This window comes from Aythya fuligula, chromosome 10, assembly GCF_009819795.1.
Source record: "Aythya fuligula isolate bAytFul2 chromosome 10, bAytFul2.pri, whole genome shotgun sequence".
Lineage (NCBI taxonomy): Eukaryota > Metazoa > Chordata > Aves > Anseriformes > Anatidae > Aythya > Aythya fuligula.
The window spans coordinates 18,050,672-18,120,621 of NC_045568.1; the positions used below are offsets into that span (position 1 = coordinate 18,050,672).

General features: G+C 49.0%; 1 protein-coding gene across 1 annotated transcript; it reads right to left on the bottom strand.

The window, feature by feature from the left end:
- Positions 1-16,906: 16,906 nt before the first annotated feature.
- Positions 16,907-59,008, bottom strand: RYBP (RING1 and YY1 binding protein). Its single transcript, XM_032194143.1, has 5 exons — positions 58,769-59,008; positions 57,595-57,720; positions 24,074-24,250; positions 23,855-23,953; positions 16,907-20,145 (listed from the first exon to the last, which is right to left on the bottom strand). Exons 1-5 carry the CDS (start codon positions 58,798-58,800, stop codon positions 19,893-19,895), a joined length of 687 nt encoding a protein of 228 aa, XP_032050034.1. The 5' UTR covers positions 58,801-59,008; the 3' UTR covers positions 16,907-19,892.
- Between the last annotated feature and the right edge of the window lie 10,942 nt (positions 59,009-69,950).

Below are 69,950 nucleotides of genomic sequence, written 5' to 3' on the forward strand. Positions count from 1 at the left end.
TTTGTGCAGTATAGGTGGATTACCACCCCACCCCAGTCCAGAATTACAAACTGTAGATGGACCCACCTCCCTCATGGGCTGCTCAGCTTCGCTATACATTTGTTCATTTGTTTCTTTCATTTTTATAGCCAGCATTGCACAGATAAAAATGTTTGGCCAAAGTCAAAATACTGGGGGCTGAAAAGAGACAAACCACGAACATTTATTTGGATTCCTGGTGTAATACTACAAATACCCAAGTTCGTTATAAAAATCATATAAAAGCCTCTGTAGCGTAAGACCAGCTTTGCAAATCCTTTTAATTACATCTCTATTTTCAACCGCTGGCATGTCAGAAGGAGATGAGAGGGTGTTAAATACGTTCAGTTTGTCGTGGCTTCATTCAGTTTTTCAACTCACAGAAAGGTTTTAGAAACACTTGAGTCTCCTTATCTTGTCACGGGTCATTTTTTTTATGCATGAGACAATTTAATAGCAACAGAAGGTACAAATCTGTATTTCAGTCTTAGGAAAATTGCTCAAATTCTTGTCTAAAGCTCTGGAAGGGATTGACAGAGCCAGCGGGTTGTCATGTGGGGACTTGCATGCACAGATGCTATCGGTTGTGGCTCTTTGGGTATGACGACTCCGTTGCTGCATGTTCTGCTCATGCAGGGAACAGCAAAGTGGATCCACTCTAATCCCACTAGAAAAGACTACAAACTTGGAAAAACAACTTCTTGAGAAGTGTTGTTTCCATTTTGTAAACCTCTGGTCCATTTCTGTGGGGCTTTTCCATGCTCTCCTAATGAAAACTGTTTCCCAGGAGCCCCATATTGCTGCTGAAAGCTAGGGGTTTGGTACGCACTGAAAGAAATGGCATTGCATAAAAAAAGATAGTGATGGAAAATTTTAACAACGCTGATTGTTTAGGTTTTCTTCCCCTTCTCAAAATGAAACACTTTTTAAATCAAGCCTTTTTTTCACCGAGAGCTTTGTGAGCACGTTTTTTCACCTGGTTCCAATCTGGACACTATTGCAACACAAACGAAGAGTGAGAGCATCCACCGAGGGAGTGAGCGAGAGCATGAGAGCTTCTGGCACAGCAAGCCTCACTGCTTCCAAACTGTCCACCAGATCCTGCAGTGGATCACACAGGAGCACAAAACAAATACAACTCTGTACATGACAAAAACCCTCAAAGGCCTGGAGCAGCTCAGAGGGGTGGTGGAAAAGGGCCCTCCCTCCCCTCTGGTGCTTTGATGGCTGCAAGGCGCCAACACTTCTTACTCCCTGTCGATGGTTTAATGGGTTCACACACACAAAAAAGATGCCAATTTGGATCTAGCGCTTGCTTAAGAATCAATTTCTTCAAAAGAAATCTCAAAAAATGCCACTGAATGGTAGGACTGGAGGGTTCAGGGCAGCTGTTGACTCAACCCTGCAGCTACTGCAGCCAGGCAATAGTAACCCAGGCTGGGGGTCCATGCCTCACACACCAAAAACATCTCCAGCACACTCAGACCAGTAGAGAAAGGCCACAGAACTTAAAGGCTGCAGGAAAAGAGCAGATGAGGGGAAAAGTACCACCAATAACTCCAAACCTTACAGCCCCAGGGGGGTGTTGAAAAGTTTAGAAGGACTGGAGTTGTCCTGTGGCACTCACAGAGCTCCAGTGCTCACTATACCCCATCCGGGTGAAAACCAGCCCCCAAATTCAGATGTATATCAGTGGTACAAGCCCCAGATCCCTCATCATCTAGCTCAGGACAAGGAGAAGCCCGGGCCCATAAGAGGAAAAAGGAAAGTTCAGGCAAACAGGGGTCCCTTTCCCACCAGGCGGCCTGGAGCTGGTGACATGGAGCCCGTGTCCCACGCCGCTTTGCAGGCCTCTCCACTGGATTATCAAGCTCCGTCTTGAAGCAATTTGGGCCTTGAACAGATTCGTTAAACAATGTAATATGGTGAACAAGGAATAAAAATGAGGAAAGGCAAAATTAGATTAATGCTGCAGATAACTTTTGAGTATAACTAATGCCAAATAGCCGGAGGGCGACATGTCAACAATTTAATAGGGCACAACGTAAAATAATGTTTTCAAAACAAGCAGTTCATTGGATGCTTCCCTTCTGAATCAGATAAAGCGTATCACTGCAGAGAGATTTGCTTTGATCTGCTCTGTAGCAGAAGGTCAAGGGTGTTTAAACCAGCTATTCAAAGCTTGTGAGTAATAGAATTAAACGGCTCAGATGACTGGGTACATCCCCGAGTTCTCAGCATCCTCCAGATGCCGGGCCAGGCCCTGGGGTGGGAGCATTCGCTTTGCCCAGCATTGCTGCAGGCAGCTCCCAGCCATGCTGAGCCCACAACCAAGGTCTCCGTGGCTGCCTCCAGCACCCCGCTGAGCTGCCAGCCCCAGGACAGGGCACCCACGAGGAGAGGGCTGAGGTGAAATGAGTCCCACACATCAGTCCTGGGCCCTGCCAGAGGTTTGTGAAACCTGGGCACCGCATGGATTTCACCCCAAGGCAGGTTTCCAGCTGGATGGATGCAGGAGATAACCCCAAACCCCGGCATGCCTTCTGCTGCTTCTCACCGACCTCCTCTCCATGGGTCACTTGTGCTCCCCCCCAGGAAGAAAAGACGGGTCAAATAGGAGGTGGAAGGATTAAAACGGTACAACAGGTGTGCATCTCATTGCCGTAGTGTTTTGCTGCTTATCTCTGCTTTTCCAACCATAAAATCAAAGCAGAGGCTGGGCCAGCCCATCTGGTACAGTCCTGGCAAAAGGGATGCGGTGCAGGAGACCTCGAGGCCCAGCTGCAGAAGATGCCATCTCCCAACCCCAGAGACCCCGACTTCAGGCTTCTTCTTGGCAGGGACGCTGTGGTGTGCTCTCAGCACCCTCCCAAGGCACAGAAACATATTTTAAGAGCAGGACCCAGTGAAGAGCTCTTGCAGACACCACCTGCACAGACACACGTGTGCACAGACACATCCACAGGACCAAGTGCTGCGAGACACGCCGTGCACCTCAGCCACCGCCTCACGGGGCTGAAGCAGCTGCCAGCACAGCACGGGGTCCTTGGGGACAGCAGGAGGACAAGTGCCACGATGGGGCTCATTTGTCTCCAGTGGCACCGTGACAGCACGCCGCGGGGTGGGAGCAGCACACACAGGGACTGCTGCATGCATGGTACTCAGGGGGACAGAGACAGTCACACAGCAGTCCCTCAGCACACCTTCCTGGGGATCAGGTGCCTCAAGAGGATATATGGCCTCACCTGGATCGAACACGGCTCCCCAGAGCCTCCCAGAGCCGCAGGACTCCAGCCGTTACCCAGCTCCATCGAGGCATGGCTGGGTTTGTTTTGCCGGCTGTCACGTCTCAATTAGCCGTCACCTCGGCAGGGCAGCGCGTGGCCAGGGGCCACGGGGTCTCCACAGCTTCGTAACTTCAGGGTGAAAAGGTAAATCCATCCATGGGGCCCTGATAATAGGGCTGCCCTTTCCCTGTGAGGGGCTGGCCCCAACCAGGGATGGGGGCCCCAGGTCCCCCGCGTGAAGGCAGCTCTCCCCGCCCGATGGCCTGATCAGAAGGGCAACAAGACAGAGACAGGGCTCAGCAGGGACTGCCTGGAGCACCTTTATCAGCAGCACCACTAACGAGATGCTGGAGGCAGGTGGGTGCTGCCATGCTCAGCCCCAGCCCACAAAGCTGCCTGCCAGAAGCACTCTGCCCTGGGGACTGCTGTTTAAAAGCAAAGCAGACACCAAGAGGCCACATAAATTCCTCCACCTGCTGCTGCAGCAGCCCCAGCCTCTCCCCTGGATCCCTGCAGCCCCCATCTGGCTGCCAAAATGCCCCCGTGTCCCCTGGCACCGGGGTACCCCGGGGCAGGGCACGGATGTGATTTTTGGGACGAAGCCCCACAGCGGCAGCTGTCCACAGCCACAGGCTGCGTGTTGCGGGATGAGCTTGTGAAAGGAGAGCAAATTTAGCCCTGACTCATCTGGGATAAATTTGCCATATTCGCAGCAGGGCTGAGCCAGCTGTGTGTAGCTGTGTGGCAGCGGGGAGGGTGTCAGTGCTGCCTGTCCCATTTGGTGGCGGTGAGAGGCATGGGGAAGGTTTCCGCACCCAGAAGGCTGTCCCGACATCGGGTTACCGATTGCTGGAATTGATAAGGCAGCTCAGAAAGCGTTAACAAAGCTGAATTTGGCAAAAGCAGAAGTGAAAGTCTGTGAAAACGGGAAGGGTTTTTCCACTTGCTCTCATAGCTGGGCACAACTGCTTGCGCCAGGCGGATCTGGGGACTGTTGGCCCGGAGCGTGGCCCCCGCAGGCCTGGCTCAGCAAGGCGATTAGGGAAGCATCCTGCCAGCTGCATGGCGTGGAACAGGGGAGAAAGCACTTCTGCAGGATGCAAATATCTGGGCTTCGTCAGCCGAGCCCGTGGGTACCCGAAGGGGCAGGAGGGAGAGCAGGAGCGCTGTGGCCAGCAGGGCTCCAGCTCTTCTCCTCCCACAAACCCATCAGAGAGCGGCTATGGGGGAAACCCCGCCTTGCTGTTCCTGTTAGACTAACACTTTACCTGCGAAATGGGGGTAGGAGGCTCGTGTGTGTCTCGTAGGTGGACCTGGAGGAGGTGAGAGCAAACAAGGCAAGAGTCAGCTGCAGCCTTGCTTCGTGTTTGCTGTCCCCGGGCACGTTTGTTTAGGGACCGGGGGCTGCAGTCACAAATTTAGCACTAAGGCAAATGCCCGCTTCATCAGTTTCGAGGGTGGGTTTTCTTTAAAGCTTTCATCCTGGCAGAGATATTTGAGGAGCTAAAAATAGGCAGCAAAGTCACGTGAAAACCTCCGGATGTGAGAAATCACATAAAAGATACGAGCGTGAGTCCTTGTTTCCTTGGAAATAATAGTAGTAGTAATTCTTGAAGGCGAGGCTGTGATGGTGAGATCTCAAACCGGCCCCATGCCCCCGGGGTGCTCTGTGAGGGTCCGGGGCAGGGCAGGAGCCCAGTGCAACGAGACCGAACCGCGGCAGCTGCGTTGATGGGGTTGGAGGTCTCAGTTTGGGATGAGCCCAAAGGAAAAGCCTCCACCACTGCCCCCCCAAGACTTCCCGTCTGGGTCTGGGTTTAAATTCACAGGTACAGCTGGGCTGGGGGGGAGGCTGGCTCCAAACCTGCAGCTCTGGGGAAGTCTCAGACCTGGAGAAGTCTGCGGCACGAGCCCATCCCTGCTGGAAATCATTGAGCCAAACGGGGGCATTTCTGTGGCAGCACAAGGTCCTCACCTATGAAATTACCTATATTTACATTTTAACACCCCCAGCACCATAAGACACTTAGGCTCAGCTCCAGCCGATCCCCAGGGAGCTGGGCAGGGCTCAGCAGTGTAGGAGACGCTCAGCACCCTGCAGCACCAGGCACCCATTTCCCACCCCTGCGGGGATGGGAAAGGAACAGGGGCCAGAACTGCTGTCCTGGCCCCTGTTCCTGCACCCAGCCTCGGTTTTCCACCTCTGCATTGCCAGCCTGAGCCATGGGCTACCTCCCGGAAACCCTTTCTAAATCAGCATTAGCATTTAATTTATCTTAAAGAGGCTCGCTGCTTCTTACGTGTGGCTTCTACAGAGTTCAGACCCCGCAGCCAAACGCTCCCTGGTTAGTAAATGCCAAAAGGAAGGTTTTGTAACCCGTCCTGAGCCAAGGCTGCCCCACAACGCAGCGATACTCAGACTTTCCGCTGGCAGCTCCCAGCACCAAGCCTGCTGCTGGCCCTCGCTGTACGGCTCCCCCAGACGCAGCAGCAGATACGGGTAAATCCCTTCGCAGCCAGCATCGCTCGCTGTGGTTTGGGCAGGGACGCACAACAAAAGATGCCCACCCCTGCCTAAATCCCATTTTATTCCTTGGGATAAATGGATAAACAGTGGCACAGGGGTGGGGATAGAGACTAACCAGGGTCTCAGCCTGCTCAGGAGGACCTTAGAGCTGCCTGCCCATCGTGGTGCCCGCTGCTCTGGCTGCTCCCCGTGCCCGTCTGCCCCCTGCTTTGCCAGATGCCTGCGTGGGGCTCTGGTATGGATGACCAGAAACCGAATTAGGCTGCCTCCAAAGAGACAGCGCGACGTTGCTAGGCAATTACGGCTGGCTGAAAGGAGCTGACAGCCATACAGAGTTACTGATCTGTGCAGGATGCGGTGATAAGGTTATCTAATTCTGCATGTGGGACTGGGATGAATTTGCGCTAAATATGACTTCGGCCACGGAGGTCGGGAGGGCTTCGGCTCAGCTCTGAAGCTGGGGAGTGGTGTGGTGCCCCGGGATGGGGCTGCCCGGCAGCACCTGTATGGGGAAACTGGTTATGGGATGGTGGGGGGAGCGCTCGGCTCCAGCAAGGCTCCAGGAGCAAACCAGGTTCCTAAATCCAAAAAAAAAAAAAAAAAAAAGAAAGAAAGAAAATAGCTCTTTTTCTTATACCCCCTTAAATTTTGCAGCTCCAGGTTAATTAGTGCTTCCTCATTAGGGCTGGTGCCAGGGGTTTCTGTGGGGAGCACCAGGGCAGGGCTGGGAGGAACCCAGCTGGGACCCAGGCAGCACTCCTCTAATTTTATCTTCTGTTAATAAACCGAGGCTGTGCAAAAACATCGGTCAGGGGCTCCAACAACTGTGCTGGCGTTGGCTCAGGGTGGCTGGGGACTGGACAAGCTTCCAGCCCTGATTTCAGCCGGTGCCAGACACAAAAAACAAGGTGAGGAGGGCTGTTAAGCCAGAGCAGTGGGTAAGGAGCACTGGAGTGAGCTCCTTGGCAAGCCCAGAGGCAGAGCTCGGGGATGCACCAGCAGCCAGCATCAAACAACCCTGAGCCACGTTGCCTCCCTGCAGGGGCACAGCCAGCTGAGAGACACAGGGCAGAGGGCAGGAACACACACACACACATCTTAAATGACATTCCTCTTTCCCCCTCTGCTCTTTGGGACAGGAGGATACAAAGCTCTGCCTTGACACCATCCAAAAAGCTGAAAATTGTTCTGCCACAACAGAACCCCAGCAAGCCCCCGAGCACCCTGCCAGCAGGCACTGAAATGAGAGGGAGAGCTGCTCAGCACCCCCCTTTTTATTGCAGCACCCCCTTTTTTACTGCAGCCCCCCTCTTTCTGCTGCCCAGGGCCCCTTTTTGCGCCGCGAGCCCCATGCGCAGCGGCCGGGGCCTCCCGCTGCTGAGGAAGCAGGAGCGCACCCCTCGCTGCCTCGCAGGATCTTGGCTTATAATAGCAATTGGCGCAGAGTCATCCTTATCAGCTAGCACATTAATCTTAATTAACAGATCGACAGCAACAGTTCCTCCCTGCAGCTCCCCTGAGCATTCGCAGCCTTCGCTGGCTTTCGCAGCGCTGAGCCGCGCCGGCAGCCTGGCTGCTCCCACCGGAGCCAGGGCCAAATCCTGCACAAATCCGGGGCAGCTCCGTGCTGCAGCCCCCAGGCTGCTCCCCCAGGGCCCTTCTGCACCTGGCTGAGCAGAAATACATCTCCTCGTAGCAAACTGTGGGGTTGGGACCAGGAGGGTCCCCCCCATCCCAGTACCCCGGGTCCTGGCTTTGCTGCAGGGCTGGTGTGGCACCCCAATATCCCTGAGACACCCCACGGGTTTGTTGAGGGTGCAGGGAGCTCCCCAGGGGGATTTGAGCTGGAGCAGTAACCACACGGGGCTGGTGACGATGGGGCTGGCTAAGCCCGTGGGATTTGGCTGCAGCTGGCATTGTGCTGCAGCAAAAAACCCTCCCGACACCGTGCAGAAAACCCCAAAGCCCCAGGGCTCCCCCCTGGCTGCCCACGGGGAGCAACACAACCCAAGGGGAGGCTTTCCCTCCCACCTGCTGCCAGAAAGGTTTTTAAAACAAACAAACCGAGGATAAGCAGATGATCCATGGGCGATGGAACTGCTGCAAAGGAAACCCGAGCTGCATCCCCTGTCCCCTGCTGCTCTGGAGGCTGGGGGGCCATGCTGACTGCCCTGGCGTGGCTTCAGTGCCCAAAGCACAAACAACTCCCCTGGCCAGGTCAGCAAATCCCACGGGCTCTGCCCTGCCCAGAGCCAACCCAGCCAGTGAAGCAGCACCTCCCTGAGCAGCCAGATTAATTCTCCCCACTTTGCAAATCCCGACCCCAGCAGGGCTGGCAGCATCAGGGGCCAGCGTGCCCCCAGGAGATCTGCCCGTCTGCACCCCATTCCGCAGCAGAAAGGTTTGCTGTTCACCTGCACTGACCTTCTTACTAAATAAACACACACTGAGCACTCCTACAACAACTGCAACTGCACAAGGATTTCCTTTTGCAAAGACTTAAAGCCATAATATCACAGGACAGATCAAGCCCCGAATGTTTTTAAGATGGGAACCCGGAGCTCAACGTCTCTGTCTGCACAGATGCTCCCAGACGCACAGCCTGGTTTCAGAAGTTGCTTTCCGAGGGTGCTCGGTGTTTGCAGAAGTTCTGGCCGAGAAGTTAGCTTTAGACACGGACTTCTGAAAGCACTGACCTAAGTGTTTTTCCAGCACAGAGGGGGAAAAACCCATCTCAGCTGAAATACCGGGGCCTTAAAAATTAGTTGCCGTTCATGTGCAGTAGCTCTTGTTATTAAAAACATCATAAAAGTTTTACTGTGCTGACTTAGGGTGCACGTAAAGAATCTAGTTTGTCTTGACAGACCGTAAAGGAACTTTTATGACCTCTCGGGTCAATGATTTGCGAGGCAGGATTTACACGGCGGCGCAGGGCAGCAGGAGGAGAGCAGCGGGGCTGCAGGCCTGAGGGGTGGCCCTGCTGCACCCTGCCTGGGTGCACAGCCGGGCAGCCAGGCCCACAGTTTGTACCCACAGCCCCAGTGGTTATAGGGGCTCTGCTAAGGTGGGAGGACACAGGGTTAGGTGCTGACTGGATGCAGCTGATGGGCCTTTATTTGTTTGGGGTCACAGCGGAGCTTTGGGAGGAAACCTCCCCGTGCTCAGTGCTGCCCAGGGATAAAGCTTTGGGAACGCAGGCTGAATTCCCAGCTTTGCGGTTGCTTTATCTTCTGTCACAAAGTGCTGGGAAAATATTGGCTTTGTCGGTCCAAGGTTCGGCCTCATCAGCTCCTGGGGGATCAGGAGGCTGAGTCAGCAGCACGCTGACAGCCTGGCAGGACACTGCCAGCCCCACCTCGGACAGCTCGGATGGAGTGAAGGGAAGTCCTGCAGGGCCACACTGGTGGCTTTGCACCAGGTACACGAGGGCAGGGCAGCTCGGAGCGCTGCTGAAATCCAAACACCTCCAGCTTTAGAGGCTGGGCAGGGAGCCCCGTCCCATCTGCGAGCAATGACAGCTGCCCTGGAAAAGAGAACAAGCTCCCAGATTCATGGCTGTCCCCAGAGCTGGACATCAGGAGAGCATCCCGGGCACCCACCGACTGCTTCCTGCCCTGTGAGCTCGCCTGTAAGCACCTCAGGGTGCTCGGCCGGTGCTGATGATACCCCAGAGCCCACAGCAGCTCCTCAGCCCTGGGGCAGCCCTCCGGAGCCAGCAGCCTCCCAGAAAGATGAAAGCTTTCAACATTTCTCTCCTGAGCGGATGCATGGGCTGAAAGGAGAAGAAATAAGATGTTTTAAGCTGCGGCTTCGGGGCTTTTTGGGAGCAATTCACATGTAGCTGTTCCCCTGAGCAGCACCCTGAGGGTGAGCAGCATCCTTGCACCCCCCCTGAGTGGCCCCACAGCTTTGGGGATGCTCGTGGGGACGTGCACCTGGATGAGGCCCTCCAGAGCCTGCCCCAGCCCCTCCAACCCTTCCTCCTCCTCCAGCCTGGTGCTCAGCGCCGGGCTGTGCTCTGCAGGCTTCCTTCCCCAACGCCCTTTGCTTCGGCCCTCGGCATCCAGACGGATGGAGCCGGGTTTGCTGCACACGTGGCAACCAAATGAAATGGTTTCTTTGGCAACAATAGCGAACGCTCGGAGAAAATTTTGCTTTCTCTCTCCTGTGACTCCAGCAGCCCAGGTAACGCGAAGAAGCCGTCTGACTTAAATTACTGCCTCTGATAGGAATCAGACACGCACTTCAGCATGTCTGCTGCACACTTCTTTATTTATTTGGGGGCTGATTGATTTAAAGACTCCCCATTGCCCAAGCAGCGGCATGGCACAGTAACTCACTTGATCTCTGATTTATATTTCGTGTTTGAGCAAAGCCGGCTGCTGCTGCCCGGCACAGGACCGCGCTGTGTGTGCCAGCACCGAGCTCAGCTCTGGGGAAGGTGAGCACACACAAGAGCACAACCCAGGGCTGCAGGAAAGAGCACGAGGCAAAAACTGCCTTGCAGCACCCAGCTCTGCACGGCCACATTCCCAAACCAAAGCGATGGTGTTTTGGGGCGTTAAGCTTGAGGACTTGAAGCTCTTCGCACCTCAGCGTTGGCCATCCCCATCCCACCACCACGTTCTGCCCCGTGGGGTCGGACACTTCCCACCCAACCCACGGCAGCCCCCCGGGGACCCCCATGCCCCCCTGCTGCACTGCGGCACCAAAAATAGCTGGGAGCTATCTCGATCCTTGCCCCCTTCTTCTTGCAGACATTGTTATGTGGAGCAGAGCTAAGGTCTCTGTTCTCTCTGCTGCCTCCCGCTTGGAAATACCCAACGGGACTGGAGGAGGATAAAAATAGGAGCATTCAATGGAAACACAAGAGAGCTCTTCAGAAGGTGCCATAATCACACGGAGCCCAGTGCTGAGCCCTCCGCCGCAGTGAATAGCACTGCCAGTTGATTTCCTTCAAAGCAGCGCTGAATGAGGTCTTCGCCTGATAATTTAAGGGGATGAAGCCCTTCCTAAGGTTCAGAGGATCTGGGTTTTTCATTTTACATCACCTTCTCTTGGATGCCACAATTAGAGCTGGGGGCCCCCTCCCTGCTCCATCATCAGGGGCCCTTTTTCCCCAAGAGGAATGTTATTTGTGCTGCACAGAAGATTTACCAACTGCCTTTATAGCCCTCCCTGCACTAAATCACACTCCTAATGGATCGCCTGAGGTAAGAGCACCACTGTTTATTGTATTTATTTTTTTTTTTTTAAATCCATTTAATGGCAGGGTCGCACACACCAGAGCTGCTGGGCTGAGCTCTGCCTCCTGCTTGGGCAGAGCAGCTTGGGACGTGCTGCAAGGCCACCCCCAGGGCCCGTCACTTGCCAAAAATCATGAGGAAAGAGGCCCCTCGTCCGCAGCCCTTCAGGCAAGGAACTTCTCCATGCTGGCTGGAGGGCTTGGCAAGCCCCACGTACCCTGCTCAGGGCACCAGGATCTGGACGAGAGGGCTCTCTGGATGCCAGCAGTGCCCACAAATGATGCCCCAGCAGCTTCAAACCCGCGCTGTGCAGCACACATCTCCTGCCTGCCCCGGCCTCCTCCCAGCTCCGCGGGCAGGGGAACTCCGGGCGCCTCCCCGTTGTTCCAACTCACCGCCTTTCGCTGACGCTTTTGATTTATGAGGCCTCTTGGCATGTAAATCTGCAGGATTTATAGCTTGGCATGGGAAGGAAGCGCCGCCTGGCATCATTACAGGACAATGGCGAGTGGGTGGATGGGCCCTAAGGGGGGCTGAGGCCGGTGCTGCGCTGGGGGGCAAACGAGGCAAGAAAACAGAGCAAGGTCTGGCACGGTGACCACCAAGGGTGGCCAGCGGGGCTGTCCCCATGCCACAGTGCTGATCCTGTGCTGTGAACCCCGAGGAGAAGGGCTGAATGTGGTGGGAGCAGCATGGAAATGGAGGCAGCCACCACAGGGCACTGCGAGGGCTGCCCCCGAGCCCTGGCACCCCGCCGGCTCCCTCCCGCTGCCATCACGGAGCCTGCAGTGGCTGAATGTGGTCCTAGCCCTCAGCAAAAGCCAAAACCTTTCACTGTGTGCTGAGATGTGGAGATTTCAGAGGGTTCCCACAGATGTGTGGCATGCAGGATGGGTGAATAAATCAACCCTCCCCAAGAGCAGCAGCATCGAGCCCTGACCAGGCTGTGTCCAGTCACCACGTGCCACCCCTCAGCAGCACGCGGGGTTCCTCGTGACACTAATTTTGTCCTTTTTGGATCAGAAAAAAAACGAATTTAACCGAGAACTGTATCTTTCTTACTCAATTTTATAAGCCACCCTGGGAATCAAGGCACGTGGCGAGCGGGGTGCAGCCTGCCTGCTGCTGAACCTACCCGAAGGACAGACGGGGTGGGTGGGATGTGGGAAACCCCCATCAGGGACAGCCTGGTGAGGGTCGTGCTTGTAAACCCACCACCCCATTAACCTGCCACGCAGAGCATCCCTACAGCCCATTTGAAAACTAATGTATATGATTACACATAACAGATTATATACATTAGCTATTAGCGTGCAGAGGAAGGTAGAATTAAAACCTCCGTGGCTCCATGCACCGCTCCAAGCTTTAATCTCTCCCAAAATACACACACAAACACCGAAAATTCCTCCTGCAGAGTCCACATCAAGCCCCAGGACCGCATTTTGGAGATGACCAGACACAAGTTTGTTCATTCCTGTTCCTCTCACCTGGGCAGCAGTGCACTGTTCCTGCAGCACACCAGCCTGCTCCTTGCCTTGCGGGTATTTTCTGCCCAAATTCAGCTCCCAGGCTCATTTTCCCCAGAGGTCTTGAGGAGCTTATAGCAGCCATGAGACACCTCGGACCTCCTCCCTCTGCTCCGGCCAGCTCCAGTGGCCATGGCCAATTAATGCTTCCTAAAAGCTTTTGATGTGCTGTTATCAAGCACGTGTTACACCGAGAATTTCACGGCGTTTGAGCGAGCGCTCTCAGCATTACACGCCTGGACCGCCCCTGACTCACCTGCTGGCGGGAGGAAAGGAGGACTGCCAAAGCAGGGAGAGCAGAACAATGCGGATTTTCACACCGTAACTTCCTAGTATTTTACGTGCCAGGTTAAGTCCTTCTCACAATGATGCTGTAAAGGGAGGTGATCCGGGTGCTGGAACATCCTCTTAAGCTGGACCAGTTTTGACAACTCCAAATGCTGTAAGAAGTAGTTGGGGGAAAAATTGGAGGTGTGAGGAAATTGTGAGATTTTCAGGGTCCTGGAAAGAATAAACCAGCATGGTGGAGACTTGTTTTTTGGTGTGCAGACAAAGAGGTATTTATCTCTCAATTCCTCACCCAGAGGCGAGCACATCTCATGCCTCGGTGCTTCCCATGCTGCCAGGAGCTGGTCTCCCTGCTCCGGGGACAGCAGTCCCTGTTTGAGGAGTGACAAAGGACATCAGAAAAGATGTGCAAGAGTTGCAGTACACGAATTACACGATTAGTTCCTAGCTTCATATTAAATGAAGACCAGAGTTACGTACAGATTGCTCTGCACTATTGCAAGCTTCCACACTATCCTGTAGGAGTTTTGCGAGTGGAAAAGTTGCTGGCGTGACCTGAAATGCTTTGAGTTCGGGATCTCTGAGGTCGCTGTTTGATGTTACTGGTGATTTCTGAGCACATCTTATTCTTTGCCGAGATACATAAATGAGCCAAAAGAAAACACTGCAGACGCTTCTAAAGTCTTCCTATTAGACAGGTTCAGACAGGATCAGCATTGGCCTCAACCCTGGCTAGAAAAGGACTGCTTACAGCACCAAGCAGCCCTCCACCAGGACCAAACCCAGCAAACCCTCACCGCACCAACCAGCAGCAAAGACGAGGAGCAGGGCTCACCTACCTGAGTACTGAAGAATGGAACAACAGAGAAAAGGAAAGGCAGGGACACCTGAGGTTTCCCTGTCCTTATTGCTGCTACAAAAGCCACGAATAGACTCGAAGCATTGCGGATCACACACAAGGGAAGTCTGCCAGCCCTGGCATCCCAGCTGTGAAACCCCAGCTGCTGGAGGGTGTCCGTCCCCCCTGCAGGGCCACTTCGGGCCTCCACAAATGGAGCAGCAGACCCAAATGAAAGAAAAGTGAAAGATGGTCAACCCAACCTTCTGTGAATTTACCTGAATGCCAAGAAAAAGAAGGAGATTTAATAAAAACCTGAAACAAGACATGCATTCGATGTGAACTCTACCGTTTTGGTGTGAGCAATTTCTTTTTAGGGGTTGATGGGAAAGGAGCACAGCACGAAAGAAGGAAAAAAAAAGGTCTGCAAAACATGGATTCTTGCATGAAAATTATATACCAGCTTTTTCTTCTTTTTATTTCCTCCCAGTTCGTGAATCACAGGCGAAGTCTCACACTGCTCCCTTTGAAGTACCGGAGCCTCGGGTTTCCACCTACCCAACCACACCAGCAGGGTGGCAGCAGGCCCTCTGCGAGCCAAGGCACTTGCCTGAAGGCCCAAATTTAGCCACGGAGGAACCACAGCCCCGGCCAGCAGCACAGCACGGCCTCGCTGCCCTGCCCTGCCGCAGCACCCAGCACCGCGCTGCTGCCAGCAGCACCCCCAGCCCATCCTCACAGCTGGCGTGTGGGTATTAAATAATGAGGATTTGGTTTTTTTTTTGGTGGGTATGTGAAAAAGGAAATTTGGGCAGTAGCTCCACCGTGCCAAGAGTGATTTCTTCTGGTGCAGTTTTTTGTGAGACAGCAAGGAGCTTGCCAGCAGTCAGGCTCCAAGCACAACCCGTCTTAGGGCTCTTTGCTGGCCTGACAGCACTCAGCACTTCCACCCAACCTAACGCCTCAACACAGTGGGCCAGGAACAGCCATTTGTCACCTCTGCCACAGCTTTCGTAGTCAAACTTCTCGCTTCGGCCCCTGGAAACTCCCACAGTGATGAGCAACAAAGCTGCTGCAGGACGCGGGCTGCTCATCAGATGCTTCGAGAGCAAGCACCGGCCTGCCGCCGCTGCCACAGCGCTCTCCAGACTTTTTTTTCCTCCCGTATGTAAGGGAGGTAAGCTCAGATTTAAGTTTACATCCCCTACAGGTAGCGACGTAAGCCTTTGGCCACGACACTAAGTTCAGCACATACCTTAAGGACTTGGTGCCCTCGCTGCCGCAGCCGCCTGCTGCCTTTCCACGGCTCCACACAGACATTGTCCCACGATGGGCTGGCCAAACCCGTGCTACCCAAGCCAGTGGCACCAGCACAGCTCATCCCCAGCCTTACCGAGCCATGGCTCAGCCCCAGCCTTGCCCGTGCCATCACTGCCAGCCCGTGGGGCCAGGAGCCTCCGCTCCTCGCGGCCAGCCTGCTTCTCCGCTCACTCCTGGCACGGCGAGCCAGCGCTCCTCGGGTCTGTACGACAAGCACTACCTTTCCTGTTTCTTCTTATTCTTGGCACCAAGCGTTTTGACTCGTTTCCAGCTGAGGTTAAAAGCATTTAAGAGTGTGTTTGCATAGTGTGCTTTTTTTTTTTTTTTTTTTTAAAGCGACCTCTGGTTGTAACAGACACCTCCCCCAGCACACACGAAAATATCCAGGTTGCTTTTGGTTTAGTAACTGTCTCTTATTCCTTCAGGGCTGGAGGGGGGGAGAAATGACAGCACCCACACCTCTGCAGTTAAGATATTTTTCTTTGCATTTTACCAATCGCTTGGTTTCTGAATTTCAGCTTCGCATTTGGACTGGCACAGTTACACCAAATGTCTGCCCTCTCAGGTGGGGAAAAAACAAACACCAACTAGAAGGGAGCACAGCAATTTCCATCAGCTTGCTTCCTAGCAGAGGAAAAAAAATGCTTACAAAATACCTGCATTTTTATGTCACAAAAAATATAATTAGGCCCTCAATTAAGTTCTATTAATTTTACTCGTGGGAGTTTGTTAGCACAAGACACCAGAAGGAACTCCCAAGGGCTCTCACTAAGATCTGCACTGCGCTTCTGCAGCCACAGAAAGGGGAAAAATGATTACATCACGGTAAGAGAACCCAAATTCTGCAGACACCCACCATGAGCTTTCCTTGTACCGGCAGTCCCGGGGAACAACACGGACGTACTGACACGCCTGAAGCTTTCCACGTGTGCAACCATGTCTGCAGAACTGGGGTGCTCGGGGACGGCTCACGGGCAAGATGTACGGAGAGACAAAGTGCTTCAGCAGGACTCCGCTGGCCCTGAATGCTGGCATCTCCCAAAAAAGAGAGCTTTCAGATTTAATTAAATTTTACTATTTTATTTGTGAAAAAACTACAAGCAGAATTCATAAATAGACATTTCTATTTAAAGCAGGAAAATGATAAAGTGGCTTCTAATAACAGTCGTGCACATGCCAGTAACAGGAATATATTAACATCTTTTATTTGCTAGACAAAGAGCAGTGTCCAATATAAATTTCCCGAAAACATTTAAGACCTGTGAATTTCTGACCAGTTCACAAAACCACCATTGACACTTTAGCATGAAGATTAAAACAAACCTAACAGGACTGTCAGCTCTAAAGACTTTACAGAGCGGAAAAACTTTCAAAAGCGTTATACAAGCTGTCTTTCTGGGCAAATGAAAAATATAGCTCGTATAATACATTAACATAAAAATCCACAAGATAAGATTATGTTTTGACATACTTAAACAAGCATTCTATATTTGTCTCCAACAAACAAAGCTAAGGAAATAATGTAACCATCTTTACACAGTAAATTAAGGTTACAAGTCATACACAAGAACAGAACTGCTTGCGCATTAAAAACTGTTCAGCTCCATTGTCATACTCTAAATGTTGGCTCTTAAAACCAGTCGGTTACATACAAGCAAAGGTTATTATATAGTCAGCAATTAATAAATTTTCAATAATTTAAGTTTATGGTAGAGCTTAAAAAAGTAGACTGAGAATGATCTTGGTAAGGCAGGTGAAGACGTCTCAGTGGAAATAAACTCGCGGAAGCTACTGCCATGTTTTAGATCTGTCCAATTCGAAACGAGCAAAGTGTTCCAATTAAAATAAATAGCCTGGTTGTGTAAAATGCCTTTTTTTTTTTTTTTTTCTCCTTTGCATAACTATGTCAAACTGAGCAAGTCAGGCAAGCTGTGTTGGTGTATGTGTGTGTCTGTGTAAAAGTTGAAACTTAGCGAACGTAACACTGTGCTTTACTTACCTGCTTTCTGTGCCACTGAATACCAAGAGCCTGGTCCTTCCTCTATACTAGTGTTTTTGTTGGCTTGGTTGGCTTTAAACATGCTCCCCAACAACAGCAGGATAACCAGAGGACGCAACGTGCGAAGGGAATCCCATTTCCAGACACATGCCTTGGGGGTGCTAACTTCAGAAACCAAGTGTAAAAGCAAACGCTATCCTCCAAATCCACAACACAACAGCTACGAATGAGGCCGGGTAAGTTCAACGCTTAGCTAGCAATTTCTACGAAATGCAGAATTACAGGTCACTTGTTCCAAAGAAATTTTCCCACTTATGTATAGTAAGCTACTTTATCAAGGAGGCACACCCAAAGAAACAGATTTCACTGACTTAATCAGTAGCCTATGAGTAGCTGGTTACTGCGTTAAAGCTTTTTCAACTAATCTACAGGTCCATTCACTTTAAAAAGAAGCGATTTCCTGGTACACACAATGCTTTTTTTTTTTAATTATTTTTTTTTGCACAAATTCCCAGATTCAACAAAGAATGCAAGCACGTGTTTGACTAAGCACCAGAAAGAGCCCCGCCGAAGGGACTTGCCACTCGCTTACACGCTTTGCTGGATCACGGCCAAAATGCACGCAAGCCTAATCGATAATGGATCATTTATAAAGCAGTGCAAAATATACAAGTTCAGGGGCATCTTCAAAAAATCTCTCTTAAAAAATTATTCCAATACATTTCAGTAAAATAAATAAATATGGCTGACCAGTTTACCCTCCCTGAGACCCTTAAAGGAATAGTAAAAACTGGAAAAGGAATGTCTTTGCAATATCCCACCAATGTTAAAACGTGGATTGAGAAATTCATAGTATTTAAAACTATGTATAATAAATTGTCTTGATGCTCGTAGGAAGCATCTGTTTTCCTTTGGTTCTTTAATAAATACTTCAAAAATGCTTAAAAAGGTACAGACAGCCTATACTGTGAATATAAGCAGAATTAAGTTGGGGTGTCCATATCGACGTATCCGGAATAAAACCGCCACCACAAAGGCATTGCCACCGCACGTGCCTTCGAGCGGAGGTGGTAATGGATTGGTACCTCACAGATTTCTGTCGCTAGTGTGAAAGGAACCTACGTCTGCTACTCAAAACCACACCGATTTTAAAGGAAATTTCAAATCCGTTGCCTCCACAAAGAGAAATCACTCTTGCTAAGCAAATAGTTCACAACACAACAAGCTGGCACAAAGTTGCCAAGAAGTGGCCCTCTATCCTCACACCCAGAAGTTATGCATTTGATGTCGAATAAAGCCACAGCCTCTGTGCCTGAAATTACTGCAGGGCACCCTGGGGCCACTGAACGAAGATGAAAAGCCAAAGAGGTGTTTTGCTTCTTTTTTTTTTTAAAAAAAAGGTTTGTTTCACCTCTTCAGACTAGTGTTTTAGCAGGATAATGCATGGAAGGTAAACTGTAAAGCAACACTAACAGGCCAGGAGAAGAAGTTACAGCCTGAACAGCTTCAGAACGCAACCCAAGAGGTACTGGGTACCAGCAGGAGTCGCACACGCTGCTGGCTCGCCAGCGGGGCAGCTCATCGCTATGTCTGCTCCCCCAGCAGCATGCCCAGGGTGTCCTGGTGTGGACAAGCCTAACGTCCTCACCGGGCAACATGCTGCTCAGAGATCACCCCCGGGACAGGGCTGGAATTCAAACAGAACAGCGATGCTGGCAGCACGGACAGGACAGGTCGGAGGGAGCGGATGATGAGCGAGCCGCGCACTGCTGGGCGCTGCAAAGCCCACAGCAAACAGCTCCAGTTTTAAAGTTACCCCAGTCATCGATGCAGGACTGGAAAACTGAGAAAAAAGTCATTAAACCTAAGGATACCGAACTTCTGGGGGGCTGGCTATGCACGACATAGCAGTGCTGATGTTACTGAAACGCGTGAATCCGTGGCGTGCTGGCACCAGACTAGTTCTAAACACTTACGCTCCAGCTGGACACAAACCTGCAAGCTGTCAAGCTGAGTTACCCTAGTAGAAATACACATTATCTGGAACAATCTCCTGATTTCAAATCCCAAGGTATTAAAAAAAAAAATCAAAACTGTGTCCAGTACACTTATAGCCATTGCCTAGGGAAAAAATGGGGAAGGAACAAATTGAGAGAATGGGTCCCATCTAGGTTCAAACCTTCAGGAACGCTTTTCACCTAAGACCAGTTCCATTTCAGTTTCAGCACTTTCACAGAAGGGGACTGTCCCAGATCTTTAACTGTTCAATATTTTTTTTTCACTTCACAGTGTTTCAAGCACCAGCGTTTCCATGTATTGGTTTCAAATAACCCTTTATATATATTTATTTATATATATATTTATATATAATTTATATCAAAACTGATAGTACACAGTATAACTGGAAGAAGAACTGAACTTAAAAAGGATATGTTGAGAGAGGATGGAGTTTGTGAATGCAATAAATAAAGCCCCCTTCCCTCCCCACCCACTCCCTATCCCAAAACAAAAAGTTGTAATGTTCATGGAAAATTGTGCACAGCAGATATTATAAAAAAGTAGATTCAGGAGCACATCCAATTATAAATGATTGTTAGGAAAATCATATAAAACAATGGAATACATAAAAGTGTCAAGAGTAATCGTTAGGGTGAGAAATTCCTTGGTGGCCAGATGCCCACGGCAAGCAGAAATTATCCTGGTTGCATCAGTAAGAGGTCGATGTCCAAGAAAGTGTGTGTTCAAGCACAAAAGAGGCTCTCCAGGATCTGAACAGCATGGGCAGGTGGAGTGTTTGAATTTCATACCCTGATTCATAGTTTCCACAACTCCATGTGCAATTTTCAGAAAGATTCATCATTGACTGCCGACATGTCCCCCTTTGGCGTGGAGGAACGGGACGAGCCCTTGTCTGTGCTCTCAGAGCCCGAGCTGCTCTGATTCTGTTGTTCTGATCCTGCACTGGAGGTCACTGTAGAAGACGACGTGGAAGAGGAGCGAGTCTTTTCTTTAAAGTCTGTGATAATTACTGTGACATTTCCCACTGTGACTGCCAGCTGCTGCGCAGTACTTCTGTCCACATTTTTCAGTCTGGGTCTAAAATAAAGGAGAAAACATTTATAAACAGGATAAAAATAAACGAGAAAGGAAGAGTTTGTTACAAAAAACAGCATTCAACAAACTTGGTGACTTCTCCACTCGCCTGCACAGACTGCAACAATCGGGAAGAGCATCTAGGTAGCAGTAAGTGCTGCTCAGCAGAGGACAAAGGTTTGACCTTCTGCTCCCAGCAGCAGCACAGCCTGTGAGGGCTGCAGCAGCACGTTGGATCCCGAGGGGAGGACCTGTCTTGTAGAGCTCAGCAAAAGGTGCTGTGCTATAGACGGTTATCTTTAATCCAGCTCAGCCAGAAAGGAGGACACTAGAACAGAGCCAAGCAGACAGGAGCCAGGGAGACCTAGGGATCTCCTCCCCAAGGGGCAGATGAAAGAATTCTGTTATCTAAATTCCCCATCTCATCATGTGCCCTGATGTTATGAGACAAGGCTGTGACTCCGCAATACAAAACCACATGAAAGCATTTGAACACGGTTCTTTCATTCCCATATTGGAACTCTGCAGCTGCAAACAACACAGGCACTGGGACAACTTGGCTTCTCTTTCAGATGCTTTGAGCTCATACAAATCAGATGCCCAATCAGGCTATGGATAAAATCGCTCAAAAACATTCCCTCTGGAAACAAGGCTTTTGAAAATAAAATCCAGAACGTGCAATGATATTTCTTGCAGCTAGCTCTTTTTGGTTAGGGGAAAAAAAAAAAAGGAAAAACACAACAGAAGAGAACACACTGATATTTATAGCTCAGGATTATCTCAGTAATTTGCATGCTGTGCTATCATTCAATTAGTAATGTAGCTAATAAGGGTCTAGACTCTAGGAAGCTGACATTCATGTGCATTTCAGGGGCTGGTCCAAAGCTCTGAAACAACAAGCTCTTGGACACTCCTCCAACTACCAACCAATTCCAAGTCAGCTGCAGCAACTGCTGCAATTTACAGCTTTTGCTCCTAATTAAGGGTCAGACTTAAGCAGTGGAATATTCCCAGTAGGGAAATTAAAAAGGAGAGTCTTTATACTTCAGTGAAAAGTAGCTTGCTGAGAACTGCCTTATTTCAAGAGATGGAGGGAAGGGTAGCGTACTTGGGGATCAAGCTCCAGCTTTTAAACCTATCTTCTCTTTGTCTACGGAATATTAGGCTAATGCAGCCTAAACAAAACCAGAGGAAATCAAGCTGACTTTGTGTTTGCCACGTATACTCATTAGCTTGCAGCGTTAAGTTAACAAGAGGGAAGCCCTTAAGAAGCAGCTGTCCAAGTGGTATTCCAGAACTGGAAGTATTAAGGATGGATGCACAGCTTCAGAAATAAACAACAGTATTTCTGCAAACTTCCTTAGCAAAACAGAATTTACTGCACCAAAAACAGTGTTTTTATGTCTAACCTAGGAGGCTGTTTCAACATATCACACGCACAAGAGGAGCAGCATTTCTAATACACAGAAAATACAATTAAAATGCAACCATGTAATAACAACTACGGATAAAACTTCCTACTTGAATCTGCCCCTCGGGTCAGAGACTGCTCTTTCCAAAGCAGTACCGGTGCTTACTGAATTGCAGCAGCGAGACATACGCCCACGTGTATGCGCTGTACGGACGCACTTGTGAGAGCTGGCAAACTTAACACATAACCACAGACTAGATGAAATGATGTCACCGTGTTTGTGGGTAACAAGAAAGGCTGGCCAGCTCAGCAACTTTTGGGGTTTCCATCAGCTTTCGGCTAGTGTCTCAGCAGATCAGCGCTGCCCCCAGAGCACTGGCAGCGGAGGCAGCAGTAAACATTCCCGGAAGCGTAGTACACGTACGTATTTTCCTCCTTAAACTCTGAGTTCCTCTAGGAAACCCGGTTCTTCCTGTAATTTGACTAGGTCATTTGTTTTCTCTTGTACTATGAAACAGCCAAAGAAATGCCGGCCCAGATACCGGAACAGACCTTACTGCCTCCACCTTTCTGCAGGGCTGAACGTGCATTCCTGCTATTGCTTGTCAGAAGCCATCGCTGATTTAAACACGCCGATGCTTCACATCCTCTTTTACAGCTGAAAAGGTTTATGGCTAAGCTAGAAATGTGTTTCAAAACAATCAAAGAGCACAGGAAGATGCAGAAGGTGTTTTTTTCAGAAACAGGCATGGTAACCAAGAAGTTCAAACAGCAGCCCTTAGAATACAAGTTCCCCAAAAAAGCTAGGAAACCTGGGCACAAAAAATAATTGAATAGATAACTTGGAACTCTGTAAAAAAAATCCTGTTCTTTTAAAAGATTCTTGAGAGCACTCTTGAGGGCAGTGAGCTGCACGAAAAGTTCCACTAAACTAAGCACTTAAAAAGACAGTTTAATAACTGAAGGAAATGATGTATCCCTTAAAAATACTCCAGCTAGTCTTGATACTATTATTAAGGACTAATTAGGAATGACAAAAATCTTGCTGCAAAAGATGGACTAGATGATTCTGCACTAGACAAAGTGACTCCTTTAAGGAGTAAAAACAATTATTTGATGCAATCTATCAATTTAATGTTACCTCATTAGTCAAGTGCATCAAGTCCCCTGCATCCTAAGCCTCAAAGTAAGTACTGTTTTGAAAAAAACAAGACAGAAATATCACTGCAATGAAGCTGTATTTCTATAATCGAATCAGGAATGGACAGTTAAATCTTTGGGGATTGAGGAAGAGTTGGCAGTAGTCACCACAAACAGCTCGGTCTTCCAGTTTAAGCACAGCAAATCTCACAATGCCTTCGCTACATTCCAGTGAATTACTCTGTACAGGGCAGTCGCTATTACTAAATGTTTTCATGTTATTATTTAAAATCTTCCAAGACAGTTTTCTGCAGTCATGCCTTGCCCATCTTTATGCTAACACAGCAGTGGAAGCCATGTTTTGCATATACTTTATGACTGGTTGCAACTAACAAAAATTGTGCTTCTGTTCACTTAGCTTCCCTATAAAACATTATGCAATTACAGAATGGATGCAATTCTTGTGTGTCCCACACTAGGAAAGTACCCAGTTGAATTCTGCTTCTTGCAGTTCTGTAAGTTCAAAAACATAAGGACTGTACTTTGACTCTGAATTTTTGAATTATGAAAAAAGCACAAGACACCACCCTAAAGAAAACAAGCATGGAGCATCAGTGTAGACTAAACAGCTCTCCACAAACAGCTGCTCATTTGAAATAGACAAATACAAAGCCAACCATTCATGCCTTTTGTTGATAGCAAGATTCCAACAAATCTGCTCATCCAGTCTTAATTCCAGTATACTCAGAGGATTATCCTGACAATTACAATTATTTAGCTACAGGTAAGGAATTTTTTTAAAAACAACCTTCGTTACTGCTACCAAATGACGGTATGAATTTGATAAAGACCACTATGATTGCTGGTGAATTCTGCCCAGTGTATTTTACAGCCAAGAGGCATTACTGCCCGGTTGACACATGATTATTTAAGCAGAAAAACGGGAACTGAGTGGCTAATAGAATGAGCATTTCAAATGCCTGAATCTGTCCTCACCAGAAGGGTGGCTGAATGCTTACTGCATGCATACAAGGCTCGTAGCCACTGGTGGCATTGTCATACTGTCAGTTAGACTGTACTCTGCCAGTCCACCAAAAAGAGCAGTGTCTGCTACTTATACAGTTCTCAAATATTAAGAGCTTAATTTTTCTATAAAGTTACCTTGAAGTGTGATTTGAGTCACTCGTCTTTGTTGTAGTATTCCCAGATTGTATACTATTCGCTTCGCTAGGAGGATCTTTCACAATATCCGACTTTGGTCTGTAAGAATTGGAGGGAAGAGGGGAGATCATGATGTTAGTTAAATTAACTTTTAACTTAATTAATCAATGCACGGTAATGAAGTCACACTACACGCAATAGAGCATCGTTGAAACTTACTTAGTCTTCTTGTTAGTGTTCTTCTTTGTAACACTTGGACTAATTTCCTTCTCTTTGTCAGGCTTTTCTTTGTCTTGTTTTTCCACCTTTTCCTTCTTCTCCTTCTTAGGTGGTGGTGGGGTTGCATATTGCTGGGCAACTTGTTGTGCCACCAACTGAGAGTTTATCCTAGGTTTTCTATAATGACAATAAAGAGATCTGTAGTCAGAATTCATACAGCAAAGACCACTTCACAAAAAGCATCTATTTCAGCAACTGGGGAAGAATACTTCACTACTGACATACCACATGGACGCACTTATTTAATGTTGAGTACTACTGTTGCTACCAAACAAGACATAAGTTTTCAAATTCAAACATTGGTTTCCTTAGTATTTTCCAACTTAATTTCTCAAATGAGTTTCGAAGTTTGCTGACGCAGCGAACAGCACATGTAACAAAGAACAAGAGAAGGTAACTGAGATGACTTTGTTCCAAACACTGGGACTGAAATTCACTGGAAAGAACACAGAAAACAAACAGGCATTCAGTACTCCATCGGCAGAAAGGCTGTGCCAGCCTCCGACACACTGTCCTCATACAATTGTCTGAAGTCCCTGAATGGTGCTCAGTGCTACGCACGCTGTATGTTCAGACTGGAAAAGCAGCAGAAGAGAGTCAGGCACTTGCAGAGCACACCGAGATTCCCAACAGGCCGATTAACACAGCAAGGGGCAGGAGAACATGCCAGCGTGGCTTTTTGCTGCCAGAGCACGGGGCAGGCCAAGGTAAGGCGAGGGAAGCGACTGACTTGTGCTGGGACTCCCAGCAGCAGGCTCCAGTTTGAGGGAGCTAATAGAGTTCAAGGGCAGTGCATGGCCCAAGTAATGCCTAAGAATAAAACTCAGAGGTTGGAGTCAAAGAGAAAAGGGAAAGAGGTAAGCAAAGCTGTCTTTCAAAGGGCATTTCAAATTATGATTAATACAGAAAAATGCCTTAGCATGCAAGGAGAACCTGGTGCTCATGCAGTCTCTCAGATTTATGCCTTCATCTCTTCTGCATTCCTCATCCAGACTTTCAGCTCCTCTCGGCTTAACAACTTGAAATCTCACCCTCGTGGCCCGGCACATCACAAAGCAGTTTATTCTCCGAACACTCTGATTGCCGGTGATGGATGGACCTGCCAGAGGGATCTAACGCCCCCTGCACCATCCACACAGCTTAGGAGGGGAAGAAGGCCGGGTTATCAGCTCCATCCGTCCTCAATTATGAGCCGCACGCTAATTGCGGCAGTTGTCCGTACCTGCCCACAGCTGTTACACGGGGTACAAACACAACTTGGGTTTCCTGCATAGGTCAGACATTAACACCTTGTGAACAAGAGCCCTGGAGGGGCAGCACACAACCACCAGGAACATCGGGGAATCATTGGGCCTGATGCCAGCCCTGCTGGTGCCACCAGCGGGAGCGCCAAGGCCGCGGCCGCCGCCACCACCAGGCCTCGCTGAGGCGCCCGCACGGCCCGAGTGTGACCACGCCGCAGTGCCTGCCATGACTGCTGCTGAAACACGCACCCCGAAGCGCTGAACCCTGTTAGTCTGATCATCACCTACTTCATTAGCGCTGCACTGCTGATTACCCAGCTCTCCAAAATGTCATCCTTTGGCCCTGCTCAATGTTAGCGAGCACGAAACCCGCGGCAGCTCCACAAGCCCTGAGCACTGGCGGCTGCTGCCCCTGGGGACAAGGAGCTCTGGTAAACCTGCTCCGGCAAGAAGCACCGGTACCCTCCAGAACCACCTCCCGTGCTTTATCTACACATTCAGAGCCTTTCTTAAGGAGCTATGCAGTGTTTTCATGTGTTTAAACAAACATACAAAACACGAATTGCTCAAATGTAGCATCTGCGTTTAGAGAGAAATGCAGACAGTGGGACTCTATAGTCCTACCTTCCTGTCACAGAAAAATCCAAATTCCTAATACACCTCTCTTGATGTTTTTCTGTACAAGAGTATGAAGAGGCTCGTAACTGAAGCCGTATATACCTAGATATTTGATTTCACTACCACAGGTTATCATCAAGTCCACAGGTTGGAATCAGGCCACTAATCTATCTCAACAACACTGGTGTTTGTATTTTTCACCCATTACAGAAACTAAAATACATTTTATGCAACAATCCACATGTATTTCCAAGTGATGAAACAAAGAAGATTTGGACTACAGCCTTAGATAACTATGATCCTGGGAAGATCCTGAAAAGCTCTGCAGATCAGATCAAGCAGTCACCTGTTCCACCGAATATTTTACAGAGCAGTGAAGGTATTTAGCATCCTTGCATTTAAAACCCTGGTATATACAGCAACTTCTGTCTGGGTGACTGTGAATAAACACATAAGAGTAAGCGTTTGGGTTATACAGAAGAGATTTTCAGATTGATGCGAGCACAATAAAAGCTGCAGCAGCTTGTCTAAAGCAACCTGTTGACCTGCTGCTCTTCCAGGAATGGCGGAGCCGTGAAACCTTTCCTTGCCAGCAGCAAATACTATTAAAAAAAAAAAAAAAAAAAAAAAAAGGGATGTTCACACACTGTTTCCTGATCTTCATTTCCCATATCTTAAAAAAATAAAGTTAAAAAAAAGCGTCAAGAAACCTTCAAAGGAAGGGTAGATACTATCTCCCTACGTGATTAACCTCACTGCTTGAAGCTGCCTCCTCTGCCCAGACTTACAGTTATTTGCTGTTTACACAGCCAGTTAAATCAGAAACTTGAGCTATTCATGGGAAATCCCAATTCAAGAATCTGAGAGCACCTTCAAAGTCTTTCTGCTGTGCCTGGTTGTGATGTTATTTCCAAACCTTATTTCTAACCTTAACGGCTACCACCATGCATTTGGCGTTGAAGGAGCGCTGCACGGCTTGAATAAAGATGTGAATTTTAAAATGGAAACTTATCAACTAAAAGAAAACTACAATAATCACACCGTATTTCCCCAGGGAAGGTTACGTATTAAAAAAAAAAAAAAAAAAAAAAAAAGCTTCCTGCAGAGCCGCCTCCCTCCATGACCTCCCACTCCTTATCTGTGGGTCTGACAGCACACTCCATTTATTAAGTTTTATCATTTTCTGGCCAGCCACTGACACAACTAGCACAACTTCTCCAAAAAACGCATTTGCATACTCCTCCTTACGCTCTCCCCTGCTCGCTGCTACGAGCAGACGTGAAAGCGAAAGCCCCGCGGGCGGGAGGCGCGTGCCCGAGGAGAGGGGGCCCAGCAGCACTGGGGGTGTCTTCTGCACCCAGCCAAAAAGCTGCCAGTGAACATGTTTCAGGATCCGAGGAACAGGTTTTTTATTGTTTTTGTTTGGTTTAAAAATAATGCAACTGCCTGAGTGGCTTTCCAATTCATGATTTAGCCCCATTTCACTCACACTAGCAGCAAGCTCAGGAAGGCTCAAGAACAGGTCCGCTAAGCAACTGGCATAATAATAATAATAATAATTGGAGTCATAAAATCCTCAGAGGCAGGCCCACACTCCTGCTACAGCCAGCACACACTGGTTACAAGCCCTTTACGAAAAAGCCAAGCAAAGCAAGTCCAACAGCACATTTCACCACCGCGAGCTATAACCATAGTAACCACAACCGAGAGAAATATCTGCGATATCCAAGCCTTGCTCCAAGTCTCCCTGCCCACCAAAACCACACGGCGAGGGCTGGCACCGATGTCACCTTGGCTCCCCAGCACAGGTCGCAGCTCCCCAGGCACGACCAGGTGGCACTGGTGGCACTGGGCAGGCTGGTGGCAGCCAGGTGGCACTCACCACCTCGCTGCCACCCCTTGCCCTAGGCTGCGAGCTCTCCTCCAGCTTGAGCTGCCTTCCAGAAACAGGAACGGGTATGAATTCAATCAGGGTTCGCAGCGGATACTCGCCGTCTTCCCTTTCAGAGTATGAGCAATAAAAAAATAAAAATAAAAAAACAGAGTGGAGAAACAAGCCTCGTTCCCATGTGGGCTACAATGACTTAGCATCCTTTGGCTTATACCACAGAATTTGAAGTCATAAAACCAGAAGGATCCCTTTTTACTGCTTTTTTCCTCCTCTTTTTTTTTTTTTTTTTTTTTTTTGAGCAGTATTATGTGGCTGAGTCTCTCTGCCCCTAATTTTGTTCCCATCTGGCACTTTTTTTTTTTGGCACTCTCCAAAGAGAATGCTTCAACTCAAATAACTTATATTAAAATAATAATGGTGTATCATTCGAGCAGAATAACCTGAACAGAAACTCGAAGCCCCTTCCAAATCTTTTGTAAGACTGAAGAGCCTCAGAAATGCGCATTAACCATTTTTACCCCAAATCTGCCTGGCAGCTTACTCTCTAACATTAAAACAATTCATGTAAGCCACAAACACGTTTAGGTGACAGAAACCAAACCCCAGCTCAGGCTCTTCTAAGCCTTCCAACCAGCACTCACACTTCATGAACGTAGCGGACGGCCTGTTAGTGTTAGGTCAGAGGTTGGACTCAAAAATCTTGAGGTCTCTTCCAACCTAACCCAGCCAATTCTGTGATTCTGTGATCTCACCGTGCCATTCAGTAGGTCTGACACAGAGCACAGCCAGCAAACCTCAGCTTCCCAAAGCAGCGATGTGAAGAGCTGCCATTCTTGGTGCTGCATTGGGTGCACAAATCCCCACCAAGCACTGAGCCCCGGTGCTCGGTTCCGTCTTGCAAACACCAAGAGCAGGACAATATGCGTTCTCCCAATTATTGCTCCACACACACACACCCCAGGGTTTAATCAAGAGCCCAGCCAGAAGCAAGGATTTACCAGATTGGCTCAAACCAACAGTTCTTCAGCACAAGCGTCTGAAAGAGCTAAGTTTCCTTCTACCTGACATTAAGTAAAGTAAAAATTGTCCAAGCAAAGCCTAATTAAAGTGACAGCCTGGGTAGACTCAGCTGTCACGATCCAGCCCTGATGTGACAAACAAATGAACATTACCCACTTCTTCAGCATCACGTGAAAAAGATTGTCTTCTTCCACTCCCAAACTAAGAGCAATTAAACTAAATTAAACCGTGCTTTCAAAGGTGTGTTCAGCCAAATTGTTTCACATTAGTTGAAGTGTTGCACAGCAATTTGCATCACAGGAGCAGGTATTTGCAAAAACCCTCCTGATCCTTCCGGCAAGGAAATACTGATACATGCGAAAGCTGAAACATTTTTCTATTTAGAGCGTGATTTTGGCACTTAGGTCCTTACCAAATCTGAACCAACAGACCTGCCCAGAAGTGTTGTGCCTGCACCTACTGCACCTGGGACTGTCCCAGTAAGTGGCACTGGCAAGGCTGGCTCATGGCAAGCAGAGTAAGCACCAGCCCTTGCGTGAAGGGCTCCCTGCATCTGCTGCTGTGTTCTCAAAATTAAAGAAAAAAAAAAAAAAAAAAAAAAGGTATTTCTAAGGTTCTGCAAATATTTCCCAGTGCATTTCCTTCCATATCTCAAAGCGTGCCTTTACAAACCTGCTTTGGGACTAAATGCAGAACACCCATGGTCAGCAATTCTGCTGCTTTACATGCAGCCATCTGCACGCACAGATCCCACCCCACACCTTCAACCTATTAATGCTTACATGGACCTGAACTTACAGAAGGATAAAGGAGAATAAGTTATACTTTTTTTTTCCTTCTTTGTAACCCTAATTTCTATATCTGTTTGAGATTTCTTGGATCCTGCTTGAGCAAATGCAAGCCACTCATCTCCTGGAAGCATCGGAGGAGCGGAAATCGCAGCCTGCCCCATACCCACAGCAACACCCGCAGACCTTGCGGGACTCCACCAATCCCCAGAAATGTGGATCTAATTAAAATTGCTCTTACTTTCCTGCAACGGTGTTATCACAAGAATGAAAGTAGCATCAAGTGGGATTTCAGAGTCAAAAGCCTCATGTAACACGGAGTACTGAGGATTTGGATAATTTCATGCTGTTCCAGCTTTGATGCAAGTGGTGATACAGCAGACCTCTGAGAGGCTCTCTGTTTCTTTGAGGAAATCTGTTTCATATGCAGTACAGTGTAAAGCTGAAGTACATGATTATTTTAATAATCCTAGTAACACATGAATATGTCTTTGCTCAAAGGAAAACCAAGACTAGAAGTATTTATGTGAGTATTTATGAAACCATTAGTGCCAGAACAACAGTGCAATAAGCCTACTTCTGAGAAACACTGTACAGGGAGGTTAGAAACGAACCCATGAATACGTTAACCGGAAAAATAAATCACCTCTTTAAAAGAATTTTACATCCAGAAGACCCCAAACTTTAGAGAAATTAAGCCATAAGCAGGACGGTGAGCACTCATTCTTGTATGCATATTTTCCAGCTCATTTGTGATGACCACACTGTCCTTTTTAGCAACAAGAAAACAGATGAATGGACAAGCTGTCCTGAGTGCCCCACTGCAGAGCACTACGGAAGCTATATGCATTTATCTGAAGTTCTCTGTGTAATACAAGACCGCAAGACAGCCAGCATTAGAAGGACAAACAGCAAGAAATACGGGATTGAGCAATATTTTGTCGAAAGAACAGGATTTTCCTTTAGTACTGATGTACTAATCTTGCACTTTATCTAAAATAGATGTTCAAACATACAGAAGTTAACCTAAGGAACACCTCTGTAGGGTTGCAGGTTTAGTTTTTCACAGCATCACAAGCAAGACAATTATCTTTCAGCTGAAAGAACAGGATTTGCTGCTGACCTTATACAGAAGGACACACCAAAGTGTTCCTAAAACTGTTAGTGTTGAAAACTGTTAGTGTTCAGTCTGAACATTTTAGAAAAATGCTGAAGAAAACAATGAATTCATAAAACCCCAAACAATTGCTCGCCACAGCATTCACTACGTGCAGTTAAAAACGCACGGCCACCTCCAGAGAGCCTCCAACAAACTGCTCAGTGACTCCTTGACCATCCCACCTGCTGTCACCCGCATCCTCTTAGGAGTTAAGAATAGGCGAGGCAGAGATAAAGGAGCCTCAGTTTCCTGATAACTCGCCCGAGCTCTGACAACAAACCTTGAGCGTGGCAGATTCCCGAAGGAGCAACATTTTGAGCGCTCCGGTTGTCCACCAGAAGTTGTTAGACATCAGGACATTTCTCAAAGTTTGAAGGCCTCCTGCAGTAGTTTGGATTTAAAACTTCAAGAAGTTTGAAATTACGAGCAGTACTTAATTACTCAGCGGTCTCACAAAGCTGCTAGCTCCCCTGCCTCTTACTGGGAAAGGCTGCTTTTTCTCCAATTCCCCACCTCCCTTTTTTAATTAATAATAAAAAGTTATTAAATAAAATGCAAGTATTGCTGAAGAAAGCATTAGCAGGGAGCAGCCGGCTGCAGCCCCGCTAGCACTCTGTGCTATTGAGGCTCCTTCAGTGATGCCTGTAGAAAGAATACCCGATTCTTGCATGTTACCATGAGTCTCAACACTGTTTATTCCTAATTTTTGGGGCGTATGTACAAATCATAGTGTTATTGCATAGAATCCCATTGCAAAGTAGACTAAAATGAGGGCCAGAAGGTGGTTTTGGAAGCGGTTTGACCAGAGCTTTGCCGTGGTGAAGCCACGAGTGGTCACAAATTCCTCAGAGCGCTCACTGCAGCGCAGCACAAAGCAGAAAGCAGCAAATACCATTTCATGTAATCGGTTGCACAGGCACTACCACAAATCCAAACGTGGAAACAGAGCAGCAGCATTAACCTTGCACTAAATTAAATAAAACGAGCCTAGCACGGTGCTCACCAGACCCCAGAGCCCTCCCGAAGCTGCTGGGTCGGTGCGGGATGGGAGCGTGCGGCTGCACCAGATGTTTGTGCAGTGGGTTTTCTTCAGTAGAAGCCTCCCAGAGCAGCCCGGCATTGTCTGAAGACCAAGGCTTTTCATTCGACCACTTCTGGAGCACTCATCACCAACCCAGCAATGCCCCCAGGAATAACCAGCTGCGAGGTTACAGCCCGAGAGCAGGCAGATGGGGTATTTCTTGGAGTAGTCTTCACCGGGGAAGCACCACTCTCTGCATTATTGTGAGCGTACAGGACTGGCACAGAGCTGCCTTCTTTAAAGGGAAAGTGATAAATCACAGATGAGACTCTCTGGTTACAATGCACTGAGCCAGGGAGCAATCATAAACTTGGATCTTCACCCAACCTCACGGGCTCTGCTTGCCAGCACTGCTGCCCTGCGCCCTTTTCCTTCTCTACTGCAAACCCCTATGAAAAATAAAAAATAAAAACTGTGACTAAGAGTGCATGGTGTGCATGTTTGGGACTGCAGGATTTTGACTAGGATAATGCTGCTGACAGAGAACCAAGGAACAGTAACACCTGTAATGAAACACCGAGGCTGTGCTGGGTCCTTTCCACAGGACACACTCTAGGTACCAAACACCAAAAAAAATATAAACTTTAAAGGTTTCTGATATACCTCTTGCAGAGCACTTCTACTGAACCCGCTGCACCCACCTCCATGTACACTCTGGCTCTTGAAACAGGACAGATCTGGTATTCTCAAAGAATACAAGTGACAGGCAAGGAACTAAAGTCCTTCATGTAACATCTCACATAAGCCATGGCAAAAAGCCTCAGAAGAGTTCCCCTCAGTTTCCCCCGAAGCCTCCCATACTTAGAACAAGCGACAGGGCTCACAGCACTGAGCACGTGGGAGCAGCAAACACAAGCTCCTCCTGCAGTCCCAAGAGCAGCAAGTCAGCCTTACAAGGTCTTCTGCAAAACTGCACTTCTGAGAGCAAAATTCCTTCCTTGCAGCTAGGAAACTACAAACCGCCACGTGCCAGGAGGAAGAGTGGAGCACAAGTTGTTCCTGAGGCTTGTTTGATACCAGATTGTGGTGGAAAAGTAGCCACGTTCATTTCTTGAAGTTCCTTCCCATGGGAACATCTTTTCAGGATGGGGCAGGGGAATGACAAGCTCCTTCATTCCTGACAAAATACAGGACATTCCCCTAAATACCAAGATGCACTCCTAGACTACTGAGAAATGAAGTAAGGTTTGGGAAAACACCCAATTTTACCTTTTAAGCACACTTTTTGTCTTAATGGAGACCTTCTCCTCCCATAAAGATTTTAAGGATCTCTGATTCAATCAAGGTGCAGAAGAAGGGATCGTGCTTCACTGGCAAACATTGTAAAGCTACTGCTGATTCGTGTCCACTTACGAAACCTCAGACAACAACAGACAACCAGAACTACAGCTTCTCAGGTGCTTTTTTCTACTAAGATTAGTTTTTTTTTAATGGCAGATTTTAAAATATGAATTTAGGAAAAAAGAGCACAATCTTTCCTGCAAGATTTGCAATATGTAATCAATTAAAATAGCATCAATTCCCAACTGCACCACCACCCGAAGCTCCAGCCGAACAAGAGTAACCTCACAATTCTCACTCCGCTTAAACATTTGCTTACCAACACTAGCTGTTAGCTCCACGGCAAAGCATTCAAAAAAAAAAAAAAATCATTGTCTCTACTCATTTATTGTATTTGTAGGGAAGAAGTTTGACAGCAGCAGAAAAAACATGCTTATACAAAATCCACAGCTGAGTTTGTATGAAGTTGGATGCAGCTGTAAAGCTCAGACCAAAGCTGAACTCAAGAAGATGGCCTTGAGACTACTGACTAGTGTTTCTTACGTGTTTTCTTTGGTCACCAACACACTTACTCTTACGCTGCAAGCACTGCACAAGCTTTATTTACAGACGCTGCTTGCAGCCCCCCTCACCAGGCCGTGTGCTGATGCACTGAGCTTCAGGTACTTGTTAATCCACCACCGAAAACCCCGGCCAGCATCAGGTTGTAGACCAAAACAGCACAATTTGTTGTTGCTGAGTTGCTTCTGGTGATGTTCATCTGCAGACACACTTCATTGCAAAATGGCAATACCAAACTATCGATTGTAAACCTACCATTTGCAAGGACGTACGAAGTTGTTATGGAAAATTTGCTGATACCAGCATAAAGCTTATTGCCTACCACCACCAAAATGATGATAAAACTGATAAAACTAATAAAACTAAAGTGATTTCACTTGCCTGTCAAAAATAAGCTGCTCTCACTAGCAAGAATTTGAAAACAGCTCATGAAGGTGGCAGCAACCAGAATTCATGTGATAAAATACTCAGGTTTACAACAAAAACAATTCCTTGAATACTTCTTCCCATTTGACCCTTTATTAAGCTATGGATAAACCTGCAGAAAGCCAAAGTCTCAAGCTTCCACTTTAGCACCAAGGTGCATTTGGCAGCAGCAAAGTATAAACGAGTCGGATGAAAATTTAACATGCAGGTTCCCCAGAACAACCACTCACGTCTATTGCATTATGGATTGAAACAATGAGAAATTGAGGAAAACAGCAATTTTAGCAGCTCTACCTGAAGCCACAAACTAGGACTGCCAGACTTGGTACTACAGAAGCGTTTTGTAAGCGCTGCTAATACGTATTTCAGTATCTGACACTGAAACCTTGAGAAGAAGTGGAAATTGTCAAGTATGGATCATCGTTTAATTTAGCTTGACACGTCCCATCCAGGAGCATCTGCCTCGAGGCTTTGAGACATTTCTTGTTTCGTGCTAATTGAAAGCCAGGGTTAGCCTTGATGGTTCTTCAGGCTGGGGCGGGGATTGCCTTCAGCAGCAGCTGCAGGATTCATACGGACATCACCAGCTCCTCGTCCCCGCTCCCACAGCCCATCCACCGAGAGGAAAACCACACCAACCCCAAGCTACACGCAGCAGGCTGCTTCCCCATGTGGGATGTGGATAAGGAAAAAAAAGCAGCAGGAAAGAGACCAAATTTGAAAAGCTGCAAGCAAGGAAGAAGAGAAATGCTGGTAAAGTGAGGTCCCTAAATAAACAAACAAACACAGATTCAGCTGTCAAATTTCCTGCCTGAAGTCCTGAGATGTGATGGACTATTCCCTAAAACCACAACAGATACACCCAGTTCTGCAGTTGCTCCCATCCCCAAAAGTCTGTACATAAAACACTTTTCCAAGAGCATCCTTCTTAAAAGCACGCTGCCAGGTGAGAAGTACCAAGGCACGTTTTTCTCTGACAGAAACACAAGCTCTAGCAGCATTTTCTCTGAACATCCTCAAGCACCTCAAAATTTGAGTACATACCAGAGATACAATGCCTAATGATGTTTTTTAAAGGAGGAGAAAAGTTAACGTGCTCTAATCTGAATCTGCAAAAACCAACGCTTCAATCCCACCGAAATCCCACCTGCTGCACAGCTAGTGCTGAACAGCATTTTGAGGCTTGCAAGTTGCACAGCATCATTGGTGCAGATTTTAAGTTTTGACAACACATTTCACATATCCATAATTTCTATTAGAAAAAGGAGGGTAAACCTCAAACCCTAAAATGATGGAAATTTATAAACTTTGGGACTGGAATTGTAAAACTGGGAGCCTATCCTGTAAACCAGCTCTGATGCAGGGTGATTTATTTTTTTTTTTGCTGTCACCAGCACCCTTTCAATTGCTGTCCTAAGACAAGCAGCGGCAGGACTGAGCCAGCCTACAAATCTGGGAGCAATGGGCACTAGCAAGAACTACGGGACGTGGTTTGCAGTCACAGCTGGGAGCATAATGCTGAAATTTGCACAGCACCATCTGAGAAATGCAGACAATCTGAACACCTATCCTTCCGACAGAGAAGCGTGAGAGCTTTGCTTAAAAACAAGCACGAAACGTCTGTGCAGTAGCTGTGTTGCAGAGCTCTGTAGCAATGCAAGGATGCACGAGTTTCTCAGAACAAGATTGTACCGCGCTGGCACGACACTGGAACAGCATACACTTGGGGAAAACGCTTCTCTCTCACTTACCAGCCAGCCTAAATCCCCACAGAAGCAAAATGAGAAACTACCTGTTCTACAACAGATGCCGGAGAGTCTCAATAGGCTCTGAATCTCCAGGGATGCAATAAAAAAAAAAAAAAAAAAAAAAAAAAAAAAAGAGCCAGCTGAGCAAGGCAGAAATTTTAATTCAGCTACATCACAAACTGCAGGCTTCACCTCAACGAGGGACGTGGAGCTTTTCCAGCAAGGTAGACCTTTTTGTAAAGAAACATCAATGGCAGGATTTCCTCTCATATTAGGTGACGTTTTAAGAGTCCTTGGACATCGGCACAGGGCTGGCCGGCACGCGGTGGCAGGGCAGACGTAGCAGGCAGGTTTCTGGTGTCCCAAAGCTCAGCTGCAGCCCCAGCCAGGTGGGGCAAGGTGCTGCAATCCCTGCCCTGCACACGTGTTTCTGCCAGAGGGAGCCCGGAGAGGAATCAGGCGCTCAGCTGCAATCAGCAGCTGATGTTGGAGCACCTGCGTGAGATGCAAAGCCCAACACCTCGTGTTTCCACAATTACTGCTCCTGGGCTGAAGGGGCTGACCTCCGCTCCGTTTCTCACCCTAACCATAAAGCTTTAGGGAGATAAACAGCCCATTCCTCGCTCGGAGCAGCGGGGCTGATGCCCACATGCATCCAACACCCCCCCCCGCAGGATAAGGAAACTCAATCAGCTCTCCAAATGGGGCCGGCAGCGAGCTGGCCAACACAACAAGAAGCTGGGAGCAGTTGATTAAAACAACAGAAACGCTTCCGAGTCCTCTACAAGTCAACTTCTGATCCGCAGATAACAATCATAACCGCTTGTCCAGGCAGAACTATCCCTTTTATTTAAGCCCTCGGATAGTTTTGAGCCTAAAACACTGCCTTTCTCCTCGTTCTGAGCACATTATCAGTTATTTATCATCCTGCTGACTACAGGCGCTGCAGCCTCGCACATGCTTGCACAGCCTGCGTGTGTTTGTATACGCACAGGCAGAAAAACCCTCGAGCTGCCCTCCTTCTGAGCCCCAAGGAGGGAAAGAAAGCAAATCCAGTTAAAGTCTTTTTTTTTTTTTTTTTTTCCCCTGGTTCTCCATCCTAAAGAAGCGGTCAGCCTCGCTGATAACTACCGCTTAAACCGTGAGCCCGTGCCAGCCGCAAATCACCCCGACCGCCCTGGCACCATCATTTCGAGCCATTTTTCCATTTAAAGAGCCTCCCATCGACGCCGGGATAGCCTTTCATTACCCGTCCCACTTAATACCCACAATCTCTCCACAGCTCGCTCGGCCCCGGCTGCCCAAGGGCGGCGCGGAGCTCGCCGTGGGGATTATTGGGATTCCTGATGCTTCCCCCCCCCGCTGGCTGAGCGTTTGGCAGCTCGCCCGACCCGCAGCGCGTGTGGGACCGTCAGCCTAATGCAATGTGGCATCTGCAGTGGCCGCCGGCTTCCCAAAGCTCCCGTGGTGCCGGGGAGGACGCCGCCGGGTTCCCCCCCCCGAGGGGCGAGCAGCAGGGGAAGGGCAGCGCCAGCATCCCGCAGCCTCCTGGGGTTTCGGGTTTGGGGTCGGTGTCGCCGAGTCCTGGCTGGCACTGGGTGCTCCTGCACGCACCTCGTGCTGCCTCGGGACCTCAAAGTCAGGGTGCTGGGGTTGAGTGACTCCTGACACCACGGAGCCCACCTTCTGCTAATGAAATTGGGGTAGGGAGAGCTCAAAAAGCGGCGCTCGCTGTATTAAGGAGTTGCTGCTAAACTTTTCTTGTGCCAGGCACATGGTTATGGCAGGCAGAGATGAAGCATTGGTACCTTCTGTATACGAACCATGCACAGCCCTTCTCAAGTGTGGGGCAATGCATCAGCCCCGTAAATCCTGCTGTTCCCTCTTACAGGCTGAATACACAACCGGGGGCAAAAGGAAACACCAGGCAAGGCGCAAAGAGCAGGGGGGTGCACATTTCATGGTGTGTCCAACTAAAAAGCGTCAGCAAAGCGAAACCTGTTCGTAGGTGAACGAAATACAGATGCCAGGGGAGATCTTCCTTGGAAATGGAAGAAAAGGAGACAAAATACATCTGAAGTTTCGCTTCCTCTGTGCAGCACGACACGATCAGAGAGCCCAAGAGCAGCACGTGGCGCGTCCTTCACCACCCCCGGACACCCCACGCTGCCCACACGCACCGAGAGCTTCGTACAGCTGGGGTCAGACAACCAGCACCCGGCACCACAACACGCAGGCACCTCAGTCCCACGGATATTCATCGAGGTTCGGTTCATTTCCATCTAACTGTGACGAAGCCGTGACACACAGTGACTCGCTCGAGGGTGACTACAGCGGCAGCAGATCTCTGAAGGCTTCCTGAGCCCCGGGATTACACCACATCAGAGATGCACATCTCCAAGATGAGAGATACTGCTCGCCGCTACAGATTTGCAGAAGTGAGTCAGTGAGGTGCTACCATTTTACACTGCTTCCTCCTCCGATTTCTTCCTGGATTTGTGCGCCTCATTGCTTACCATCAGGATTTCCAAGTAAAAGCAAGCTAAAAACAGAACCGTGTTTTTACTCAAATGCGCTGCAGAAAGCGGCGTGGAGTGACTGCAGCAGCCGCTTCCTAGGGAGTTCGTAACCCCCCGCGGGACCTAAAAAGAGCGGAAGTCACCGGATTGGCATAATTTTGAGACAAGCCATCTAGAAGAAAAGCAGAAGGTGTTTCCTCGTTATCTTGTCCCTTATTAATCTCCGGGCTGACTCTCAGTAGCGGCAAGTCACAGAATTCAAACCAAGGCTTTTGCTGAAGGACAGGACTGCCCTGACACGAGGATTTCCAGCCTGACCCCAAACCCCAGTTCGCACCACTGACTCCATGAAGATGCTGTAACTTAGAAAACGGTGTAGGCTTCAATTCAGTGCTCAGAAATTATGACAGGGGTGCACAAAGCAGAAGAGGCTGCAGCAGCCATCAGTAAACACTGCAGGAACAACTGCAAAAGAGAGCTGTTCGCTTTGCAGGTGAATTTCCTCAGAAGAAACCCCAGAAGTAACGCAGAAAAATGAATGGAAGTTATCTTTATGGCACAAAAACAGAAGCAGAAAGCTTTGACGTGCCTCACTTTAGCCTGACTTTGAATAAAGCCTGACTTTGGAACAGCTGCCTCGCTCCCTCCAGGACGCGCTCCCCTTCGCAGGGGCTAGGTTTGGTTTTGTTTCTGTTTATTTCACAGCTTCCCTGTTTATTCAGCTTCTTCCCTCTCCCGGTAGCAGGCCGAGCAGCACGGGCTCCTCGCTGGGCGCTGCGGTGCAGGGCGGGCGGCCTCATCCAAAACCAACAAACTCCCCCTGCGGCCAGCCGCTCCCGCAGCCCCGCCGCGCACCGCGCTGCTCCGAGCCCCGGGGGCTGCTCCCTGCCCAAATCGGGCAAGGATTGTCACAGCTTTTAATGAGAAGGTGGAAAATCACCTCCCACGTTGCTTTAAAAAAAAAAAAAAACACTTATTTTTTTTTCCAAAGGGACTTTTTCCAAACACCTTTTTTTTTTTTTTTTTTGCAAAGGGACTGCGCTCCTGCAGGGTTAGGACTGAAGGAGGAGTACCACGGCCAGCCTTTCAAGCAGACACATTTGCAGCAGGAAGCCTGGCTACCAAATACCTTCATTTCCACATTAATGGTACAGCTCTTCTGTGCGGACTCCCACAGAACACCAGATTTCTGACAGAGTACAGGTCTCATTCCCCTTCCTCTCAGACCTGCATCGAGGTGTGAATCCAGGCGTCCAGTTCTCCTGATCTCAAGCACACCTAGGCAGAAACACGCCTGCAGGATATACAAAACCCCTGTGCTGCTCGTGGTGTTGTAACGGGTTAAAGCAGCAGCGAAAAGCTGCAGGGCTGGGATTTGGCACATCTTCGCCCCAGAGCCCGCCGGTGTCAGCACCCACAGCGGGGCACAGGCACACAGCCAGGCCTGCGCCACGGTCCAGAGTTCAAACTCACCGTCACGTTTTGTACAGCGAGGGACAGCTGAAACTATCACGTGGGGCAAAGCGAGCAGCGAGGGCTTGGTGGCGAGTAGAAAATGTCAGCTTGGTGGTGAGCCTGGTGTAAAGCTGCTGGCGAGGAGGCTGGCACAGTGACCCCGCTGTAAGGATGGGGACACGACTCGTGGATGCTGTCCCTCCATGTGCAGATGTTGGTGGTCACCTTGGTGTTTGAAGCAACAGCTATAACGAGAGTCTTACCAAAACAGACACGGACTCCCTTCGAAGTCTCTAACAGAAAGAGGTCATTAAGGTAAGGTGTTTCTCGTGTATAAAAAGCTTTCGGGGGAAAAAAAGTCGCTTTTTAGCCTTGACAGACGTTGTCTCTTAAAAGCCATCGTTTTAATGACTGATGTGTGGTGACAAAGTAAGTTTATATAAAGAACATTAAAACGTCAAGTCTAACGAAGCCGGCCTGTTCACCAGCAGCAGCAGCATGCCTGTGCAGAGCCCACTGCAAAACGAGGACCAGAGCCTTCAACAAATTATTCTGTAGTGCTTCATAAACAAATAAATCCACCAGGGTAGTTTCACAAACACCCACTGCTGCTTTTGTGAGACAGGTTCCACTAACAAAGTCACGGGGCATGGATCTCCTGTGCTGGAGGCAAGTTTAAAAGCTCTCAACAGACAGCAACACGCAGGGAGAAAAGAGTCAGTGGCCGTGACAGCAGCTTCGTTTTAAGTCTCTTTTGTTCAATAAGTCTTCTTTCTACTCATATATATTACATGAAACAAACCTTTCTGAATTAAGCAGATACACTGAAGGAAAACCCAGATTGAATATAAAACCTGTAAGGCCTGCGGGTGGCCCGGAGCCACCTGGTAAGCCACCAAGGTAAGCTGGGAAGCAGCGACACGTGTTATCTGCCACCTCCTTCTCCAGAGCGCTGCCTGTACCGGCCAAAACGTCCCTCAGGAGCCACTCCTCAAATGCCAACCTCCTCCAGCCACAGCCCGGTGAATTCAGAGGCAGCCAAGTCTTGCACAAGCCCCGCTGAGGGGACAATGGCTACACAGGGGACAATGTGAGTGTCCTCCTGCAACCCCAGCAGCAGTCACTGCCCACAGTTAGCTGCTGCTGCTGCCTGTAATCCAGATTCTCAGGGAAACATGAAAACAAAACCACGCAGTTTGCAAAGGAAAAGGAGAATTGCACATCGGGTACCCAGGCTACAAAATGAGTTGTTTCAGGACACGCACGGGCACGTGAATGAGGACCCAGAAATTACCGCAAGCAGCAAATCCTTAAATGAAACGCCATCAAGTAAGGCAGGCACGTATTTAACGAACTTTTGTTTACTAAAAACATTCCAGGAAAAAAACATGGATCCGTTTAGCAGCCCTGTGCTGATTCTGTCTGCAGCACAGCCCCGTCCACTTCATCACCGCTCCTCAGGACTGGAGGCGTGCTGGGAAGTGAACTTCTTTGTGGGAAGAGGTGTGGATGATAGAGCTGCGTCCCGTCCTGCCTCACTTCTGTAGCACACAGAACACAACCTTCCCTAAAGCCCCTCTTCTTTAAAACATTTCAGTTGTGGGATTTAGTTTGTGCCACTTGATGCCCGATTTATTTTTTTTAAATCTATTACATTTTTCTCCATAATACACTTTACACAGTGGCTGAAAAGAGACTGCTTGCATAACAAGTGTTATGCAATTTCCCAAATAAATAATACCCTCGCAGGAGGGAAGATTACAAAGTCCCAAAGATTTTCAAGGCTACAGATTTGGTTTCAGAAGCCAGGAGTCTGTAAAAACTGCACGCCACCCTGAATCTTCCTGGTAACTACTGACACTGCATCAGCACCCAAAGATGCCATCAGGAACGGTGTCCCACCACGGATAACCAAAAGACAACCCAGGAGAATACACAACTTACCACCACGTTTCTGTCTCCCACATAAAGAGAACGTACAGCAGAGTGGTTGACACCAGCTACAAAAACCCAGCACAGATGCAGCTACACTTTTGAAGCTGCTTTTAAGGTTTGCCTGGTTTCTTCTAGTGGTAAGATGGTTTTATTAAATCAGTAAGAAGAGACCAGAAACACCCCAGAAACACAACCTTGTCAGCCACCTCCACCTCTGGAGTACTGCGCCCTGCAAGTCCACTGCAGTACCTCGAGTAAAAATCCCACCCTACGAAAAAAGCCCACCAAAATACCACAGGAATGAGCAAACGATCATCGTGGAGATGTTTAGGACACTGCAGTCCTCTGCAAACACGCCTGTACCTTGAGGAGTGTCCCATGAGTGGTGCTTTGGAAGAAGTGCACGTGCTCCAGCATCTGCTCCAGCCACCCCGCTGCAGGATCTCGATCTCAAACCCGATTCAGCTACACCAGCAGCCTTGTGTTTGCCCTGAGAACAGCCGAGTGGTTCGGTAATTAAAGCAGCTTGTGTTAACTAAAGGGAAGAGGCTCGATGCACGGCTCAGATTTTGGAGCCCTGGGAGCCTTCCCCCAGCACCTTGACGGACGCCGAGTTCTGCAGAGGCAGCGCCCGTCCTGCCAGGGCCCGCAGAAATTACACTTCCCCAGCTGAGCTAATCAGCCACGTTCCAAACAGAAGCTGCATTTATCTCCTCTGAACAGCAGACTTTCTTCTTAATTATCCAAGGTCAGTGGCAGTGAATATTGAACAAACTAACACCCGGGGAATCCGTGTAGATGCAGAACTGGAGGGCAGGCAGTCTCAAACGTGCTTAGCAGCAGTAGCACATTTTAATAGAAAGTTGCTCTTTTCAGGCACGGGAACCACTTTGTGAATAATCAATCAATACATGTGATTAAGTGCCATTTTTAGAAACCTTTTATCAAGTTATGTGCCAGCATAAGTCTCCCCGTTTTTGCTTTAAGAAGAAAAAAGTATTTTCAAGTGTTGGAGTACGGTTCAGACAACTGAAGTCAGCAAGTGGAATAATTACATTAATCGTTCATCAAACTCATCCAGAGTTACAGCAGCAACTCAGGATTTTGATCTGCGTCCCCTGGACAGTCACAGAAGTAAATGCTGCTAACTGGAAAGCATCACACCCCCAGTCTGACACCGACAAGGCACACGGTCTCCTCTGCTGTCCAGCTGCCATACGTAGCTTTCCCCAACAGGTCTGAGCTCACCACGGAACAGCAGCTTCCTTGGAAATCTCAGTAACCATTTTGGCTTCCCCAAAAACACAAGTGGTGCAGCTTTACTAGTAACGCACAGCACAAGGATATTGTACAATTTCCCTGAAATTTCTACTCAAAACGCAACCACAGAAACGCTTACCAACCTCAACCTGAAGATTTGTTTCATGTATTATCTGTAATTACACAACAGTGGAAGACTGCTGCAATTACAAAAGCAACAAATAGATCCAACAAGTATAAAGTGGGCAGGATTCTTGGTTTGATCCTGTGCTGATGAGAAAGGTATCAAGGAGGGGAAGGGGAAAGGCAGAAGAAGCTGCCACCACACTGTACCGTGATGGAACCAACGTAACAGCAAAAAAATCTGTCCTGGTAGCTCCGTTTCCTGAAGAGTAGCCACAATACCTCCGTCAATACCACCAAAGTCTTTGTCAGCTTCACAAAAAGCCACGTGCGGTGGCTGGTCTTGTTCACATGCCTTTTCCTGGAACAGCAGAAGCTGCAGATCACATAGGTGGGACCACATCCTGCCCTGAAATCGGAACAGCCCCAGGAAGAAACGCGGCGCCCTTTCAATACACCGTGTGCCTTGGGCTGTGCGGGAACTGCACGGGGCTGTAAGGACAATTTCCCTCAAGAGGACATTTATTTTCACCTTACCTGCTATTTTTATAAGCTTGCAGATTGCATTATGTAATATAACCATTAATTATACTGTTGTTCAGCATAATTCACCTGCAATGGTTCAAACTGCTTCCAGAAGTTTAACAACCCAAAGCGCAATCCTCTGATTGCGCAACAGCCACTGACAGATTTGGAGTATCCAGTTCCAAACAAAAGGAAGAAAAAGAAATCAAAACCCTCATCAGCCCTGGAATAAGGCTGGAAAAAATGGACAGTGATCCTGCTGACCAGCCCCACAGCTTCACCAGGCGAAATGTAGAAAAGGAAAGGTAGCAGCTGAAAGCAACTGCTCGCCCAGATGCTGGAGCTGGACCACTTGGTGTCCATCTGTACCCCAACGCAGTGCCATCACAGGGCTTTCTACCTTTTCACTGCCTTCAAGAAGCAAAGCTGGCTCCTGCGGGTTGCTGGCTCCACTGATCCTTCCCCTGCTCTCCTTCCACAGCTGCGCATCCCCGCGGTGTGCAGGGCTGCGGCACCACGCAGGTTCTGCTCTGCTCCTGCAGGCACTGCTTCGTTCCTGCTTTCCAGGCCAGAGAGCTGCCAAAAAGCACGCTCACCAGATGACTCCTCAACATATTCTGAGCTAAAACTAGTCTGAAATTAAACTTACATATTGCTTCCATTTTTTTTTGAATGCACTTTTTTCTCCAACACACCACAAGTTCATTTGTTAACACAGCAAAGAAAGACTTCCTCCTAAAGGTTGTCTAAAAACCAGTAAGAAACATAGAAAATTGTGTCCCTTTTGCATCTTACTCATCACAGGCACTACAAGATCTCAATCACCAGCACCCACTGCACCCAGCAGCCCCCTCCCTTGGAAGCTGTGTGCCCTTTCCATCCCCTCCGCCAGCGTGAAGCTCCCTCGCAAGCCCCAACACAATTCTGCATGCATTATTTATCCCTCTTGCTAAGTCATGCAGTGGGATAATTACTTAACCATTGTAATGATATTTTGCAATGGCTGTACTCTATTATTCTAATTGATTTTCATGGGATTGCTTTTGCTGCATGTTTTGAGCACAAGAATTTATTTTCCTGCAGTAGGAAAAGCTAAGTTTATTTTTAATAAAAACAATGTTGATACATGGCTCACATTTCTGCTCTCCCTGCTAACAACCACTGAATACACAAGATGTGGGTTTTTTTTTTCCAGAAATCTAGTGAGATAGAAAATTATATATTAACTGATGTAATTATTAACCAGAAAGTGTTTTCCTTACAATAGGATTTCATTTGACTTCTAAGACTCCAGTGGGTGAACCTGCCCAGTTTTTGAAAGGTGACAGACCCACAACCTTTTCACAAACTAAAGTCAAAATATATTTGCGTGGTCTTGCTTAACAGCACAATAAGTTTTAGTGAGATAAATGCTCCACTTCAGACTGGGACAACTCTTAGCACAGCACTAAATAAAAGTCAGTCCTGTCCATGTACTCAACACGACACAAGCCACACACCAGAGCAGCCCAAGCAAGCAGCTATTTGTGCCACCCTGCCCCCGGGATATTCTTCAGGCTACACATGATTCAAGATGTACTTGTAAAACTTTTGTGAAGAGATGAATAGGATCTCAAAAAACACAATAGCCCCAGCAGTTCAGAACTGGTAACAAAACTTTTCCCCCCCCCCCCCCCGCCTTGAGCCAGAAATTCTTCCAGGAGGAGCTTTGCTTTGAGCTACTGAAGATGAAGGGAAGAGAAGCAAGGAAAAGCAGCGTGCTGCTGGTAGTCGTCTCATCATACCTACTGCTCACCTGCCACCTAAATGAGCAAAGGCAGGGATACAGCTCAGAGGAAGGAATATGGTCTTTATAGTTATATGCTAAGTTCAAAACCCAAGAATTTAGCAGTAGAAAGAAGAAACTTTTGACAGATGAGACTCATCAGGAACCAGGACCATGCCTTATTTTGTTTCCTTCCACTTAGTAGCAAGAAATCAGCTGGGTTGGGTTTGATTGCTACCTATGACATGTATTTACATTTAAAAAATAAAGTTTTATCAGTCTCAGCACTGCCCTAACTTCAGAGGCTACCAGGACAAGGACAGCAACAAGAAATCTGAAGGAGTTCTCTGCTCAAACGGGCACAGAACTACTCCCCAGAGCCTCGTTTAGGGTTTATACAATACAATTCATTTCTCAATTCTTTTTTATCTATTAAAAAACACTCTCTAGAAAAAAAAAATAGTCCTGGAAAAAACGCAGTTATTTTTTGTGATCTTGCTTAAGTTGAATGTCATCTCACTCCCATTCTTCTCAGCGTGTCAGTCCCAGACACCCGACCCAGCTCCTGCAACTGACAGCCAAGGGCTGCCCTCACTGCTGCTGCCCCTGGACATGAATCAGAAAAACCCCATGTGAACAACAAAAGGTCATGTTCTCTGCATGTGTCAGCTACCTGCCGAACCACGATGGAGTTTCAAATGCTAGCACGTTCAGAAATAAAGCCACCAACTGTTATTAAACTAATTTCAGAGCAGCACTGTGGATTCCCACACCCATGACTAAGTAAGCATGCTCCTCATGCTGCATACGTTACAAAAAAAGCCTCTCGTGTTTGCGACAGCCGTTTAGAAACAAGCAAGCGTAGTACAAAGCCGTACAATCTCCTAACTTTGAATTTGGAGTGCCTGGTTTACAGTGCAAAAAAAAAGGCAGGAGGAAGAAAAACTAAAGAGATGGAAACAAAACCCAGGTACTGCGAGGTGTTATCCCTACACATTAGAAAAAAATATCTGAGAAGTGGCAGAGAAACATCACATGTACCTTATTACGGGCTGCTTTCCATGACTGACATCTGGCACAAGCATGAGTCTCCCAAGCACAGGAGGTGAGACTGTCCTCACGTTTAAATCGTGATAAATGCAGACACTGAATACTAAGGTGCCATCTCCTATGCATTTACAGAGCAGACATGGTGCTCTTCCACTCTGTTCATTGTTGACTTCTGTATCAGTTGGTTCATTTGTAATAGGGAAAAAAACCATCATCCTCTTCACCCAGGTAAGGAGGCTGTTGCTTATTACCAAGTTTCACCATCGCATCTTTGAAGGCTGGTTGAATGCCAGAGTCCCAGCACAGCGGTGTCAATTCCCAGCCCTTCAACACAAGAGACACAAGCTGGGAACCCACGGGTCTGCACCTCCCAACGCACACACACGTGGTCCCAGCTGGCAGAGGTGCTGTGAAGCTGCCGTTGCACCTGAATCATGTAACAAACCTCAGGGTTTCGCAGGCTGATTCCCGGTGTTGCAGCCTGTCCGGAGATGTGTGAGCTCATCTTGACCTCAGGAGTTAAGCAACTTGCAGCTAACTTGCGTCACATCCGCTAACACGTACTTGGAGTTAATGACTCTTAATTGCTCCCAGAGCACTGTATTCCTACACCCACAGCTGAGCACGCTCCTCGCTCCTCGCTCTGCTAGCCCGCACGTGAAGTTATGCAGCTCCTGGTGCCGTGCACAAGGCAGCCGTGAGGTTTCACCAGAGTCACGGAGCGAAGATATCACCATTTTCGAGGGCAAAGCAGTGGACAACGCCTGCCCACCTCGTTCCAGGAATCAATTTGCAGCTGCATCACCATTCACTTTCTTGCTGCACTTGCTCTTGTTTGAGATGAGCACCTCTGTGCCGTTTGGAGAACAGGAGACTTGCTGTGAAGTCTGACCCCATGTGCGGTTTTTCAGAGAACAGTTCAGGATTTTGAAGCATTTTCCAAAAATTGACTTCCCCTCCTGTAAGCTGTATGTGGGGGGTTGTTATAATTACACCTGCTCGACCTGCACGCCATCACCCAGCTGTGATGGGACCAGGAGCTAAAGGGAAGAGGAGCAGCACCTCGCCCCCCCAACACCCTGCTCAGCCATGCCTGCTGCCACCACTCCTGCCAATTTCGGTTTCGTTTTATATCACGTGGCAATTCAACAGCTCTGGACACCGAGGCACTACGAGGCACTACTCACGCAGGACGCCCAGCCCTGAAATCACACCGGTTACCCCAAACACCCATGTTTCCAGTGGTTTCCCTCCGAGTTAAGATGTGCCGTCCTCAAATCCAAGCAAAGAGATGTCCCCTGCAAAACCGGGGAGCTCACTACCAGCACGCCGAGTGGAGATTAAGCACGAAAGTTTGTAGGAGTTGAGGGAAGGAGCCCCTAGGAGAGCACATCTCGCAGCCACAGCTGTGCTCGGCGCTGAAGGTCTGCCACGCTCCTCCTCTGACGTTTTCTTCGCACTTCCGAGGGTGGGAGAAATCCCACACAGCTCCTTTTTTTCCCAAAAACATTTTAGGGTTTGTAAAGACTGAAACCAACCACTGGAAAAAGCGCCATGGAATATAGTAGAAATAAATAAATAACCAAGGAAAGCAGCTTTCAGGAGCCCGGCTCTATTCACCAAAGAAGTCCATTCCAGTTGCAGCTGCCCAAATTGCTGACAATTTTCCAATGATCACTTCTCCCTGGAGCAGATTACCAGAGTTAGGCAGGCCACAGCTCCTCAGTGACACGGTGAAGCTCTATGGACACTCAGCTGCTCCACGTCATGGGTGTTTAAAATTTTACACCGTAACTTCACATGTAGGCAGCACACACCACATTTGACTGAATCGTAAAACACCGCTCGTACTGACAGAAAATGCTCATCGTAAGTGGGTGAATGAGTCCTGCTTTCTCTTCCTGCTGCAGTGAGGCAAAACACAAAACCCAGTAACTTTTTAAGATGTCCTTGGATCCTTCGATACTTCACTTCTCAGACAAAAGCAGAACCCCAGTCCTAGAGTTCCTTTGGGATAGGTGTGTAAAAACAACAAAAGGCACACAATTCCCCCAAAATAAGTCAATTTCTATGACAAAGTTTTTACCTGCTGTAGGATTCCCTTTAGCTAATACCATGCCGAACTGGAAACATCGAGCGCATTTAATATTTGTGTTCAGCTGATCCACACAGCCATGCCTGCTGCAGATAACACTGTCAATGGCTCTTTTTCCCCTCCCTCCTCCATACGGCACCTGTAATAACTCAGTAATAGCAGCAAACAGGCACCGAGCGAGCTCCCTCGCCGGGTTAGCATCACAGAGGAAAGCCTCTCCTGCCGATGCTAATGATGTGCTCTACCCTGCTATCCCCAGGAGACAAATGACTGCACTGCCTGATTGACTCCATCACGGGGCCATCGTCCATCAATGTATTGCCTCCTTTATTGAAATCTCATCTCGGGAAGAGAAAAAAGTGCTCGTACCACTTCGGGAAAACAGGGGAAGCGCTTTCAGAATAAGAGCTCCAAGGCACACAATTAGAGCCAAATGTTTCAGCAGAAAGACACATTTCCAGCAACCCCAATGTACATACGTATGCTTTGTTCAACCAGGACAAAAATGATTTACGTCCTTATGCTAATCCAGGTCTTCTGGTGGTGCTGGGTTTTTTGTTTGTTTGTAAGAAGAGGAATGAAACAGCTACTCTAGGCATAATTTACCTGGTCAAGCTAAAACACAAACGGCAAATACAGCCATACAGACTGAAGAAGGGAGCCTTGAGGGTATTTAGGCAGCTGATTTGCTACCAGGTGAGTTTCAGCTCCTTGCACACTGCCTCAAATGACACTAACGCGGTGTTATCCCCACTGACACCTGCAAATGGAAGGGAGCACACACAGATCTTATCTACTATGTTGATAATAACATGGAAAAAGGAAAAGGAGGGATCTATTCAGTCAGGAACTACCCCTGTGATTTGAGAAATGCTGCACATTCTGCAGCAGGAACAGGACACGGGCACTAAACCCCATCCAGCAGTGTCCTGATCGACTTTCTGATCCAGTCCTCCCCCATCGTAGGTCCACTTCTGCGATTTGACTATGTCAAATTGCACATGAATTACCCAGACATCGCTCCGCCTGCACGAAAATAATTTAGTTGAGGAAAAATTTCTGATTGTAATCAGTCTCGCATTTGTCTGCCCAACAATATAAATCCAAAGTAGGCAGCTTTATCTCAGGCAAGACGTTTTGTCTCACTTAGCACCTCTGCACGCTACAAGCAATCCATCACAACTCTGAAATCCCAACGAACAGCCTGCCTCAGAAAACACATCTAAATATTTATTCCTCACTTACCCCTAAAGGGACTCCACCGAGTCTGATAAGATCCTCACGCTAGAGTTTCTGGGACTCCTGGAGATGTCCAAGCACTAAGTTGGACTTCTGGAAGTTTGCACCTCCGTATCACAACTGATAAAAAGCACAGGCTGGGTTTAAACATGGAACAGCCCAGCTCTCAGCAATGTGCTCAACAAGGGAGGTTCAAACTGCATCAGCCAAAGTTAAAATCCATCTAAAAATCAGAAGAATCCTGCTTCTCTGGTACCTAATTTCACATCTTGCTATTCTGATCCTCGCAGCACGGATTGCTACTCCACAATCACAGGCCAGCGCCCCAAGAACACACCATGCTTCTCAAAATCAGGCCTCCTGGTTTCAGGATCTAAACCTCAAATCCGTACAACCCCTTATCCTCACAGAATTCCAGTATTGCTTATTAAGAGAACGTTAACTGTGACTTCACTTCAAGAAACACAGGCAGCACTTTCAATAACAGAACACTACCAAATAAGGCCCAATTTTAACCAGTTTTGCTTCTTTTAAGGAGTTAAGATCCACCTCTGAAGATCCCAAGTTAGTGAACAGTCGAATGAAACACTCTAGGCCAGCAAGGAGTGATGCTTTTTCTCCTTTTAGTTGAGCCACTCAGAATTACAATCTTCCCAGTGCTTAACAGTGAGTGAATTTGTTGGCGTACCAATTAGCAGTCTTCTCCAAAGAACACGTTCCTAATTAATAGCTGGCTTATGGGAAGAACAACGCTGAGGATTCGGTCATACCTCCAGACATAATGAAAAAGTGTGAATCGAGCTGTGGTTGATATACAGGAAAATCACTGTAGTTAGCAGACGTAACCTGCAAAAGGCACTTTCATAAGCAAAACAGGCATTTTCACCTTTTTTCTGTTATACCATCTAATCTTGGACATCTGCTTACGGCAGGGATGTATATTCAGGGTATGAATATTTGAGCAGAAATGCCCAAATTTCTCCTTTTGCCTTGGGAAGAAGGAGAGTGCACAGAGATGCAAAGTGCCACTGCAAGACGCAGCCACATCTGTAGTGTGTGTGAGTCTTATTTCAGGTCAGCGCTGCGTGTTACGAAACTCCAGCACACCTTGCAAGTGACCTACATTGTGGAATTCAAACCCACTAACCTACAGAACCACCTGAAAGCCCACAAAATAGGTCAGTGGGTTTCCTGGTAGGAAGAATTACACAGGCAAAAAGACGCAGATGTAACAAAGAGCACTGAGATTGCGTCCTTCACCAAACGAAGGCAGGAGCACGCTACAAATCCTATTTTTTACCCTGCTCTTTTAGGTCTGGCGAGGCAGGGAGGAAAGGAGCAGAAGCTACAGCAGTGAAGCTGTGTCAGTAATTCAGGCCTGAAGCAGAGGGGGCCTTGCAGTAGCCAGAGCACAAGCGACACCTGATTCACAACCAGCAGCAAACTGGCCTGGAGTTATGGCAGAGGTACCCGAGCACGAAGCCTGGATGAAGACAACCAAAATAATTCATCTGGCCCACAGCACGTTCCCTGACACCTTTCATCCCTCCGGGGTCTCGGGTCACAGGCATTGTTTTCAGAGACCTCATAATTCAGCCAAAGCAGCCCCACAGCACTGGGGCTGGCGGGGGATGTTAGCATGCAGCACACACAGTAAGCCAGACCGTGTGTGAGCCAAGGGTGTCCACAGAGAACTGCATCCACCACTTCCCTCCTTGCAGCTGCTCCTCGGGGCGATGCTGTGCAGAAAAGTTCCCATTTCCAGGCCGTACGAGGTCCCAGCTATTTGATGAACAAACCTGGATCAAGGCACAGGACACGCGTTGATCCTGCAGCCGGAGCAGCACGAAAACAACCCGGTGGGTTTGAGACAGGCAGGCAGAGAAAGCCAGGCTGCATTCCTCAGCCCACGAGTCCTGCACGAGGGCCTGCGAGGCCCACGTCCCACTGTCTGCACCGCCTGCTCTCAGCTCTAGGAGAAAGTTGCGTGCCCTCTCCTCCCACGCGCGCATGCAGACTTTGATTTAGATTCCCGTCTCCAAAAAAAGCAGTCCATGGAGGAAGGAGAAAATGAATAATATCCACGCTGCGTGCTATCGATGGCAGATTAACACACTCGGCGCCGCGGTTTATCAATTAGACCTTTAGACTGTCTCAGTGGAAGCAGGGGACGGAGCTTTAAATCCTACCACCTGCGATCACTTAACCCGAACGTGTAACCTCCGTGAGAACTGTAATACACCTCATCCACACTCAGCATTTTACTGTGCTATTAAATGCATTTTTTTCTTCCCCTGCTACCAAAGGGCCACGATAGAAGCAGTCAGTATGCCTGACCACGATCTTCAGGACCAAAAAGTGGTAGCAGAGAAGCGAGTCCCAGCTGCCAGCACACCTACAGCATTTCAGGTACCCAAAGCTGCAAAGTGGAGCCAGGAGCCATCCCGAGACGCTCCACATCAATGCAGAGGATCCTCCCCGCTCAGAACAATTCCCCAGAGGTGCTGAGGCCCAAGAGGAAAAAACTACGTTTGTGGTAATGAGATCATCAATGCCAGACCCAAACACCAGCAAAGAGCAAATCAGGACACCACTCGTACTCCTTCCAGCAGCCAAAGCACAAGAGACTGATCCTATGCCAGCTTTCTGCCTGCACCAGGATGACAGATAATACCAGATCCGAAGCTGAATAGCTTCATCCGCTCAGATGAAGCCTTACAGACTAAGGCTATGCTGGTTAGAAAAGCACACCATGAATCTGTACCAGCAGACAGCTTATAATGGCTCATGGCTGATGCATTTCGGGTCTGACAATATAAGTCATGAAGTCAAGCGGTGCGTCGCCAAAGCACAGCCCCGGAGTTCAGGTCTGGCTGGGAACAATCGGCATTTTCTGCTTCTGAAGGGCTGATTGGATGCAAGATTTGCAGAAGGCTCCTATTCTTAGCTGCCGTGCCACAGTGGGCTTGCCAAACTTAGCGAAAGTACTCTTCGTCTACAAATTCAGAGTAAGAGCCGCTTAGTTTTAGGCAGCGCTGGTAAACACGACTTGAGAAAACCAGGGGCTGAAGAGCTCCCTACACGTGGTTGAATGTTTAGCAAATGCCTGTTGTGAAGCCCAGCTCTCAGAGTGACCAAGCCACGATTACGCTGCTCTCATCGATCACCAACTGAGAACCAACTTCCCTTCTCCGACAGCTCCTCCAAAAAGTCCCATACTCCATATTTGTAGAAAGGACAGCCCTGCTGCAAAAATAAAACCCCGCCTAACGCAGGTGAAAGATACTTAAAGAACTGAATGAAAACCACTTTGCCTCTAATCTACACCACCACGGCACACCAGCACGTATTTTTAGAAGGGTCCTGCTAATAGATGGCAAATAAGCAGGGCACATCTTAGCTCTACAGAGGCTGGGCTCGGAAGCCTGATTCCTCATTCCAGGAATAGCAGGACTATCTGGGGGCTATTCTGGTCAGCCCGGCCTGGGTACAGAACAAGAGTACTGGCGCTGGTGACATGGACAGCAGCTGATGTCCCTCAAGGTGCTAGCTTAGATACTGCAGACGTGCAAAGGGATTCTCTGAAGAACTGAAGAGGAAGAGCACCAGCATCCGAGGCACCTGCTCCAAGCAAAACAAAGTTCAGGTTAAAATTACTCTGCTCGGCCTCCCCTCAAAAGGAAGCATGGCAGGAGAGCGAAACACTACAGATGCATGCTCCTTGAACGTGTATTTCATTGTGGAGTGCTCACCTCCCCATGCAGCCTCCATATCACGTACGTTGGGTATGCAGATATTAGCAACAAATACAACAGAAATTCCTAGTAATAAGTGTATTCCTTCCAGAGGGCACGTATGAAACAATTTATTATTTTTCTATTAAGAAGTCCCCTTTTTTTCTTCTTAATTTGCACGTCAGGTATCTAATTGCTGCCCTCACACCTTCTGGTGACTACTTTCAGCATGTTTCTTCACTATAAAGGACATGAAACTCAGCTAACAAAGTGCTTATCCTCAAGTTAGACAAAACCTACCATCATGGAAGCTCTGCCACCTCGCACTGCTCGCCTGTTAAACCAAATGGAAAACTGCAGAAAACAACTACCTGTGAGGAATCAGAGGGAAGGGGGAATAATCTGCTTCATAACGATGCTTTAAAGCACACGGAAACATTCTGCACAGCCACGCCTGGGAGGAGAGAGAAAGCTACAAGTGCATAGGAACATAACACATGTGAACCAGAAGAGAAAAAACAGGGAAGAGGAGCAAGAATACCCTTAGGAAAAAAAAAAAAGTAAACAGGGAGATGGTCTCACATAGGAACCTACAACCCCCCCAGTAGGAAATGCAAGGCCAAATTCTGCCCCAACATTCTCAGGAAATCCAGAGTAAACTTTCTTTCCATGTTTGAAGTAGTAATGGATATTGGAAGGGAACGTGTGTTTGCGGAGCGAAATTCCCAGCAGAAGTTTTAATTCGAGTCTTCCTCTGTGTTCGGGACCCGACGGGGCTCTAGCAGAGCAAGCTGCCAGGACAGCCAAAGGACACAAGTGGAAGCAGTGACTAGCACCACTTCCCCGAGCCATTACACCAATACAAAAACCTCCAGGAAAGAAAATCATTGCAAACCCCAGCAAGCACATTACCATTATTCATTCCCAAGCTAGCCAATTAAATTGTCATCTCGCTGAACTGGATGTTGTGCTGAACACAGCTTGCATCTTTGCTGCTAGCCTCTGAGAGGGAAACTTAAGGAAAACTCAAGATGCTCCATACTCATTATACCTGCCTAAGTACAGAGAAATGAAGTTTAACCATAAAAAAGCAAGGATCGAGTTGGGGAAAGTGTGCTGGCGACGTGTAATAAATTCAGTATTCAAGGTTTAATATAATCTTTGCCTGAAAACTCTCAATTCTCTTGAGATGGATTTGACCTTTTTTTTTTTTTTTTTTAAAGTCTGAAATATTTACAAACAATCCCTTGAAAAAGCATTCAGATGCAGCTCAACTATTTAGCACATACCAAATAAAAATCACTGTAGATCAACCCTAAGAGTTACTGCACGGAGCTAAAGCTCCTTTTATGAGAGCCTATGGAAAGGGGATAGCTGGATCTGAGAAAGCAAAAATCCTACAGGCTGCCAGCCACCCCTCCCACACACACCACACAAAGATTGTATCAAGTCTGAAAAAACACTCGCACAGTAAGAATTAGCTAACGGCCTTACTAGCTCTCAAATTGGAGAATATTTGGGCTCCAAAGTAAATTCTACAGCAAATAACTGACTTCGGGGTGGGATGTGGGTCATACTAGGTCTTATTAAAATACTGAGCATACTGTTATTTCCCACTACAATTTGATGAAAACCAGTTGCCTCATCACATCTACAAAGTCCTTCTTTCACTACTCTGTTGAGTTAGTTTTTTGTTGTTTTTAGTTTCTGTTAAGTGTTACCAAAGCCAGCCTTAATGAAGCACGGTGGTTTTAAATGGGGGATAGGTGTCATCAACCCGTCAAATTACAACTTAAAGGTCAAGCTCATCTCATATTTTAAGTAATAAATTATCAATCATAACTCACTAGGTTTTCTTCCACCAGTGACTTATTAAAAAATTCTGATGAATTTCCCAGCCATTGCCTTGTACCTCTCACCCTGTAACACTCAGAGCAATACCACAACAAAGAGCTCTGACCTCCCAGGTCTTCTCAACGCACCGAGTTCACTCAACATCCAGCCCCTCCTGCTTTCGGTTAGATTTATTCACAAATCACATCAATATGCAAGAAGACATGATGGTCCATTGAATATTTAGAATACTTTCTCTCAAACTCCACAAACAAAAGCAATTTAAAAAGCAGCAAAAATGAATAGAAAGCTGATGAATTAAATGAATTAAAATTAGAAGCCATTCAGAAGAGTCTATTAAAAGCTAAGCAGAAGTGCAACGTTCTAGACACGAGGATCACATCTGGCAAGTAAGGCTACAGTTCTTAACCTGAAATCAATTGCTATCCCCTTTTAAGGGCCCTTTAAAAGAAAAACATCTTACTATCTCAACAAACCTTTTGAAACTTCTCATTAAAAAAAAAAAAAAGGAGGAAAAAAAAAGCCTTCTGCTCTCAAAATGAATGTCAGTATGGTGGCCAAATGAAAATGAGCTGGTATGATAGCAGATACAATCCATGTGGACTCCTACATCTCATTACGACTCTCCTCCTCCAAACACTCGTGCACATGCTCGGCATTATGCTGGGAGAACTTTCAGCGACTGCCTGCAAGGCTGCACTGTGCTGCAGCAGCACAGCTAAATACCAGACAACTGCAGGACCAACGTGTTTTACCTGAATCAATGGGGAAGCCAAGACAACAGAAACCCACAGAAATCAGGCACGCTTTGAAGGTTTAGTTGCATGACAAAACAAGATTGAACAAAGCCAGTGAAGAATCAGATCTATGCGCATACAGAACGCCACTGTCCCGAAAGCCCGGACCTTATTCAATGATGTAAAACAATTTTAAATAGCATAGTTAAGTTCAACACCTCGGCATATTCTGTAAAATGTGTAGGGATACTTGTAATCAACATGCATAGCGAAACACCCAGCAAAGTGCTACAACTCCATGGCTGTAACTCAGAGCTTCCATGGCCCAAAAGCACGCTCCCCATTACAAATGCAGGCACTCCACATTGCTTAAAGCACAGTGCGAACAGTAACTAACCAAAAACACTTTAACCTCCTTTGTCAATCAAGTCAAGACACCCGAATCACGAGAACAGCCCGCCCATGAGGGCATCTCAACACACTGTTTCTTTCAAAGAAGGAAAATGACACTTTTCGCAACGCAGCTCTTACACACAGCTTCCTTGACGGAAGAGTTACGTGAACTCGAATTCGGGCCATACAACATTCACAAAAAGCAAATCAGAAGACAACATCATAGAACAAATCAGAAGAAAAGAGAAAAAGCAGACCACCACGTGCCTATTTCAGCACCAACTGGTATTTCCAGAACCAACTTTCTGGACCAATTAAACGGCAAAAGTGCAATTTGGGGGTTTTAGGAATTAAATTAGCCACCGTGTGCCAGCTGCACAACCTCGCAAAGACTCCCAGGTCCTCAGCATAAGGCAACCAGCGAGAAGTGACAGCTAAAGCTTCCAGCAATCCGCACCATTCCCACGAAAGCCGATTCCTTTGAGATGACAACAGACAGAGAGATCAACATCTCAGGAAGGGAGCTGTTGTTCTTGTGGCATCCTTGGTTTCAGCTGTTTCCCGTCTCACTCCCTAATCCTCAGTTATTTTTGTTTTTTACTCCTGGGGAAAACACAGGTAGATCTCTCCCCAAAACACAGGAAACCATCGGCCCCAAAACACAGCCCGAACATTTCGGACTGCCTGCAGAGCTTTAAGAAGTCTTTCTCACAACAGCAACAGAGAAGCACGGCACAACAAAAAGATTCAGGTCGCCGCCACAGTCACAAAACACATTTTCCAGCTCTAATTAAGCGCTTGAAAGAGAATTTTTAAAAACCCCAATATTTTCAACGGGGACAGCCGGGACTACATCTCGGGGAAGGAGCGGGGGGGGCGACACGAAGAAGGGGGATGTGGAAAAGGGTGGAAATCAACAAGTCAGCGAGGCTGAGAGCCGCGGCTGAAGGCGGGCATTACCTTGTGGAGGTGCCTTTCCGGACATCGCAGATGCTGCATTTGAAGGCTTCGGCGCTGTTCCTGAAGGTGCACACGCTACAATCCCAAAAGCCTTCGTCGGCTGCAGGTTTGGCTTGCCTTTTTGGCCTTGAGGAGGGAGAGGGAAAGCGCGTGTGTGTGTGTGTGTGTGCGTGTGTGTGTGTTTGGGGAGGAGGAGAAAAGAAGCAGGAGGAGGAGAGAGAGAGAGAGAGGAGAGAGAGAGGGGAGGAGGAGAGAAGGAAAACACACACATTAGAAACCATATTACACAGCCCTCCAGCCCAGCGCCTTCTCCTGCCCTCCCCGCTCCCCTCCTCATCACCGGGGGGCTCCGGAGCCCCGCGGGGCCCCTCAGCGGTGCTGGCGGCTCCGTGCCCCGGCCCCCCCGAGGGCCAGCCCGGGCCGGGCCGAGCCGGGCCGGGCCCCCCCGAGCCCCCCAGCCCCAGAGGGGCGCCGCCGTCGGGGCGGGGGCAGCGGCGTTGGGGCGGGGGCCGTCCCCCCCCCCCCGCCTCCCCCCGCCCTCCTTTTTTTTTTTTTTTTTTTTTTTTTTCGGAGGGGCGGGCGGCGAAGAGTTTGAAGGCCGGGAGGCGTGTTCGGCACCCGCCCGCCGCCTCCACCTTGTTAAATCTCCCTTTGTCTGGGAGAAGTGAGTGTGCGGGGCGGGAGTGCGTGTGCGAGCCGCGCCGCCATGGCTGCTCTCACACCACAGCAGCCCTGGCACCGGCGAGCGGGGAGGCACGAGCACTTCTCCTCCACCACCTCCTCCTCGATCTCCCGCTGCCCTTCCACGCTCCCCTCCATCTTAGGAGCCTCCCTCCCAGCCCGCAAGCCACCCCGCGGGGCCGGGGCGGCGCGGAGTTGGCCCACCTGGCGGGGCGGCGCGGCGGCCCCCCCTCCTCTCCTCCCGCCCGCCCTCCCTCCATCTTAGGCGCCCCCTCGCCGCCGCCCGCCCGCCCGCGGCGGAGCGCACGCACACCGCTGCCAGCCAGGGGCCTACAGCGCCGAGCCGCCGGCCCAGCCGCCCCCTCCCCGCGCTCACCTCCATCTTAGGGGCTCCTACCCGGACTCCCCTCTCTCTCTCTCTCCCTGCCTCCCACCATTCTTCCTTCCTTCCCTCCCTCCCTCCCTCCCCGGCTGCCCCGCCGCTCGCTCTCACCTGGTCGGGCTCTTCTTGTCGCCCATGACCATGGATCGGGGCCGCCCCTGCCCTGCGCACAAAGAAAGCCGCGAGGGGGAGGGAGGGCGGGTGGAAGGGAGGGAGGGAGGGAGGGGAGGGCGACGGGGGCTGCCTGCGGCCAGCGGGCTCCGGGCTGCTCCTCACCCCCGCGCCGCCGCCGCTCCTGCCGCTGCCAGGCTCGGCTCCAGACTAGCAGCGCAGCCCGGCGCCCTCCCTCCCTCTCCTTCTCTCTCCCTCCTCCTCCTCCTCCTCCTCCTCCTCCTCCCCGCGCCGCTCCGGCGGGCGGAGCTCGCTGCCGCGCCGCGGCCAATGGAGGCGGCCCCGCCGCCAGCCCCGCCGGGGGAGCGGAGCGGAGAGAGGGGAGCGGGGCGGGGGGCGCCCCCCTGGCCGCGGGGTCCCACCCCTAGGGCTGGGGAGAAGGCGGTGGGGAGCACCCTGTGGGGGGTGCAGAGCCGGGGCTGTGCCCCTCAGGGTTTGGGGGGGAGTGCACACAACCACCCCCCCGTGCCGGGACCCCAAAGCGGGGAGGGTGCTTTGAGCTGCAAGCGACCCCTGTTCTTCCATGCCCTTCCATTCCCTGCCCTTCCATTCCCTTCGTCTCCCTTCCCTTCCCCTTTTCCCTCGTTGCACCCACGACCGCTCCCCGCCCGCCCGTGTCCCCCCCTGAGGGGCTCGGGGCTGAGGCGCCCCCGCCCCGGAGCCCGCAGCAGGGACGGGGAAGGCCCGGGGGGGGTTTTGGGGCCGCTCCCCAAAATGCAAGGGGCAGAGGGGCCGGGGGAGGAAGGCCGGAGCGTGCCTCCTCCTCCTCGTCCTCCTCCTCCTCCTCCTGCCGGGGCCCGCAGGGCACCCCCAGGCAGCCCTGAGGGGCAGGGGGGCACCGCTCGCCTCAGGGCTTCGTGTTCCTGGGGTACAGACCCCCCTCTGCCTTCATCAGCACCTCAACAGCTGCCTTCAAGTCCCTTCTCCGTTTGGGTCAAGTCACCAGCCCATGCAGAGGCTGCTCTGAATTTAAGGCGTTTTGACAGCGTTTCCCTAGCCTTCCAACAACATCCTCATCGATCCCTCGCAGATCCATAAGCACGCTTCACCAGAAAGCACAAGCCGTAGGTCTGAGAAACTCCTGAGGAGGCAAAGAGTGGCTCTTGCCCAGAAGCTCGGCCCCAGGCCTGTGTTACGCCTGCCCCATGGGCCTGTGGAAACGCTCCTTGGGTGGCCGAGGGTGGCAGGTCAAGGACAAACCCTTGTCACCCTCACTGCACAACCCCTCAGTGTCCCCTGCAGCAGCTGTGCGAGAGGAGATGGGGCCAAAGGGCCAGGAGTGAACGGCTGAAGAAGGACCCAGGGTGGCTCCTGGTGTGTGCAGGTTCCAAATCTTCACGTTGTTACAGTCCAAGCAAGAGCAGGCATGGCGCAGAGCACGTTTTTCCCCACTTCCCTCAACTTACAAAGAGCAAAGAATAAAGACAAAAGTTGCTTCAGCTCTTTGTAGCTGCACAAGTGCAAGCCATAGAGGACAGGCATTTTTTTCCACTGTATTCTCCCAATTTTTCAGTGGCAACAAAGCCCAGTTAGCTCCTGCCAGCGAGGAGCAGACTTCACCCCAGACAAGAAATACAGCGCAGGCAGGAAGGAGCCTGCAGCCCTAGAAGGGAGGATGAGAGCAGGAGCGGGGCTATAGGGAGTGAATGGAGACGGTCTGAACAAAGTTAACCCCTGGCAGAGTACAGGGAAAAAATGAGAAAGAAAAAAAAAAAAAAAAAAAAAAATACAACAAAACACAAAGCTACTTAAAAAGCAAACCAACGTAAGGGACTTAAGACAGGATATGCTCTTACTATGACAGGACAAAAGCATAACCATGTCCTGTGCTTTAAAGCATTAACAGGCTGGAATTGTTCACCAGCAGAGGTTTTATCCCCCTCCAGCTGTGCCCACTGAGCAGCCACGTCGTGCTGTCACCTCTCCGTATTTAAGGGCTGCAGGTAATCCTCTCACCGTGCCCAGCTCCCCACATCCACACGCAGGTACCTTAACCCTTGCTGGCACCTCCACTCGCTTCTTGAACCGTGGCTTGTGCAGACAAAGACTTCAGATGACTTTTTCGTACTCCGTGCAAGTTTCCAAACAATGCGGCGAGAAGCAGACATACTCCAAGGGCAGAGTTAAGGTTGTGTAATTATCACATGTAGGAAGTGTCATTTTCCCATTGCATCTGCTGTTTTCCAAACATTTTTGCTCTTTTAGATCGTAGCAGCAATGTTTGCTTCAGGAATCTGTGTGGGAACAGTCACTCAGCAGCGTTCACAGGGGTATGCTGAGCACAAAGTCCCGTTGTGCAATTGCTACCAGAACTTCGCTGCAGTGATGTTTACAGGCACAACAACAACATGTTTGGGGACAACATCAGTGGAGAACCTGGGAAGAAGCACACAAAGGCAGAAAGTCCTGAAACGTCAGCTCAGAAGCAGATCTGAGCACTGCCTGACTCCTGATTTCTGCTACAGCAAGAAGAGGCTGCAGCTATTCTCCCTATCCCTCTGTTACCACGTTAAACAGAGCAATGGCCACAGCAAGCACAGAGCGAGTTATTGTGGAAACGCAAAGGAGCTACGGGACATTTTTAGAAAGCAGTTTATCTCCTCAAAAAGTTTCAGGGTTGCTGTATTCACAGCAGAAGTTGTTTTCTTTCCAAAAACCTACTACATCCTTTATTATCAATTCCCCTGGAAACCTTCCTTCCTCAGCAAGTAAGTTTTCAGTCACATGGTAAAAGCTTGGCAACCTCTGGACAGTGTGACTTCATTTAATCACGTACGTCCAACAGGAGGTAATCATTCCCAGTTTATTAAACACTCCTCAAGTAGCAATTAGGTCTCTCTACCTTCACAGGCCGGATGGCAAAGCTGGGATGGTTCCTGCAGCAGCACCGTGACTGCAGACGGGGCCAGCTGAAGCTCCAGAGCTGCTGCATCCCTTGGGAAGAGCTTCCCTCTTAACCCCTCCAGACACCAAGAGAAGAGCCATTTGTGGAAATTAAAACAAACTAAATTGTAGCTATGCTGGTGGGGTGTTTATTTCTCACCAGGTTGCTCGCACCGTGGACTATCCTGCCTGCCTCAGAAGTCACCGCGGTGACGTGGGCAGCGTACCCTGCTGAGCATCTGGCGATTTTTAATGGAGTTCAGGCTCTCGCACGCTCGCAAGGCAGCCTTGGGCAAGTCATTTAGCACTTCTTCTCATTAACTCCAACACTCTTGATTTGAAAAGTGAATGCAGTAAATTTCTAATCTCACACATAAATCCATGGCACCAGTTGTAAAATCGAACTCATTCCAGCCAAATATTTTGGACTCCGTGCCCTTGGATCCAGAAGATGCCACTTTCTCAGCAGTACCGTGTTCAACCCGTTGCTTCAGAGCTCTCCCAACAGCAAGAGGATCCTGTTAACCCACATCTTTCCACCTCTCCCCTTCCCCCATCACGTGAATTTTAAAAACAAAGGTCTTGCACAGAGCTGCTGGCTGCAGACACTTCCCAGGCATGACCTGAGATGCAGCAGTCCCTCGCAGAGCCACCTCCCTCGCCCCGGCAGCACTGCAGCTGCTCCTGCTTCTGAGCTCCAGCTCGGAGAGCAGGCACCGGCCCAAGGCTCCAGTCTGCACCTCTGCAACTGGCCAGAGATGCTTGGGGCACGCTGGCGGCTCTCCCACCCCAAACTGAGCATCCCACAAACAGCCCCTGCAGAGGGGAAAGAGCTCCGAAACCCGGAGTGCCAAGAGCGCAAGGATATTTCCACGCACCTGGACCACTCATATACACGGGTTTAAAAACAAAGCAGGACGCTACACACCCAGCCAAAGTCAGTATTTGTGCATAGGGTTCAATGCCAAATATAAATATTAACTCGAGCTTCTCGGCCCCGTTAGTCACTGTGGTAAAGATGCATTTTTGTGATTTTGCATCAGAGCTGCGTAACTTCTCAGAAGTGACTGCTGTCCTCAACAGGCTGAATTCTAACCACTTGTAAATGAGCTTTCTGTTGGTTTAATAGGGAATTTGTTACACAGGAATTGGAATCGGGCTCGGGACACGGGGGTCCCTGTGAGTTTAGCCAGAGCTAAAAGGCTCAGAAGTGATGCTCTGGGGCAGGAAAGTTGCGTCGCACCGCGTGATTAGCGCCTTTTAGTAGAAGTGGGTGAAAAGGGAAATTAGCAATTGAGGGAGAAACGGCAGCACTCACTTCATTGTGCCCAGCACATCCCGCTGAGTAGGATTCCTAGCTGGGGAGAAGACACCAAGGGGAGGAATGAAAAGAGGCTGTGTGAAAGCCGGTGGCCCCCACGCAAACTAGAGTAATGTTTGCCGTGCAGTAAGAGCATCCTTGGCAAGGGAAGCAGGACTGCGCTCAGAAGCCTGGAAGTCTTCACCACAAAACAAAACACCAAACCGGAGAGCACGCGTTAGCCAGAGGCGCTGGTGGCCAGCTAACCGCACCCTCCTCCGCTTTCAAAGCACAGCGTTAGCTGCCACTGGCTCGCAGGTGCCGACGCCAGCAAGAAGTCAGGAGGAAACTACTCTTGGAAATCTCACTTAGCACTTGACAGGACCTTTAAAAATGCGGCCCGGGCTGAGTTCGCAAGCTTTTGGGGAAAGCGTTGTGCTAGGAGTTGTGTAAACACAGAACTCGCTGATGGATGGCCCCGGTGCACCACCGAGCTTGATGCGTGCTCCTGCAAAACACACTGAGGGAGCTGGATTAATACAGAGATGCTGAGAGACTTCACTGATAATTGTGGGAGAAAAGCAAATGATAAGAGAGAGAGTTCCCACACAGTATGCCATTTTCCAGACTTCAGTAAAGACTCTGGTACGCTGTCAGATGGGGTATTTTTAGCCGAGCTGGGAGCACAGGCATGGCACAGTAGGCAAGGGATGAGGCAAGGAGAACCACTGGTGTGACTGAGCTCCTGGAAAGGGGAACGTCAAGCTGCAGATATCAGAGCTCCCAACAAACAGAGACAGGGAAGCATTTAATGGCACTGTGCAGTGCGCAGGCAAGATCTTGCTGGAGTTGCCATTCTCCAGGCAATTCTTGACAAAATCTTGCACGCGGGCTGGAGCAAGCACAGGGGAGAGCTTCTAGGCTGGTCAGAGTAGTGGGAAGCCTGTTTTATAGAAGTCTCTACCAGTTCAACATGCTCAGCCTGGAGAAACAAAGGTTGAGAGGGGGTATGGCTACCCTCTCAAGATACGCTGGGGAAGGAGGCAGCACGCTGGGGCAATAGAAGAGCTAACAGGCGAGAACCAAGAGCGCAGCTGAGCTACGCTGGCCATGTAGGCTGGAAATCAGACATCTGTTTCTAACCTTCGGAGGAGCAAGGAACAGAAACAGCCTTGCCATGGGAGGAGCAAAGGCAGGCGATGTCAATATGGACCTTGATCGCTTGCAGGAGGAATCGCACAGCAGAGCCGCTGCCCCGGTCCCTCCTGCCCCCGGGATCCCCGTGGGATCGGGTCCTGCACCTCCCTCCTCAGCCGCTGCTCTCACAAGGGAGAGATGCAGAAGGAGGGGAGCTCTTCATCCAGCTTTTGCCTCTGGAAATGGATTTCTCAAACACCCAGGGATTTCCAATTTGCCTCTAAATTTGGAACGTGTTTTTTTTTTTTTTTTTTTTTTTTTTTTTGCCATCCCAGAAAACCTAAAACTTCCTCTGTTCAGCAAAATAAGGGTCTTTTTTAAAGTTCTCTTTTAATATAATCTATTTATAGATGGTCTTTCATGGGTTCTTTGGAAAATAGTTTTAGAACTGAATTAGCAAGTGATCAAATGCCGACTATCAGGAACTTCAAACAGCAAGCCAAAAACTTTCTATCAGAAACAGCCTGCCGAAGAGCAACTTAGTAGAAAAAGGATCTGAAAGATGAGGAGCAATATGCAAGCGAGAGCCGGTGCCAAGAATCCCAGGGTCTGCAAACCCTTAAAATGCCAGACAGGCAGGAGCAGAAAACAGCCTGAAAAGGTAGGGAGGCATAGAAAGCTGCGTGTGCAACAGTGTTAAATGCAGAACTCAGCCGAGGGAAAGGAAAGCCAACAAAAAGCAGAGGCACCAGCTAAGCATCCTGCACGCTGTATTGTACAGATAGCGAGGGCTGTGCAATTTAAATCTGTAATCCCTTCCCGAGCAAAGAGGCTTTTGCAATAGCGCAATCTGGATGTCACCAGCATATGAATAGGCATCTTGGGACTGCTCTGGAGAGCAGAGGTCAAAGTTTAGTGATGTATGTAGTTGTCTCCCTAATGGGCCTTATTGATTATCATCCATAGAAACAAGCAACGTCTCCAAATCTGCCTCCCCCTTCATGTTAGATGCTGGCAGCCAAGAAAAAGTACCTTGATATCCTCGCTCCACACAGTTTGTAGAGCATTGAAGCTTGCAACAAGGAAAGACACGGCGCTGCTGAACAGACTTCTGAAACACAGCGAGTGGGAAATGATAAATAGACCTGCGCAGCATCTGCATAGCAGTGGGAGCGCTGGGCCAAAAAGTGCTCACTAGTAAAATACAAAACAAACAGACAGCCCAAACAAAAAATAAAACAGGATGACATGAGGGGAGAAAGAGGAGGGGAAAATAACCAGTCACCCTTGGAATTCAGCCACCTAAATAAACTATGGAAGGGGCTGAAAAGCCCCACTACAAACAGAGCCCAATTCTTCCTTGATTTCAGGTATACCAGCAAGGTATCGTAAATATTGCCATGAAATTGTCATATCTCTGACGTAAAATCATGAGAATAGTTTGGTGTCTTCACAGCACGTGCACAGCTCTGTTGTGGAAACTCAATGGGAGAGCAAAAATAGAAAATCCAGCATAAAGGCTGGACCAAAAGCACTAACGTTTTTTCCCATTGCAGTGAGCGCTGCTGCGGCAGCCAGCATGCCGGCTGAATGCCAGTGATGCCAGCAGAGCCACACAGCCACCTCCGGCTGGGTGCTGGGAGACCCCTGGGTGGGGGAAAGCTGATAAGGAACCAGGGTGATTATCAGACCTCTTCAAACTTCCTGGGTTTTCAAGACAGAGCCAGAGAAAGCAGGCTCACTCTGCAGATTTTTGGTACTTCCAGTTGTGGCTGCTGCTAGAAAGTGGAAGTGGCAGGGGAAAGAAAAAATAAAAAAAAAAATAAAAAAAAATAAAAAAAAAAAAAAGAAAAAGAAAAACGAGCCCTCTCCACAGTATTTCAGAATCTCAGAAGAAATCCCACTTGGTTCCAGGGTTGGAAATTGTCCCAGCCAGCAGGGAGGTCCTGGCTCCCCCAGAGATGTTTGCCCACCTTGGTATGGGGACATCAGGCTGTTTTAGGCTGCCCCTTCAGGTGTGCTGCCGGGCTGTCTGCTCCGTCCATCCTCATCCTCAGCCATTTTCACAGCCTGCAGGCTCAGCACACACACACTCAGGACGTGGAAGAGCATCCCTGCAGACACAGGCACCGTCAGCCCCCCGCAGCCCTTTGCTACCTCCTGCAGGGTTTGGGATCCCCTGGCCCCGCAGCACTCACAGCTTCTGTAGTGAAGGCGCCCCGCTGACCTCCACAGCACAGACGAGACGTCTGGGAGGCAGGAGCAGTTTTGCACGGCCCACACAAAATTCCTCTAAGTCCTTAGGCATTGCAAAGTTTGGCCAAAAAAAGGAGTCTGTGTGCAGGAGGCGTCTGCCCCTGCAGCTGGGAAGCCTGTACAAGCCTTATTTATTCCTGAGTAGCATCTGTACGAAACCCATCATCTACCTGCGTGTCCTCACACTGAAACGCTGGCTCTTCCCACCTGAGAAAGAAGAAAAACTGGAGATTATAAAGCAAAACACAGGCTGTGTCACCTGCATGGAGGCTGTAGTGCCAGCCAGATGGGCAGCAACCACCGCCACTTCAGCGGCACTGCAGCAGCACGACGCCGGGCACTGCCAGGGATGTCGCTATTCAACACGCTGCCAAGTCACAGAACAGCAACAAGCCTGTTGTGCCCTCAGTTTTCTTACAGGTACAGCAAATTTGGCTCGCTCTGGGGCCTCTGAAGGGCCCAGCACCGGGGAATCAGCGATGCTGTGCTCTGTGCAGCTGGCACTAGGATCACCAGCATCTGGTGGGAGTGCAGCTCCACGGGACTCACCAAAAGAACAAAAAAAAAAAAAAAAAAAAAAAAAAAAAAAAAAAAAAAAAAAAAGCCTCTCTTTTCTTCTAGAGTACAGCTGAATTCCCTTCCTCTCATTCCCTCAACAGATGTCAGAAAAAAGCATGAATGGCTGCGGCCCCGTGTTTGACTTGCAGCTTTCACACTTGCTGCCGAGCTGCCCTACCGCTTCTGAATTCGGCTCTGAAAGGTGCTGCTTTCTGAAAAGGAAAAGAGAAAGGGGAAAAAAAAAAATCAACAACCTCAAACATTTAAGAGTAAACTCCTTCAAAAGAAAACTTGCTTCAAGCCAAAAAGCATGTGCCAAGTTTCAACTAAATGTAAATTTTCACCACACTGTAATAAACATCTCAATATGGGGGGCTCGCAATGAGAACGCTGAGACAACTTTGCTCCAAGAGGTTAAGAATATATAGAAATATAATATATAACTTTTTCTTTCTTTTTTTTTTTTTGAACAGAAGGAAAAAATCAAAGTACCCCAAGGAGCCATTTTATGGTGTTTGTTATATCCATATAGATATTAAAACCAACCAAACAAGGAGAGCAAAATGACGAGCCATGGGTTGATCTGGTGCTCGTCGTGCAGGAGGATGGAGTCGGGAGCAGGGCTCTCTCTGCCAAGCCATGTCACAGGTCTGGGAGCTGTCAACCCAGGACTGCTATGGGAAGGAAGATTTTCCAGGACAGAGAGGTGGCCTGCAGCAGAAACGTGCCTGCAGAGCACACCTGCCCATCTCATCTCACCAGGGCTCTGCGGCACGCAGCGCTGGCCCCCAGCTGCCTCCTTCCCCAGCTCAGCACCGAGGGGTACTGGACTTGGCTGGAGGGCTCCAGCAACTGATGGAGGTGGTGTTAACAATAAAACGTGCCTCGAAGGGGGAAGAGTCGTTGTCCTTCACTGCTCAGGCGTTGCAGGCTTTCCTTGCCCTCGGGCTGGCAAGGTGGGGCGCTGGGAGCTTTGGGTGCAAAGTGCGAGCACGGCAGTGTTATCTCAGGGCCACGTCTGCCTGCTTGGCAGACAGCTGCTGATTTGTTTTGGAATGTACAAAAATGGCCTTAAATCCAATTTAGGCATTAAGGGAGAAAAAAAAAACAAAAAAACAACATCACCACAAGAGCCGTATGGCAGCTTTGCAAGCCCACAGGCTCCCCCGCAGCTCCCGGGAGGGCAGCAGGGCTGTGGCCACCGCTCCAAAGGTGGTGTGAGGGTGCCACCAGCTGCAGCACCCTGCAGAGAGGAGCCCAGGGGCTGCACCAGCCCAGGGACAGCAGCTCGTGCCCTGCAGCTCCTAGGAAAGCTGCAGCAGGAGAGCATCACATGTATCTCCAGGAGAAGGGGCCACGCTTGGCACCAAAGCCATGAGTTCGCCAAACTTGCCCAAAAAAAAGGGAAAAAAAACACTGTTTACAACATTCCCCCAGCCTAGGAGAAATACGCTTCCCCAGAATCAATTCAAACCTAACAGGTTGCTGTGCTCAGAAGCAAAATTAATCTTACACCAGGAGGATGAATTACAAAAGGAAGGGGTTGCTGCGCTCCTCGCTAAAAATTAATCTTGCGCCGAGAGCTTCCCTGTCTGCTCTCCAAGTGGCCACCTTGCCAGGTGGAAGGGGAGCCTGGGTGCAAACGGGAACTTTGAGAGAAAATGTAAAAAGGTTTCCAGGTGGTTTTGGTTAAAGCAAAGGCAGAGCGATGAGCTGCATCACTGCCTGGCCTCAGTCATGGCAGAAGGTGGAGAATTGGCCAGGAAGAGAGAACCGCTGCTGCCGAGATACCGTGACTGGCCTAATTAGGTGGAATTGCCATTAGCTATTCCACCTAATTAGATAATTAGATTAATTATCTAATTAACTGAAATTGTTGTTAGACAAAGGCAGGTAGAGCCTCAGAGGTGATAAGGAAGGTATCAGGGCAAGGTTACTTTGAGATTTATATTGATTCCTTTAACGGTTCAAGAATTCCCCTGCTTCCCATAGTTATTTACCCTCACCTTGCTCCTCCAGGATTGTTTAAAAGTGATTAAAGCAGGGAAGAGGGGGGCTGCTTTTTGAAAATAGAGGGGGAAAAAAAAAAAAAAAAAGTTTCACTGCAAGTTCATGGCCCCATGCTCTGGCCACGCTGACAAGGACTGTGCCTGTCCCCAGGCTCCTGGGGCTGGATTTTTTGGGTTTCTCCCCGCAGTCCTTTCTGGCTACACAGCCCACGTATGTTCAGTGAGAGGCACAACACGTGAGCTAACGCTGCCCCGATGCTGCTGGGTTTTTCTCCATCCCTCGCCCCGTGCTTGCAGTGCTGGTGGGAACCACAAGCCCATTACGGAGCCCTGTTGCAGCACGCACGGCATAAAAGCAGCATCAGAGCATCCTGCCCCAGAGACCCCACGGCCCTAAATACCCAAGGGGTGGTGTGAGGCAGGTCTGCACGTTTGATAACCCAGCTCTTCTCGCTCAGGTGTGAAGCTGAAGGCACGGCAGGCAGGGCAGGGGAGGCACCCGGAGCCTCTGCCCACCGAGCCTTCTGCTGCCCCCCCAAATTTTGCTCCGACCGAGCCCAGGCGTGGGGAGGCGCAGGAAGGCGTGCAACCAGCTGGACCCTGCCCTTCCCGTCCTGCATCTATTGTTAGAAGCATCAAGGAATTTGACCCACTTTGGGAGTTTCTGTTGGTTTTTCGCATTCCATTTGTCCTCTCCGACGAGCGTTTTGCGCTCGTGTGTCACGGCGCTGGCTCTGCTCCCTGTGGTGGATGTTCAGATGGCCGTAAAGAGATCCAGCTGCTGTATCCCGCTGCTCTCAGAGCTTTTACACGCCGAGTGGATCCAAGATACTGCCCACACTGGGTTTTGAGGCGTCCTCTCCATGTACCAGCTCTACCTAGCATCCTTCCTCCTTGCTCAGCTTCCTTCCTCCAGCTGGACATTTTAATTTGGATGCAGACACTGCACGCTTGCTCCCACCAACACCAAAAACACGAG

What these genes read in the sequence shown, in the direction of transcription:
- RYBP (XM_032194143.1), bottom strand. Translation starts at nt 58,800, where the DNA reads ATGGTCATGGGCGACAAGAAGAGCCCGACCAG. An exon ending in AACACTAACAAGAAGACTAA is followed by an intron (nt 23,954 to 24,073) that starts GTAAGTTTCAAC and finishes CAATTCTTACAG; the next exon opens with ACCAAAGTCGGATATTGTGA. An exon ending in GACTCAAATCACACTTCAAG is followed by an intron (nt 20,146 to 23,854) that starts GTAACTTTATAG and finishes CCTTTATTTTAG; the next exon opens with ACCCAGACTGAAAAATGTGG.